General features: G+C 36.8%; 1 protein-coding gene across 1 annotated transcript; it reads left to right on the top strand.

The window, feature by feature from the left end:
* The first annotated feature begins 24,434 nt into the window (after window positions 1-24,434).
* On the top strand, window positions 24,435-68,775 carry GUCY1A1 (guanylate cyclase 1 soluble subunit alpha 1). The gene is made up of 8 exons (XM_036762328.1): window positions 24,435-24,776; window positions 29,872-29,933; window positions 36,035-36,093; window positions 37,408-38,117; window positions 44,147-44,632; window positions 47,787-47,930; window positions 54,110-54,264; window positions 68,086-68,775. The coding sequence occupies exons 1-8, from the start codon at window positions 24,522-24,524 to the stop codon at window positions 68,285-68,287; spliced, it is 2,073 nt and encodes a 690-aa protein (XP_036618223.1). The 5' UTR covers window positions 24,435-24,521; the 3' UTR covers window positions 68,288-68,775.
* The last annotated feature ends 3,314 nt before the right edge of the window (window positions 68,776-72,089 follow it).

The raw sequence follows: 72,089 nt of genomic DNA, 5'->3' as shown, positions 1-72,089 counted from the left end.
CCTCCAGTCCCAAATTCCAGCTTCTCACAGGAATTAAAGTTTCCCTTAGAGAAGAGTAGGTAGAGAAGAGGCTAAGTATGTTTTTTTCTGTCTCTTCTCACGGTGTGACCTCAAGTCACACAGTGACACCCCCATGCTACATTTGGGGGGACAAGTCTCCCTATGGAGCCTCTCTACATATGGGGTTCTCTCTACACTACAATGCCTGGCACACAATAATCACTTAACAAATGCTTGTTGATTGACTCATAAGAAACCTTTTTACCACTATTACTTAAGTTGAAATGTTTAAAAACAGCACTGTTCATGGAAAGTAACAAATATGTCAATTCATACTTCAGAACATAAAAAATTCCACTTCATAATTTCCCAAAGCCAAAATAACACATTGTCACATTTTCCTTTCATAATGTAGGAATATCTTTCAATGTTTCCTAATTTCCCCTAATTTAGAGTCTTGAACTGTACTCTGTGTGTGTGTGGTACATATATATATATATATATATATATATATATATATGTTTGTGAATAGCAAATAGATGTTTCATTAAATCATAACTCATTTTATTCACAAATAATCCCATTGTCCCCCTACATCAGCCACTTTAAAGAGACTTTTTTTCTAATTGTCCCTGTCACATTTGAAGGTTTGGCATGGGTGATTAGTCAGTAGACCTTATAGAATAATAGGAAAATTAAGTAACATGGCACAATGAATCATCAGTGATAAAATAATTATTTTTAAGTTATCTCTAGGAACCCCCTACCATTCAGACTTCTTTTATTTTCTTTTAAAGTATAAAATGCACAAAACTTTTAAGGTCAAACCAATTAATTTATCTCATGTTTTGGGTCTTGATCTATTAGAATTGCCTTAGATGTCCTTGTATATTCCTATTAATATTCCAGGAATGCTACATTTCCATACTTCTTGCCATCAGTCAGCATTCGTCGAACATGTACAAGTTGCATTGTGGCATAAAATCCATTTTATTCCAGTGCCTGCCAATTCCATAAAAATCTATTTGTCCTTGAAGGCCTTGGCAAAGCTTTCTACTGCTTTTGTTTAAATTGGGCATCACCTTGCCTCACCATTACAGATCTTCTCCCTACTGTTGGAAGAACATGACTGCAGGCTATACAGTGTTTTATAGAACACTAAGGGGGAAAAATATATATACTTTGAACAGTTCTGTTTTCTGATATGGTTTCCAGGAGTCTATTGCAAGGAAAAGTAATTACATATAAGTAGCATCTATATCACCATTAATGATGAGTGAATTTAAGTTGTGAGTTCCCAAATCTTAACTGTAGTGCTTGCTGTATGTCTGTCTACATTTATAGAAATAAACAATGTCATAGATACTTCAAAATAGTAATAAATAATTTCTACCATACTTTAGTTGGAAATGCATATTATTTTTCTACATCAGATTTCCTTCCTCACTATGATTGATTTGGGCTGACAATAGAGATCTTGATTTTTTTTGACTTGTTAAAAAATTGAGGTGTCACAAGTCAATCATTTGTGGTTTTGCATAACATTGGGAAAGTTATTAACCTTCTTGGGCCTCATCTTTTTCCATATGTAAAGTAATAGCATTGTGATAGGTGACCTCTAAGATTCCTTATAAATCTAAAAGTTTATTATGGTTCCTTTATAGATTTATTCAGAAATGGGAGATTTGGACTCTTACTAATTAAAATAATAGTTTACTGAAGATTATTTTGGCCATGTACCTTTGAAAGGTATGTTGTTTTGTCCTGTGTACTGTAACTATAATGGGTAAAGAAGAGGAATGAATATGAATCTCTGCTCATACACTGTCTTTGCTCTAGGCAACAGGGCACACTGTCCCTGAAGCATGAGTCATGATAGGGAAAAGTTTACATGGGCTGAAAAATGAACTACATACATACTATAGTTAGAAGAAGAGGCACGTAGAAAACTGAGAGTTGAATGTCATCGATTACCCAATGTATTTTGTTACTGGTTTGATAAAGTTTAATGATAACCAAATGATTTATAAACATAGGTGTAACTAGCACTGAAAAACTGATATTCTTTGTTTTGCTTGACTACAAATTTGTAACTGGTTTTGTTTTTCTTAATGGGAGGGGGAACAGGAAAGGAGAGAATTTGGAACTGAAAATAAAACAAAATTGAAAAAAATAGACATTCTTTAGGTATAAAGAAGCAGCTTAAGTCTCTATTCAACTTCATGTAATCAAAGGTAATATTTATAGCATTTCATATTTAAAATCTTAATAGGAAAAAACAAACATTTAGTAATGGTAATGAAGGATCTCCTCCATCTCAAATTGGCAGTTAGGATCTGCCCAATACCATAGAATAGTTTGTCAAGACTTAAAAATTGAAGTTAATAAAAGACAAAAAAAAACCGACAGTCCTTAGCACCATATTTATTAAACTTGTTTAAAGTAGTGAATGCCTATAATTCTAGCTACTGGGGAGATTGAAGCTGTTAGATCTTTAGCTTGGGATTTCTGAGCTATAGTGGGCTATTCTGATAGGGTGACTGTATTAAGGCATTAGGGAATCTAGATGGCACAATGGATAGAGCACCAGTCCTGGTCTCTGAAAAACTTATCTTCCTCAGTTCAAATCTGGCCTTCAGTACTTACTAGCTATGTGACCATGGGCAAGTCACTTAACTCTGTTTGCTTTGGTTTTCTCATCTATGAGATGAGCTGGAGAAGGAAATGGCCAACCACTCCAGTATCTTTGCCAAGAATACCCTCAATAAGGTGATGAAGAGTCAGACATGATTGCAAACAACTGAACAACAAAAATTGAGGCATTATTATATTGAACCCTTAGGAGGGCTCTCATAATTAATGTCCTCAGGGCCACCATGTTGCCTAAGGTAGTGCCAACCCAACCAGGTGAGAAATAGAAGGGTCAAAACTTCTCTGCTCATCAATAATAGGATTGGATTTATGAGTAGCCCCTGAACTTCCAACCTGTGCAAGATAAGGAGACCTAGACTTAAAAAACCCCCAAAATGAATAGATTAACATTTTTAAAACAAGGAAGTTGATTTTACAAACATTTTTCACTTCTCATGTGTTTTTTAACTTAAAGTTTCATTAGCTTGATAGTTCTAGATTGTGTTGACTTTTGATGAGATAAAGTCAAACAAATTAATTTTGTCTTTTTTTTGAAATGTCACACCAGGTTAAAGATGGCATTTGGAGAACTGGCTCTGAAGGGCCAGGACAGAAGGAGATCACCAATCCCTCAGGATCCAAAGAAATAATTAGAATTTGAGTCATTATATTGTAAGCTCACTGAGGGCAGAACTGTTGTTTGTCTCTTTTTTTAATCCCCATTGCTTAGCACAGTGCCTGCCATATAGTAGGTACTTAATGTTTATTTACTGATTAATCTATTGGATACCATAGTTTAAGGCAAGCAAGAGATAGAATCCAAAGAAGTCATCCAAAGAAAGATTTTTTTTAGATTAGTCTTTTAAGGTTGGAATAAAATGACAGAGTGTTGAAGGTAGAGATAATCTAGTCCAGCCCATTTATTTTCTGGATGTGAAAACTGAGACCAGAAAGATTCTATGAATTGCTGAATGTCATTCATTCAGCTAATTAATGGCATTACCAGGTCAAGAACCCAGATCTCTTGACTTCTAGTTTATGTAGTCAACCAATAGCTAGGATTCACATTCCAGGAGATAGATAAGAGTCAGGGTTAAAAATAGCAAATGAAGTATGCTTGTTTTCTGCTCTGTTTTACATTGTATGCCGTATTTGCTCATTGTAATCAGGTTACCAGTAACATCTATTACTGTACCTGGTATTGGGATAGAGACAGAAATTTACATTTAAGCCCATAATTAAACTACCAATTTCTCTACATAGGTCTTATTGTATACTTGTAGTCACTTTGAAATGTAGAAAGAACTAGTGGGTGAGGAAAGTAAGATTAAAAGACAGATATTTCACATTCAAATTCACTGCCTTTACCACAAAACCTGACAACCTCTGTAATACTAAGTAGCTACGAATACAAAATTACATAAGTAAGAAAAATGTTTAGAAATCAAATAATTTGGGGTTTTGATGAGTCTGTGATCTTATCAGTAAGGACATTCTCTCTCCTGTGGTGGAGATCATAACCTGTCCATGCCTTCTAAATTGCAGATTTTTCCATAGGTCTCTGGACATTGCATGGATACCAAGGGAGCATGCAGGCTGTCCAGACATTACCTTTGACTCTCACTACATAATCATTGACCTACTTTTCAAGTAATACGTACTGTGATAATGTCCTTTACACTGATTTTCCTGCACAATTCTTGGTTCTTAATATGTTGTGGCCTACTCCTGTTTACTCTGTGTCTCTCCTTTGCCCTTTGAATGACTCTCAATTTGAATTCTTTGTAGACTCTGATATTCACTGACTTATAGCATTCAATTAAATACTCATTACCAGAAGAATATTCTTGAAAATGATAGGCCTTTGTTTCAGAGAGAAGCTAGGGTTCATTAAAAGGGCTAAGCAATTTTCCAAAGACAATGCAGCTGTTCTATTTCTAGTCAGTTCTGGGCCCAGCTCATTGTCCAGTTGCAGTGTCTGTCCATGATATACATATTGATTGATGGACCAGTTCTATGATCTAAAATAAAATATTATAATTAATTTTAAATGCTATTTCTAAAAACTAAATATTTTTCTAGACTATAAGATTTATGTAGCCATGCTACATATATATATATGTGTGTGTGTTTGTATATATGTATTAGCTATATTTCAACTATCAAAAAAACGCAGAAAGGGAAAATTATAAGAACTTTCATAGCAATTTTTCGGATATATATATATATATGTGTGTATATATACACATACACATACACACATACACAATTTATCTAATTTTCTTGACCATCCTTCTAAAATTATGATAACATTCAGATTCAGATAACTTGCCACCTTTAAGATATTATCTGATTTTGCAACAGTTCGATTGAGTTTAAATGATTAGCTTCATTTTGAAATGCAGTTGTCTGGACCACGGAAGGTATAGTTGGTAAGAGGATGAGTATGAGTAATAATATAGTTAGAGATCTATAAGTGTTACCATTTCACCATAAAAATGACAGAGTAGAAGTTCTGGGGGGAGCCAAGATGGCAGATTAGCAAAAAACATCCAGATGAGCTCTCACAGAATCCCCCTCCAAACAACTTTAAGGTAACACCTCAAATAGAATTCTGGAGTGACAGAGAAAACAGAAACTTAGAATAAGACATACTTCCAGCCCAAGAAAATTAGGTCTGAAAGAGATATCTGTGATATGCAGGTAGAGGCTAGTGAGGAATCTATGTGGATAAAATACCAGTGGTGGGAGTATGTGATAGTGACGAAAGCAGAAGCAGCAGCTTCAGAAGCTCTCAAGACAGAAATACTTAGAGAAACCTGGGAAGTAGTGAGAAAGAAATTACAAGGACCCCTATGCTAGCACTGGAATCAGAAGCAAATGCTGTTTAGCAAATCCATTATCTACATCCTCTTCTGGTCATAGTTCAAAGGCAAAGAGGAGGAATTCCAGTCAAGAGGGAATGGAAACCATGAGAAGAAGTATAGCTTTTGGCCAAAATGGATCAGAGAACCTGAGAAGCAGCACTGCTTCCAGTCCCAAGAGAGCAGGGATCCTGCAGAGAAGTATTAATTGCAATCCCAAGGGATCAAGGGCCCTTCCTAGGTAAGGACCAGAACAGATCAGGAGAGCAATGACTATACTTCTCCCCAGATCATACCACCTTGAAAGCATCAGAAACTTCCAAACCCCCAGGACTCTCTCTGAAAACAGCAGTGTGGAAAAAGCCTAAAGCTTGAGACAGTATCCCTCATTCTCACCACTATGTGAGGAGCAGTGCAACTTTAAAATCAAGTTCAAAATAAAAAAATAGAGGGGGGAAATGAGCCAACAATGGAAAAATAACCTGACCACAAAAGCAACCATAAAGAAAATATTCAAATACAGTGAAGTCACAGTCAAGATGATAAAAGATTTAGCAACTATCAAGTTAAAAGAACAGAGAGACTGGAATATGATATTCTGAAATGTAAAAGAGCTGGGATTACAATCAAGAATAACCTATCCAGTAAAACTGGGTAAAATCCTTAAAGGGAAAAATGTATATTTAATGAATTAGAGGACTTTGAAGCATTTCTGATAAAAAGACCAGAGCTGAATAGAAAATCTGACTTTCAAATACAAGACTCAGGAGAAGGAACTCAATAAGGTTAAATTATTAACTTTTCTTTATGGGAAGATGATACATGTAAGTACTAAATACTTTATCATTATTAGGGCAATTAAAAGGATTCTACACAGAAAGAGGGATGCCCTAGGAGATGAGAGAAGGGAGAGGAAGAATGGGGAAAATTATCTCACATAAAAGAGGCATACAAGGAAGAGCTTTTACAGTGGATGGGTGGGGTGAGCAATGCTTGAAACATATCTAAATTAGTTCAGAGAGGGAAATATATATGTATGTATGTGTGTATATGTGTATACATATATATTATATATGAAAATATAGGCATACATATAGGGATGTATGTGCTGAATTCATAAAAGAAATCTATCTTACCCAACAAGGAAATAGGAGGGGAAAGGAATAAGAGAAAGGGACTGATTAAAAGGCAGGTAGATAAAAGAAGGCAGTGGTCAGAAGTAAAACATACTTTTGAGGAAAGGCAGGGTAAGAAGAGAAAAAGAGAGAAGGACAAACAGAAGAAAATAGGATGGAAGAAAATGCACAGTTAATAATCAGAATTGTGAATGTGAATGGAATTAATTCACTCATAAAACAAAAGTAGATTGCAGAATGGATTAGAAAGCAGAATTCAATGATATGTCATTTACAAGAAACACGCTTGAAACAGAAAGACACACAGAATTAAAATAAGGGAATGGAGCAGAATCTATTATGCTTCAGCTGATCTCAGACAAAGCAAAAACAAAAATGGATCTAATTAAAAGGGGTAAGCAGGGAAACTACATCTTGCTAAATTTATTGTAGACAGTAAAGTACTATCAGTATTAAACCAAATGCACCAAATAGCACAGCACCCAAATTCTTAAAGGAAAAGTTAAATGAATTACAGGAGGGAATGAATAGTAAAACTATACTAGTGGAAGACTCAACTCTCAGAGTTGAATAAATAAATAAGAAAGAAGTCAAAATGAATAAAATCTTTGAAAAGTTCAATGATAGACCTCTAGAGAAAACTGAACAGGAATAGAAAGAAATATACATTTTTTTCAGCTGTACATAGCACCTTTACAAAAATTGACCATATACTAGTGTAATGGCAAGCAGGGTGGGACTTTTTGCTGGTTTTTATTTTGGAGTATTTCTCAGCACTAAGGCAATCCAGTGTCTGAGTCTTGCTTTTCTTTCAATGAAGAGTCTTTGATTGAATCAGGAGTCACTGATGACTTGCTTAAATCACAGGAAGGCCTAGGTCACATGAGTTTGAGTCAGATGGTTGTAACACCCTCTGGCCCTGAAGAAGTTTATGTAACCTGAGGTTAGCATTTTGCTTGGGGCTTACACATTGGAAGAGTGTTAGTATGGAGACTCTGGGTAGCCATTAAGGAGCCCCCTGGCTTTGAAAAACCAGATGTTGGTGCTTCTGCCTCTGGTAATTATGTATGTATTGCTATGAATAGACAGTTAGAAGCCCTGTCTGCTTATTTGTGTTATTTGCTCTGTTTATATAATTTCTGCTTGTAATTTCTGTTTGTGTTTTCTCTGAAATTCAGGGTGCTGACTTTTTCCCCTGCACTAAGTGAATGATATATGTATGTTTAATTAAAGTGAGATTGTTAACCTCTTAAAGTTGCTTTCCTTAGAAAATCAGGTCAAAAATCCTGTTCTAGTAGCCCTCCTGTGTGCTGGTGTTATTGGTCTTACACAGCCCCACTATCAACAAGTAGCATTGTTGTTACAACTAGGGTATAAAAAACTTCACAACCAAATAAAGAAAAGCAGAAATATTAAATGTACCCCTTTCATCCCTTTACTACAATTTAAAAAATACATTCAATAAAGGGCCATGGAAGCATAGGCTAAAAATTAATTGGAAAGTACATAATCTAATCCTAGAGGATGAGAGGTTTAATGAAAAAAATCATAGAAACAATACCTAATTTCATTAAAGAGAATGACAATATTGAGACAACATTCCAAAATTTGTGGGATGCAGCACTTAGGGGGAAATTTATATCTCTAAAATGCTTATATCAGTAAGTAGGAAAAGCATATCAACAGACTGGGTATGCAACTAAGAAAGCTAGGAAACAAATGAATTAAAAATTCTCAACTAAATACCAAAATCAAAGGTGAAATTAATAAAGATTCAAACTAAAAAAATCAAACTAACAAATAAAACTAAAACCTGTTTTTAAAGATCCAATAAAATAGGCAAATGATTAGTTATTTTGATTTTTAAAAACAAAGAAAATCAAATTGCCAGTATCAAAAATGAAAAGGGTGAATGCACCACCAATGAAGAGAAAATTAAAGCAATTGTTAGGAGCTATTTTGCCCAATTACATGCCTGTAAAACTGACAATTCAAGTGAAATAGATTAATATTTACAAAAATATAAACTGCCCATATTAACAGAAAAGGAAATTGAATACTCAACCCTATCTTAGAGAAAGAAATTGAACAAGCCTTTAATGAGCTCCCCCACCAAAAAATCCCTAGGTCCAGATATATTTCAAGTGAATTCTACCAAACAAGGAATTGTTCTACCAATAATTCTACCAATTAAGGAATAATTAATCTCTATCTGCTACAGACTTTTTTTAAGTAAGTAAAGAAAGAGTCCTATGAAATTCCTTTTAAGATACAAATATGGGGTAGCTAGGTGGGACAGTGAGTAGAGCACTGACCCTGGATTCAGGAGGACCTGAGTTCAAATCCGGCCTTAGATGCTTGATACACTTGCTAGCTGTGTAACCTTGGGCAAGCCACTTAACCCCAAATGCCTGCCTTCCCCCTCAAAAAAAAAAAGATACAAACAGGGTTCTGATATCTAAGCTAGGTAGGAGCGGGGCAGGGCAAAAACAGAGAAAGAAAACTATTGAACAGTATCCTTAATGAATACTGATGCAAAAATTTTAGGCAAAATATTAGCAAGGAAATTACATCAATATATCACAAAATTCATAAACTATGAGCAGGTGTGATTTATATCAGAAATGCAAGGGTGGTTCCATATTAGAAGACCTCTAAGCATAATTGACCATACCAATAACAAAAACAAATCTTATGATCATATCAACAGATACTGGAAAAATCTTTGACAAAATACAATACCCATTCTCATTAAAAACACTAGAAAGCACAAGAATCAAAGGAGCTTTTCTTAAAATGATAAGCACTATCTATCCAAATCCAAGAGCAAGCCTTATCTGTAAAGGGGATAAACTTGAAGTCTTCTCAGTAAGGTCAGAGGCAAAGGAAGGATATCCACTATCACCACTATTTTTCAATATTGTAGTAGCAATGCTAGCTAAAGCAATAAGACAAGAAAAAAACAATTTAAGGAATAAAATAAGCAATGAGGAAACAAAACTATTGATCTTTGAGATGATGTGATGGTATACTTAGAAAACCTTAGAGAATTAACTAAAAAAAACTAGTTAAAACAATTAACAACTTCAACAAAGTTGCAGGATACAAAACAAACCAACATAAATCACCAACATTTCTATATATTGCCAACAAAACACAGCAGTAAGAGAAAGGAAAATAAATTCCATTTAATTTCAGACAACGTAAAATACTTGGCAGTCTACCTTACTAGACAAACCCAGGGACTATATGAACAGAATTACAAAACACTTTTCACACAAATAAAGACATATGTAAACAATTGGAGAAATATTAATTGTTCATTCATAAGCTAAGCCTATGTAACAGAAATGACAATTCTATTTAAGTTAATCTATTTATTCAATGCCATATCAATCAGACTATTAAACAATGATTCATAGAGCTAGAAAAATGAATAAAATTCACCTGGAGGAATAAAAGGCCAAGAATATCAAAGGAATAAATTTTTTGAAAGGTTAAGGAAGGTGGCCCAGCACTATCAGATTTTAAGGTAAAAGTGATAAACATCAAAACAATCTAATAATGGCTTATAAATAGAATGGCAGATAAGTGGAATGGATTAGGTACACAATGCATAGTATTAAGTGACCATTGTAACCTAGTGTATGATAAACTCAAAAATCCAAATTTGGGGGGTAAAATCTCAACATTTGACAAAAATTTCTGGGAAAACTGGAAAGTAGTTTGGAAGAAACTAGGCATAGACCAATATCTTAGTCTACCAAGACAAGGTCAAAATGGAAAAATTATTTAGATACAAGGTGTGATTTTATGAGTAAATTAGGGGAGATCTACGGCTAACAGAAGAATTTATGATGAAACAAGAGATAGAGAGGTTCACAGGAAGTAAAATGGATAATTTTGGTTATGTGAAATTAAAAAGCTTTTGCACAAGCAAATCTAATGCAGACAAAATTAAAGGAAAATAGGCAACTAGGAAAATTTTTTACAATAAGTTTCTCTGATAAAGGCCTCATTTCTCAAATATATAGTGCATTTAGGCAAATTTGTAAAAATAAGAGCCATTGCCAGTTGATAAAAGTCAAAGGTTATTATCAGATAGTTTTTATAAGAAGAAATCAAAGCTATCAATAATCACATAAAATGCTCTATACCACTACTGTTTAGAGAAATGCATATTAAAATAACTCTGAGGTATGACCTCACATCTATCAGATTGGCTAACATGGCAGAAAAGGAAAATAACAAATGCTGGAGTGGATATATAAAAATTAGGACACTAATACATTGTTGATAGAGTTGTGAACTAGTCCAACCATTCTGGAGAACAATTTAGAACTACCCCTAAAAGGCTATAAAACTGTATATACCCTTTCCACTGGCTGGAGCATATACCAATAATATTACTACTGGGTCTGTATCCCAAAGAGATCAAAGAAAAGGGAAAACGGCCAATTCGTACAAACATATTTATAGCAGATCTTTTTGTGGTGGCAAAGAATCAAAGATCAAAGATTGCCCATCAATTGGGGAATGGCTAAACAAGTTGTGGTATGATTGTAATAGAATTCTACTGTGCTATAAGAAATGACGAGCAGGATAATTTCAGAAAACCTGGAAAGACTTATGTGAACTGATGCAAAGTGAAGCAAGCAGAACCAGGAGAACATTGTATACAGTAAAAACAATATTGTAAGGTTGATGAACCATGAAAGATTAACTACTCTTAAGACAGTTCCAAGGGTTCCATGATGAAAAATGCTATCCACCTCCAGAGAGATAACTGATGAACTGTGAATGCAGATTGAAGTATGCTTTTTAAAAAATTCTTTATTTTTGTCTGCATTTTCTTTTGTAACATGGCCAATATTGAAATTAGTTTTGTATGACTTTGCATATATAATAATATAAATTTGTGTGCCTTCTTGAGCAGGGTAGGGGAAGGGTGAAAGGGAGAAAGAGATTTTGGAAAATGAATGTTAAAATTTCAGAAAACGAATGTTAAATATTTTTAGATGTAGTGTCAAATGCTACTTTAGTAGAGGAGAGTGTCAGTGCTGCCTCCTTCTGAAATAATGTAAACAAAAAGTGGGTATGTAACTTATTGGAAAGAAATATACATTTAGGTTATTCTGCTTCCGTGTTTGAGAAGGGAAATTTTGTCGTTTTTGGTAAATGGAAAGAAGGTTCATGTATCTGTTGTCTTCTCTCACCCTTGAAATCTCACCAAAGGGTCAGAGATGCTATAGACTTGCAACATATCTGAACCCTCCAACTAAGGGAGGCATAAAGCATAAAAGGATTAGAAAGAAAAGGTGAGAGGAAATTGGGGATGATGGAGGACAGGAGATTAGACATTCATCTTTTTTCAGCAAGAAAAATTGGGAGTAAAGGAGAAGAAGAGTTTGGGTAATCTTATATTTTTTTTCCTTCTCACTCTCCCATGCTCCAGCCAGTGGCAAGCAATTTATTACATCATTAATTCATCTATTAATGTAAAGATAGTTGCCCTCCCAGTGAGGAAGACCTAGGTTCAAGTCTCACCTCTGACACATGCCGGCTATATGTGTGATCATAAGCAAGTTAATTAACCTCTTAGCACCCAAAACAACTCTAAGTTTCAGATCATTGATAGACGGAGTATCTTTGATGGGAGTTACCCACACCAATGAAATCACAATGATGATGACGATGATGATGGTGATGGTAATGTAGATTTTTGTATCACCTTTAGCTGCACATTCCCAAAAATAGTGCTGTGAAGTGGCACTCATTTCATAAATGACAAAACTGTAGCTCATAGGAAATGAAGTGATTTGCCCAAGGTGGCTTAACTATTAAACAGCACCATCCATATGTGAATGTATGCCATCAAATTACAAATCTCCTGTTCTTTCTACCACAGATTTAGTTCCTTGTATGCCCTGGTCAAAATAAAGCCTTAGCTGTTAAAAAAAAAAACTTTTTGTAAAGTAAAGTCACTATTATAAAAGAGAAAAGAAAATAAAGCAACAAAGGAAAAAGACACACTCAGAAAGCTTTCATTTTTCAAAAAAATCTGCATGTTAATGAGGACAAAAGAGGAAAGGAAGAAAATGAGAGTAGTCATCAACTACTTTAAATTGTGATATTGAATATTAAGCTTGCCTAGACAATTTATACTCTCTGTACTAACAATACTGCATTATTTATTAAGAGACTTAGAGGAAGTAACTCCTCTGTTTCTCCTTTTTAATACAGAACAAAGCATTGGTGGTAAAAGATTAGTGCTAAAGATTAGTGCTAAAACATGCTGAACAGATATCTAAGGAAGAACCTAAGAAAGGAAAACTGGTGATAAGACACGAAGTGGCACAGGGTGAAAAAATTAGTGATAGATATTGCAGTCAAGGCAATTGGGTAACATGCACTAATGTTAATAGAGTTGAAGGCAGCAAGTTTACAACCAAAGCTAGTAAGGATGGAACACACTGAATCAAAAAGAAACACAACAGCTAGGTCTCAAGTGGTGAAAATAATGAATCCCTTAAGTGGTTGCATTATTCATTTCTCACTGTAAATATTTCCATATATCATATCATATTTTACTTAATTACAAATTTTAGCACTGCACATTCAAATACATGTAAACACTTCAGAGGATGGATTATTTGCATTCATATGGACCTACCTGTGGTCACAATTATTGTAGACATACGAGACAATTAGGTAGGATGCATTAGTATTAATAGAGTTAAAGGTGCTAAGTTTGCCAAAGACAATACAATGGAGTAAGTTGAATCAAAAGGACATACTATTGCCTAAGCAGTCCCTATAGTGTTGATGACCACCAAGGAACAGTTTTTCATGTGGTAAAGGCATTTATGGAAAAGTAAGTCAAAGAGGGAGTCCTTTGCTAAATTTTGTTTTGAGGGTCGATTTAAATGTGCACAATTGATAGGAGAGATTTGGAAAGTAGAGAACAAAAAGTATGAGGCTGTGTGATCATGCGTGTGTGTGTGTGTGCAGGTGTATGCAGGAGAGAAAGAGAGAGAGAGAGAGAGAGAGAGAGAGAGAGAGAGAGAAAGAGAGAAACTTCTTTACATTAGGAGGAAAATTAGAAAAAAGGATATTTCTTCAAAAAGTTTTCTTTTAAAGTCACAGGTAATTAATAATATATCAATTGATTGAAGAAAAACAGCTAGATAAAAGAAAAAATGACCAAAAAAATCTGAACTTAAAATATTGTGTCCATCCTGCAAGTTTCCATGACAGGAATAGCTTAGTCTCAAAGGATTCCCATTCCCTAGGATCACCAAGCAGGTTTGGGGGCTTTTCTAGGCTTATTAGTAGATCTATGGCCCTGGCTTAGTTTAGGACTACCTCAAATCTATAGAACCCACCCCTTCCTCTCCACCCCTTTCCATATACTTTGTTTTGGAAATATCCAGATCCAATTGCCAATGGGTACATGACCCAAAGAATTTTCCCAATACTAGAAAATTATCAAGAAATCCATGAATTTAAAAGTAATTCTATTTTTAATGAAACTGTCTGGTTAAATGATAGTCATCATAAATGTTGGTTTGTCTTATAAAAGTACAATTTGAGAAAGACCACGGTTTCTTTGACATGAATCCCCAACTCAGAATCATATTTCTCACGTCATTAATCAGAATCTTTCACGGCCTTTTTTCCTCTCTAGTTGATTTAAATGAAGTAAAAATAAACTTTCTTCTTCCAGTATTTCCAAAAAGAAAGCCAATATAAAACCATAAAGAAGAAAAATTAAAGAAACATAAAATTTTAAAACTCTAAGAGGACTTAGATATCCTAACACAGTGTCAGCAACCTTTTAAAACTAGAGAACTGCTTTTGTATGTTATTTTAAAATAACATTATAGTCATTTTCTTCCATTAAAGTATGTCTCTGATTCCCCACAGTTATATGAAGCTGACTCTGGGTTCTTGAAGATTATACCAACGTGACATAAGCTCCCTAAAGGTAGAAAAGTTTTGAGTACAAGTCTGATGACGTATTGTACATCTGTTGTCTGAGGAAAAGCCTTGCTAAATGCAAAGTACTAATTACTAGAATGACTATAGAGGGATATACTATTTGGTCATAGCAACCCTCATGGACTAGCCACAGAGTTATAGAGGGGCTGCAATCTACTTTAGCCAAGGGCATGCCCACATTAATGAAATTTCAGGTGCTTGAAGTATTGTAATGGAATATTCCTTAAGATACACAAGCATATGGTATTACGTAGCGTGATATATAATATATACTATATGATGCGTGATAATAAAATATAATGACATAATATATTTTTGAAGAGTTGTAGTATACTTGATCATCTATACTTTTTTCTTCTGATGCCCCCCAAATTTTTTACACCAAAATAATTTGCTTTGCTTTATGCATTTTTGTTAGATTTTAATGTCATGTGAGATTGTAGGTAGATTTTATATGTTTATACATTACAATGAAAATAACTATTTTCTCCATAAAACTCTTGTTATAGTAATGTGCATGTGTGGCCTAAGATCTGGGGAGGAGAGACTTAAGAAGCTCACATAACCACTTAACATTAGCACATTCCTACAATGAATTTTTAAACTTAGGTCACCTTGGAACATAGAGAAAGCCTCACTGTGAGGTATTCAACAGATGGAAGCAGGGATAGAAGAATTAGGGAAACATGGAAACAGCAAGCCCTGAGGAAATGAGGGGCTGCTGATGGGGCAATGATTAGGGAGAGTAGGCTTAAATGAGGGCACCCCTGCTGGGGACTAGGTTCTTTGGATAGCATGATAAATGGCAGAGAAAAGGAAAGGAAAAAGGGAACACAAGAGCTATAGAGGTAAGCTTCTTATACCTTTAAGACTCGTTATTAATCACCTTTAATTGGTGTGCTCTGGGCCCCAACACTCATTCATCTGCTTTGACAGAGTACAATCAGGTTTATAATTTCAGATGGATTTCAAATGTTGATGAGGAAACTGACACCCAAAAAGGTTATATCATTTGGCCATGATGAGAGACTAAGAACTAGCACTATTTTCAATGCTTTTTCCAATATTCAGTGCTGCCTCCTTAAATGGTAGGCCAGGTACTTTAACCCTATTTGTCATGTTTTTTACACTAACAAATAAAGTAATAGAAAGTAGTTAAAACTGATGAGTAGTTAACTTTATTTTGTTATTTATTAAGAGTGGTACTATTCCATTTTTGCTTAGAGGAGAGATGCTTTATTATAAAGAATGAACACTAATGTGGCCTATTGGGTATTGGTAACATCATTTTAGAGGTAGAAAAGACTTAATTGGCCAACAAGTTCAAACTATTCCCAAAAGGAATTCCCAACAAGTGGCTGTCCAGCCTCTGCCTACTAACCTCCAAGAAGAGGGAACACACACCCCTGCCCAGGCAATCCATTCTACTTTTAGACAACTCAAATTATTTTTAAAAGACTTTTTCCCCCTGAAATTAAGGCTAAATGCCCTTTTGCATTTTTCACCAAGTATTTCTGATTCTGCTGCTGGAAACAAACTGAATAAATTAAGTCCTTTTTCTATATGACAGCCTTTCAGATACCTCAAAAAGATCTCATGTCCTCCATTAGTTTTCTTTTCTCCAGGCTAACCATCCCCAATTCCTTTAACTAACCTCACATAACAGAGACTCAAATCTTTGCTCCATTCTTAGTTGTCCTTTGGATGAGATTCAGATCATAAACAGATGTGTATGGTCCAAAAAAAGAGGTGGGACAGTCATATAGTGAGAGAGCAAGATAACTCATGGATATCTGTTACGTGGCATTGGTAACTGAGAATGTTATAGAGGCATGGAAGAAGGTCCACAGAACATTGAGTAGATCTTTGGAGGATTGATGGTAGAACATGGAGTAGAATTACGCTCAACGAGAAGATATAAGGGTTGTGATTTGCATTGCTGGAGGAAATATCCACAAAGACAAGATTATAGATCTATGGCAGTGCTACCCTCAGTATTCAGAATGTTTGCTCTTCCAGTCTTATCCTCTAAATTTATAATTTTGAGCTATCTTGTTATTATATCCTTTTGACATTATCTACCAATTTCAAATATGGATTTGTAGAAAATGTTAGGCACATAAGCAGCATAAGACTTTCTTACTTTGTACAAACATGGATTTAATTTTGTGAATAGAAAGAGGGCTTAAGCATCAGCTTAGTGTAAGTAACTAAGCTTTCTGGATATTATTTTTGTAATGGCATTTGTTTGGCCCAATATTGTATTAACAGATGGAATTAAACAAGATGAAATAAAAAATGAGTCTCTGTTCTGTGCTGCATGATAATTCTATTTTTGTAATACAAAAAGTGCTATCTATTGACATAGGTATCATTTCCTTAATAAGCAATTATTTTCAAAAATTAGCCTTCAGGCTTTTTTTCCCTGTATGCCAATTATTTTAAGATATAGCAAAATTATTTTAATGAGAATCTGGGAGGGGGAGGCCGTAGAACTTTTTATATGAGAAAGTACAATTACCCAGAGTTGTATCTGATATCTTCGGAGAATATGAAACACACACACATATATACACACATGCATATATGTGTGTGTGTATATATATATATATATATATATATATATATATATATATATATATATATGTACAGAGACAGAGAGGAGGCAGAGGCAGAGAGATGACAGAGACAGACGGAGACAGACACAAAGACAGAGACAGGGACAGAGAGACACAAAGAGAGAGAGAAATTTTTGAGTGATGGCTATGAGTATGGCCATTAGCAGCTCTAATGAAGATATCTTAGTATATATTTTTAGAAATATACCCCAAAGAGGTACATAAAAAACATATCCCTCGAGAATAAGAAAGAAAGGGTAGTTACTGATATTTCTGGTTTGTGTTGTTAAAAATTATGCAGAGATCTAGTAAAATCACCATGAATATTGTCTTCTGAAGGGAAACTTTCATCTTTTGCCAAGAGCAACTGATTCAAGATTTATTGTATTTTCTCATAAACTGCTTAGCTTACATAATTTCTTCTCAGAAATAAATAGGTTCATCAAAAGCAACAAAAGCTGAGTTTCTGGGGGCAGAGCCAAGGTGGCGCCTTGAAAATAGGAACTCGCTTAAGCTCTCCCCCAAACCCCTCCAAATACCTGTAAAAATGACTCTAAAGAAATTCTAGAGCTACAGAACCCATGAAACAACAGAGGGAAACAAATGTCCAGCCCAAGACAGCCTGGATGGTTGCTGGGAAGGGTCAATTGCACTGTACTGGGATTATAGCACAGCCCAACATGGGCCAGGCCAGGATAGACCAGGCATGGAATAGACTGGGAAGAGTAGGCCTCAGGGCCCTGAACCACTGCACTGTGGCAGTTACCAGACTTCTCAACTCACAAATGCCAACTGAGCAGGTCAGTGGGAAAACTGCTGGATCTGGGTGAGAGAAGTGAGTAGTCCAGCCCCAGCCTAGGTGTTGGTGCAGGTGGCATGGCAGCAGCAGCAGGAAGCTCCAGTGGCTGCTTCCAGAGCTCCAGCAGCAGTTGTTTTTGGAACCCCTGGCCCACACAGTGGGAGGAATCAAGAGGTGAATAAGAGTGGAAGTACAGGGATTGCTTTGTCACTGAGGCAAGGTTCTCTTGCTTTGCCCTGCTTGGATCTGGGTTGTGATCCTGGTTGGCTGTTCTTGGGGGAGGAGGAGCGCTGGTGCTTGTGATGACTGTGGAGATGGAGTCCTCATAGTTACACTGCAGAAAGGAGTGCTTGCATTCACAGACCAGAGCACAGTCCAGGAGAGGAGCATCATACCACCTCAGAATAGAAGTAGCTCTGAAAACCGCAGCCCCAAACCCCTGAAGCTTGGGACAAAGCACTCTCCACTCTGAAAACAGTCACACCCTGACCAAAAGCTCAAAGGTCAAGTAATTGGCTAGGAAAATGAGCAAGCAGCACAAAAGGATTCAGAGTCAGACTATAGAATCGTTTTTTGGTGACAAGATCAAAACATACAGCCAGAAGAAGTCAACAAAGTCAAAGACCCTGCATTGAAAGGCTCCAAGAAAAATATGAATTGGTCCCAGACCATGGAAGCACTCAAAAAAGATTTGGAAATGCAAGTAAGAGAAATCAAGGAAAAATTGGGAAGAGAAATGAAGGTGATGCAAGAAAATCATGAAAAACAAGTCAACCACTTGCTAAAGGAGACCCAAAAAAATACTGAAGAAAATAACACCTTAAAAAATAGACTAACCCAAATGGCAAAAGAGCTCCAAAAAGCCAATGAGGAGAAGAATGCCTTGAAAGGCAGAATTAGCCAAATGGAAAAGGAGGTCCAAAAGACAACTGAATAAAATACCAATTTAAAATTGGAATGGAGCAAGTTGAAGCTAGTGACTTTATGAGAAATCAAGAAATTATAAAACAGAACCAAAAGAATTAGAAAATGGAAGACAATGTGAAATATCTTATTGGAAAAAACCACTGACCTGGAGAGATAACCAGGAGAGATAATTTAAAAATTATTGGACTACCTGAAAGCCATGATCAAAAAAGGAGGCTAGGAAATTATCAAGGAAAACTGGCCTGATATTCTAGAACCAGAAAGTAAAATAAAAATTGAAAGAATCTACCAATTGCCTCTTGAAAAAGATCCCCAAAAGAAAACTCATAGGAATATTGTAGCCAAATTCCAGAATGCCCAGGTCAAGGAGAAAATATTGCAAGCAGCCAGAAAGAAACAATTCGAGTATTATGGAAACACAACCAGGATAACAGAAGATCTAGCAGCCTCTACATTAAGGGATTGAAGGGTTTGGAATATGATATTCCGGAGGTCAAAGAAGCTAGCATTAAAACCAAGAATCACCTACCCAGAAAAATTGAGTATAATACTCTAGGGCAAAATATGGATTTTCAATAAAATAGAGGACTTTCAAACATTCTCAGTGAAAGGAACAGAGCTGAATAGAAAATCTGACTTTCAAAAACAAGAAATCAAGAGAAGCATGGAAAGGTAAACAGGAAAGAGAAATCATGAAGGACTTATGAAAGTTGAACTGTTTTGTTTACATTCCTACATGGAAAGATGGTATTTGTAACTCATAAACCTTTCTCAGTATTAGGGTAGTTGAAGGGAATATACATATACATATATGTATATATATATATATATATATATACAGAGGGCATAGGGTGAGTTGTATATGAAAGGATGATATTTGAAAAATAAAATTAAGGGATGAGAGAGGAATATGTTGGGAGAAGGAGAAAGGGAGAGATAGAAGGGGGTAAATTATCTCACATAAAAGCGGCAAGAAAAAGCTATCATAATGGAAGGGAAGAGGGGGCAGGTGAGGGGGAATGAGTGAATCTTGCCCTCATCAGATTTGGCTTAAGGAGGGAATAACACACACTCAATTGGGTATTTTACAGGCAAGTAGAGGGAAAGGGGATGGGAGTGTATGATAGAAGGGAGGGCAGATTGGGGGAGGAGGTAGTCAAAAGCAAACACCTTTGAAAAGGGACAGGGTCAAAGGAGAAAAGTGAATAAATGGGGACAGGATAGGATGGAGGGAAATACAGTTAGTCTTTCACAACATGACTATTATGGAAGCATTTGGCATAATGATACATTTGTGGCCTATGTTGAATTGCTTGCCTTCTCAAGGAGGTTGGGTGGGGAGGGAAGAAAGGAGAGAATTTGGAACTCAAAGGCATAGGATGAAAAAGGCATTTAGCAGTGATGTTATAATGGAGAAGAAATGAATTTCAGAAGGTTTCACTTTTTTTCTGAGAGGCAATTTCATGTAAGAAATAACTAGAATTCTGGAGTTAGATCAGTTGAACCTGATGATTCATCCACTGGATACCAAAGACAAATAAGTTTCCTAAACTGCAGAATTCTAAGTTGTTTTTAGAGTTGAAGAAGAAAAGCCACAAGAAATGGGAAATGTTCTGATCAAATAAATAAAGGAAAATCAGAAATTGGAAAACATATATTGAATGACACCCAATTTCACCTAAAATATCAGCAGTCTGACCACCTGATCACCAGCAATTTCACATATTTATATGCATATATGTATTTATTTCCCATTATAATATCACTGCTACTCCTTTGTTATAGTCATCAAGAATTATTTTTATATGATTCCAAGTATAAAATGATCTATGTAAAGCAGTTTATAAAAAGCTTATTGACTAACTAAAGTGCTATGTAAAATCAGTATCATCATCATCATCATCATTTTAAGCCAGGATTTATTGTTTTTGGAAAATCATGCCTTTTTCATCCTATGCCTTCTTCTAGCACTCCATTGGGTCTGTGATATTAATGATGTGAGTAGCTCCTCCAGTGGTGCAGACTGTGACCCTTCATGCCAGCCTGGCCTACGTGCCTCTCCTCAACATCTTCCCATAATTTTACCCCATGGGGACCACCCAATACATTTGAAAGATGCTCTCCTATTCTTTTTCTGTTACATGAATAATGATAGAGTATGTGATCAGTTCATGCTTCTGAAGGAAATGAAGACATCTGTAATGATTTATGAATATCCATGAGTACATTTTCTGTACTCATATGTTTAGTTTTATTGATGCATTGGATAATTATATTCAAAGGTGCATGAGCTCTTCAAATCTTAAGGTTGATACATTTGTATTAGGATCCAGGTCCCTTTGTCTACTGCCACATAACCAACATAGCACCTAACAGTCAAGGACCACCTGGAAGTCAGGATGTTTTTAGGGAGAGTAGTCACATATTTATCTTCATTTCCCCTGTATTAGACAAAGACAAGGACGTAGCAATTGGCATTGAGACAGATTGCACATGTACCCTTCCTGAATGAATAGATATACTGACTAGCAGTTTGCATGCTTTCAACAAACTCTGTAGTTAACATCAGTTTAGTTTGAATCTTTGTTACCTAAAACTCTCGATCTAACTAGGAAAATAACCATAGTATTTGATAGTGAATAGTAAAAAAAAAAAAATAAAGCAGCTATGTTTCATTCTTTAAAGAGCTTTGCATGAGTGCTGTTTAGTGTTTATTTCTTGAATTAGTTTTATACTGCAATGCTCCTTGGATAGTTTAAAATGTCCTGTCACTTGTTAATTTGTCCAAGGCTGCTTATATATTAAAAATAATTCCTATGAAGGTCTGATAGAAAGGTTATTTGATTTTGACAATAATGTTAAAATCAATTCCTAGTTTTCCTTCAGAAGTGAAAGTTTTTAGATAAGAAGCCCAAATGAATAGTTTCCTGAAAAAAGGAAGAAGGATAGACTAATTAATAATCAACTTTTGACCCTTGAATGTCCCCTTGAAACTTTTCCTAATGTTCATTCATTTTGTTGTTTACCTCCTAACATGTTGTTATGTCTCATGTTTTTAAATTTCACTTATTAATTGCTTTCACTATCTCATGATTTCCTTAATCTGTTATGGTCAGACTCTGAATCCCCCACTAACATTAAGTATAACTTTTATATTTGATATTGAATTTTTAATTAGGCTAGTGTAAAGAGTTTAATTAATGCACAATCCACACCAACAGCAAACACAACACAAATATACACAGAACAAATATTGAGCATCTCCTTTATGATATCACCTCATTTGCTGAGCTAAGTTTTTCAGGGAACAGGCAAATCTTAGCACATGCCATACTGTTTCATTTTGGAGCCATGTCTGTTTTTCACATCTACCTACTCCTGTGCAATTTATGTTAAAATCTTTGCATTCAAAATGTCTTATTTGTTCAGCTTGTAAAGAGTAACTCAGGTTTGAAGCCAGTAAATAGATGAAGATGTGGCATAAGGAACTAAATGTAGATACCAGCTTATGGAATATAAATGGATAACAATAAGAACTGTCCATCTTGAGAAAGATCATGGTTGAAGGGAACATTGGAGATTAGGAGAGGGGACAATGTAGAGAGCATTTGAAGGTTCTTAGGTGTCGTTTTTTAAGAGTAGGAGCTTTATCTCTGCAGGGTGAAATGAGGGAAGTCATTTTTATATACTGCTCTCTTTGCTGCCCATAAATGGTTTGGGATCATTTCAGTGGCCTAGTTGGATAATTCTCTTTGTATCAAGTATTTCCTCATCTGTGAAATGGGCAAAATGATACTTGAGCATCCTAAATCTATTATGAGGAAAAGTCTTTATAAACTTCGCAGCATAATGATGCAGTGGTTACAAATTGGATGACTCTCTTTCCCTTCCTAAATAGGCAGTCTTCCTCACTTCTATCATTCTCCTGTCTGCCTAATTGTATCTTATATCATATGCCTTTTACCTATTGTTATCAAATGTCTACATTTATGATTATACTTGACATGACTCTGGAAGGAAATGCAGTGTCCACAATTTTGGATTAAGTTTAGATTTTGAGAAGAGAATCAGCTCATCAGTGTTCAATTATGAGGGCTAAAATACCAAGAGATCAATTTTGAGAGAATTTTAAGATCATTTGAGTTGGAGGATTGGTAATGAAATTAATATATGTTTGAACTATAATTCTGAAAATTTAAGTGCAAAGTTAGGTATTGACTGGAAGATGTTTTCAATTGAGGTGAATAAGTTTTTACTTCAATGCATATATCATTCTTCAACAAGATAATAGAACATTACATGCGAGGTATTTCTTTAATTTGATCACATGGCAATGTCAAAGCAGCATAAAGTACAAATGCTTGCTGAATTGAAATGACTAATAAATTGCAAATTTGGCTTTTTTTTTCAAGTCATTTTTATGCACCAAAGAGTAGAACGTTCATTCCATTTTGCTTCATTATCTTCTCCTACAAGGGAATGTGCCATCTTCATCTCACTTTCTTTTTTCCAAGAAAATAGCCAATATAGTGGAAAACATGCTAGATTAGGAACCAAAATATGTGGACTCTAGTTTGAACATAACCCTTGACTAGCCTATGTGATCTAGGCCAAGTCATTTTGATTTTTAAGCCTCATTTGTTAAAAAAAAATATATGAATGATAGCAATATCTGCATTGCCTGTTTTACTGGAGTGTTGTAAGGAACAAATGCATAGATAAAATGAGAAATAGTGTAACACTTCATAGTAAAAATTTCAATTCAGATAAAAAACAACAACAGAGCCCAAGGTAGGAAGCATTGGTAGACAGGCTCAATAGAGAAGTTGAAGGATGTGCTATTGTTTTAGGACTATACTACAAACTGCAGAAGGATGAAATAGATGAGAATCTAGAGTTTTGGAGAAGTAGATCACCAATTCGATGTGGAGATATGATTATAGTACTGGTTGAGGATTTCATTTATGTACTGGAGCATTCTCAGTTTCTCCCGGTGTCTGTGTCTGTCTCTCTCTCTTTCTTGGTAAACATCTTTAAAATCTTTTGAAAAGACTAAGACCAAAGAAATTTCATAAAAATGGAAAAAAACAATTTGCTACCAAAATTTTATTATTAGAAATATCTTATTCTATTTTAATAATTATGGGAAATAAAACATGCAACTATCAGAACATTTTTATCCACTGGAATATTAGATTATGCAAACAACAAAACCACCACCAAAATTAAATTTAAAAAACTCATAAGAATTCTTTTGTTCTTTACTAAAACAAGCCCTTTCATTTCATAAAATATACATTTAAATTGTACAGCTGAAAGTGTCATTTTTTTCTCTTTATGACAAGTTTTTCTCATACCTGCCCTCCTGTAATAAAGATATAAGGAAATATTTGTCTCTATTCCTACTTTCTCTTGCAAATAGACTTCGAAGCTGCTGGATTCATCAATCTTTCGGTGGCTCTGAGTTGCCAGTTAACAAGTTACAAGACCATCATAGCACAGCCAAAGAGGAGGGCACTCTGTAGCCTCCAAACTTTTCCAGAGGATGTTCTGCACCAAGCTGAAAGACCTTAAGATTACTGGAGAATGCCCTTTCTCTTTACTGACTCAAGACCATGTCTCGGAAGAACATGAAGAGGAATGTGCAGGGCGACCTGATAGTTCTAAGGCGGCTCTACCCGTGTGCCGGGAAGTTACTGAGAAACACGTCGGTGCAAATCTTCCTCAAAGAAAGACCAGTCGAAGCCGAGTGTATCTGCACACTTTAGCAGAGAGCATTTGCAAACTGATCTTCCCTGAGGTAAACAGTGACACTTTGGCAATATTTAACCCTTTAATTTCTGCCTGTGAAAGTTGACTGGGATGATTGTGAATTCATTTAAAAATCAATCCATAACCATCATTTTACAAAAATGAAACTCATTTTTTTCTCTTACTGCTAACCTATTTCTTACTGCTAAAATATAATTTTTTGAAGCTTCCTTCTTTCAGCAGCTCCAAGGAGCAGAATGTGGGCCCTGCAGGGCTGAGGATTTTCAAAAACAGCTTCTCTACCCTCTCTGATTATATATTTGGTTTGATTGGAGACTGCCTAATCTAAAGTCAGTTACCCTAGTCACTAACCCATAATAGCTTCTGGCTCTTGTCACTTCCTTGATTATATATGGGAGATGCCCTGCATAGTGACATATTGAGGTCTTAGTAACTGTGACATCTCCACTTCTGTGGAATGCCTGGAAATACAGAATTCTGCTGAGACCTTCAAGTATCTCAATAGCCAAGTGGAAATGCAGAGAGTGTTTCAGCTTCCTCCAGGGTATATAGTGCATGGGGGATGGAGTGAGGATGGCCCAAAGGATTATAGCATCATACATCTAGAACTCAAAGGGACTTGTAGATCTCATACACCATTTAGTCCAACATTCTCATGTTATAGATTAAGAAACTGAAGCCCAGACAGGTTAAATAACTTGCCCAAATTCACACAAATTGTATCAGAGGTCTGATTTGCAACTAGATCTTCTGACTCCAGAGCCAATACTTTTCCAACACTCATTATTTTTCTCCTCATGGAAATTCACATGGCATTTCCCTTCACAGGTTTATACAAGACGTTGACAAGGCCCAATCTCTAACCTGGACAAAAAACCAACTTCTTACATTCATATTGATTATCATTCCTTTATTCACCCACTTTTTGTGACCAGATTCAAATACTCAAATGGATCTGTGATCTCATCAATCTGAATATCCCTCCAGTGATGTAGATCTCATCTTACCTCTACCTGTTCATCTTGTAATAATGATGACAGTGGTGATGGCAATGATGATGTACCAGGTACTGCGCTAAATTTTTTACAAATATTATCTCATTTGATCCTCACAACAACCCTGGGAAGTAGGTACTGTTATTATCCACATTTTACAGTTGAGGAGAGTGAGGCAAACAGAGGTTATGTGACTTGCCCAGAGTCACAAAGCTAGTGTCTGAGGCTGGATTAGAACTCAAGACTTACTGACTCTAGGCCTACTGCTCTATCCACAGTCCAACCTAGTTGCCTTGTCCTATATGGTTCTTCTCTTTGTCCTCCTACAAGTTCACCCCAGGAGATCTACCTAACTTGTGGGGACCATTGTCATTTTCTTTAGACATTGTGGGGAGGAACCAGAGGAGCACACAGGCTACCCAGCCTGCCCATCTTATATGTCAATCCTACATTTCTTTAATGATGTCCTTTATTCTGATTATTCTTCATGTTACCTTCTGATTCGTCTTCATACCTCCCTTTTGTTATGGATTGTGTCCTGCTTATGCCCATGATACACTAGAATAGTACCTCAGAAAAAATAACACTGGAAGGGATCTAAGAGATCATCCAATCCAAATTCTTCATTTGACAGCAAAGGAAACTAAATTTCAGAACAGCTGCAGTCTGTTCAAAATCACACATCTTGTTCCTAAGAGGATGTAACCAGTCTAGGCACTGTGGTAAATATACAAAAAGGAAAGTATATGATATAGCCCTGCCTCTAAAGCTCTTAGTTTGAGAAATAAGTGTATGAAATATTTACATAATAATAATGTAATACCTAGCATTTACAGATTGCATTGAAGTTTGGAAAGTGCCTCCTTTGATCATCACCATGACTGTGTGAAGTAGATACTATGATTATCCCTATCATTAAGAAAGGTGGTGATAAATGAAAGAGGTGACAAGGGTTACACAGCCAGTAAGTTCTGAATTCAAGTTTTCCTGATGTAATAACAATATTGCTAGCAGCTGCTGTAGAGGTGAAAAACCAAGAAGACCAACAATAAGAGCACACAGAAGGGTTGCTAGGTTCTTTGATCTGCTTTTCTAAGGAAAGCAACTTTAAGGGGTTAACAATCTCACTTTAATTAAATGAAGATATACATATATATATATATATATATATATGTATATACATATCTCATTCACTTAGTTCAGGGAAAAAGTCAGCACCCTGAACTAAACAGCAAATGCAAACAGAAAATATAAACAGATCAACAAACAGGCTTTTGTTTGATCATAGCAATACATGCATAGTTATCAGAAAGAAAAACACCACCATCTGGGTTTTCAAAGCCTGGGGAGCTCTTTCAATGGTTACCCAGAGTCTCATCACCAACACTCTTTCGATGAGTGTGCCCCCCAAAAGCAAAATGCCAACCTCAGAGCTCTTATACCCTGTTTGGGGCCCTGAGGGCTCAGAGCCTACTTAGAATTTAGGGAGTGAGAAAGTTCTTCAATCACTGGCATCATATATATTATTCCCAATCAAAGATTGCCTTAGTGCTGAGAAGCACTCAAAACAAAGACAAGAAATGGGTCCCATTTTGTTTGCCATTACATTTGAAAGGCAAGACTCATCAACGGTACTTGATTACCTCAGTGCTGAGAAACAAAAGACAAAAGGGTCCCACTTTACCTGCCCCATTCAAACAAAGGCAAGACTCATTAAAGGCATCTGATGGCCTTAGCATTCCAAATGAGAACAGCAAAAAAGTCCCAACCACCATACCACTAATATACCTTATGACTTTGTGTCAAAATGAGTGATACAGACAATAAATGTTATAGGAATTCAAGTAGCTCTGGGGAAAGATATATGGAATTATGATGATGGTGGTGGTGGTGGTACAACTGGCATTTATATAGCACTTTAAAGTTCATAAATTCCTTTGACTTCTTTAGAAAATATGGCTCTCTGACTTGCCTAAGGTAGTGTAGTTGACAAGTGTCAGAGGCTTGACTTGAATCTAATTCTTCCTGATTTGCAAGTCTACTTACTCTCTGTGCTGTTGCCTCTCCTAAGAAAGTGCCTGGAGCTGGGAGAGGAAAGATTCAGATATCAACAACTCACATTTGGATCATGCTTTAAGCTTTTTAGAGTGCTTTCCTCAAACCAACCTGTGAGTGTGATAGATAGTTTAAATATCATCTTCATTTTAGATGTAAAGAGAACGAAAGCACAGGGAATTTAAATGACTCACTCATAGTCATTCAATTTGATAAAACCCTGTAGTGAAGATTAGAAAACAGTTCACTGTGAATTCCAAGTTCAATGCTTTTTCTGCCACACCATGCTGGAGAGATATGGCTCCTCTAATTTTCCCAGGCAGAGAATGAGAGAAGGCATGGGGAGACTATATGAATATGAACAACTCTTCATTACAGAAGTTAAGGACAGAGACAGTGTTAGTATTCAAATGTTGCTTAGTCCTTATCGTTTAGTACTTACTGATCTATGATTTCATTGGTGTCTAAATTGTAACCCACCTATGCCTTAATAGACAATCTTCTTGAGTTTTCTGCCTGAAAAAATTCAACTACTTATGGCCCACTTTCTGGGGGCCAGCTGCTTCAAACCTCCTTGGCAGATTAGTCTTTAGACAACAGACAGTGTGACTGGCCCCTTACTTGATTCCTTTTCCCTTTGATAGCCTCCAATGGAGCTTATACTCTGCTAGTGTGTCAATGGAGGTCCCAGGGTCACCTCCATGTCATGATGAGGTATGGCAGTAGGACTTTGGTAGAGATATTTCTTATTAAGTATAACCCAAAAATGCATTAGAGGAGATGGTTTTTATTTTGTTTTGTTTTCTAGAATATGTTCCCCAGTGGGAGTTTTCGGTGCCCCAAAGTTTCTTGCTGGCACTGGTATTTTCTTAGAACAAATTGAGTTTCTTTTTCTTCAGATTCCCCTTTTCTTTTTTTCCCTACAAAGTCATTATTGCCTAATCTATGAGAGAATTTTCATAAGCATTATTAGGAATATAACAGAAATATCCAGTCATTTCCATAAGGAACTCACAGTCCAGATGGGAAAGAAAAGCCCAACATATGTGAAATGTTTAGCAATACAAAATTATAAGGAGCTAAGTGTTGCCAACCATAAATTCAATAGTATCTCATAGGTTCTAAGAATTGAAGGAGACTTCAAGGACCATGTTTCTCAACGATACCTTAAGTATACCTTTTACAAATTGTCATTCAGCCTCTGCTTGAAGAATTCTCACTACTTACTATTTCCCTAAAACTGCTCATTTGACTTTGGAATAAACCTAATTGTTGCAAAGCTCTTCTATGTATGGCAATTTGAGACAGAGAGGGAGAGGGAGAGAGAGAGGGAGAGAGAGGGGGAGAGAGAGAGAGAGAGAGAGAGAGAGAGAGAGAGAGAGAGAGAGAGAGAGAGAGAGAGAGAGAGAGAGAGAGAATATCCAAGACTGATTTTTAAGGTAGAATTTGACAGAATTTGGTGACAGAATTGATCAAGAAGATAAAGGATATGAAAGAACCAAAGATAATTCCCAATGTTTCTATCATGGCAGACTGGGATAATGGTGGCAATTTTTATAGGATTGTAGAAGGTCGTAAGTGGAACCAGTTTAGTACAGCTTTTTGAGGGGTGGTTCAAGATGAAGAGTTTGGTTTGAGCCAGGTGGATGTGGATAGGACATCCAAGTGAAGATAGGGAGATAACATCAAATGATAACTCAGAACTAAATTTAAAAAGACTATATCAGAAATTTTTATTTTGGACCTGAGCCAGCTTCACTTTGGAGGCAGAGGCAGAAGAAGGATAATGGATCCATCCCTGAGAACAAAGTCTGTAGGACACAATATGCATCCATGTTTTACTGGTCTTTCATGATGTTAAAACACACACACACACACACTCACACACATGCATGCGCACGCACAGAAAATGAGCACCAGCTTCTATAGTAGAAATTGATTCCATTTGTTGCTAAAATAGTACTATTTGTGTTTCATCTTATGAGAATGGCATGGTTCGTTTATTTTTATTTATACCCTCACTTGAATTGACATTTTAGAAAGGATTTCTAAACTTTTTTTTTCTATTTATAGTATGAAAGATTGTATCTTGCACTTCAGAGAACATTAACAAAGCATAAAATACAAGAAAGGAGGTAAGTTTAAAACATTTTTAACATAAAGAAACAAAAATGAACTAGTACTTGAGTTGGTGGAAATCAAAGCTCGTAACACAAAATGGAAAGAATCCCCATTGTTCGAACTGTTACTGGAGTCATTGTGTTCTATGCATAAAAAAAGCAAACGAAACAAACTGAGAAAATTCTGGTAATAACCTTGATTGTCAGTCACTCTTGGGGATGGTTATTCTGGATATTCAGATATTCTGGATAGCCAAAGATTAAAATTATAAGGGTTGTGCCTTTTTTCTTCATTTTAATGGAAGGTTTTTGAAAAGATAATATCCTTGCCCTCCTGTCTTTTATGGAGTATATCAAGCACAATCACGCACTGAAATATTCTTTAGTTGTAACTACAGATAGTATATTTAGAGCTATTATTTATACTATAATTATCATATAAGCAGCTGTTTGCCCACCTCACTCCCACCCCCCACATATGCAGAGTAAATACAGCCTGATCATCATAACTCAGCAGTATAAAGTGCTTGATTTAATATAATTTGGTGAGTTAGGTAGAATGCAGTTATTACTATGCCCATTTTCAAAGAAGGAAACCAGGGCTAAGCAAAATTAGGGGGCTTGCTTCTTTTTACATGAATAATGTATGATAAAGCCAGGATTCAAAATCAGTTCTTGACTCCAGGTACAGCCCTTGTTCCACTAGACCATACGTTGAGGTATTTTGCCATCAACTGATTCCCTTTCCTGGAAAGACTGTAGTTATCTAACTTTCTGTCCATCCCTAATTTTCTCTCTGTGGCCAGTGGCTGCATCTTCTCATACCCATGGAAAAGAATCAAAACATATATTTAGGCTCCACAGTAACCAACCCATGAACCAGCAACCCCATTTTGATATATTGATCAAAAGCTTCCAGGCCCAATAAGTATGCCTTGAAAGAGTAACCAGGAGGCTACAGAGAAGCATGATTGCGTAAAGCAAAATCATGCTTCCCCCTCTATAGTAAAAAGATTACCCACTGGCCTGAAGTCTTTGTTCAGCTTCCTCCCGTAGGTCAGCTCTGCTACTGGCAGCTCCTGCTTCAGCTGTGGCTGTAGTTGTAGCAGCCTCTGGCTCCAACGGGAGCTGCTTTTAACCATCCAGCTTCTGCGGGGGTGTAAGGTACGCCAGGGAAAGCACAGGTTCTTTCAATCTGCTTAAGCAAGGTGAAGGGGTTGACCGGGAAAGCACAGGTTCTTTCCATCAGCTTAAGCAAGGGAAGCAAGGTGAAGGGGCCGACAAGCTTACTCCAGTCCAACATACAAACAGCATTCAGTTCAGGGGGAAACTACTTGGAAATTATCACTCCTGTGAATGATCTCCATCACTCTTTTCTGTTTCAGATTTTTTTTAATATGGAGAAAAAAAGGTTTATTGGATACCTTCTGTTTTTACATGACAATCATTTTCCAATCCACCCAATTAGCTCTTATTTCTTTTCTATATTTTACTGTGTCTTCTAAGTTTTTCTGCCTTGATGGGTGAAATTGTCAATGCCAGAGCAAAACAAAACTAGAACCAGAACCAGAAACAAAACCAGAAACAGCATCAATAACATAGGAACCAATGAGTATATATTGAGTTCACCAGTAAGGAAGCTCTTCATTCACTAGTGGAGCCTCCCCAAAGGAACAAAAGGACAGAGCTTATATAGGTTTTAATTAGGTGGGAGGTAAATTGGATAAGGGGCACCTCTTGATTGGACAAGCCTTGTTACTGGGTCTTTGAGGATAAGATTGGGGGTGTGTAAATGGAAAGGCTCTTGTTTGAGTTAGCTATTTCTCATGACCCTGCCCTAATAGATAGGACTGTTCTGGATACTTGATGTTTCAACAGTAAGGAAGGTCATAGGCAAGAGCAGGGACAGTAATACAAACAAGGTCAGAGAAAAAATAAAGGGACTGCAGACAAAATGGAGTAGCTTCAATTTTCTCAGCTACAAACACCTATATAAGAAAAAGACTAGTTATTTTTAGGCATTGCTAGTTCATCAAATACTTTCTATGTGATTAATGACAAATTTTTGTTTGTTATTTTGGTTCATAACATCTCATTAAAGAGCTTCCCTGTTCCCATTTTACTACTTGTGGATCTAGAATTATCTGGAAAGCCTAAGAATCTAAGAGGGCTCAATTTTGGAAATGGGAGGTTTTACTCTAAATGCACTAGCCATGAGTGGGGTATGTTTTGTGAATTATCTATGACCACTTTCCTTCCATTGACAAGTTTCTGGTCAGTAGTAGGACCAAATCATAAGTGAGAATCAAAATTGTGGGCCATTCAAAGACAATGGAGAGAAACATGGAGACATGCATATAATCAATGAAAATTTGCACACAAGTGGTACCTTTAAAGATATGGCTAGAAAGGGGATGGTTTTGCAAAAACCTAGGAAGATTTATATGAACTGATACAAAGTAAAGTAAGCAGAACCAGAGAACAATGTAGATGGAGCAATATTGTAACAGTAATCAACTGTAAAAGACTTAACAACTCTGATAAACACAATGATCCATGTTAATTCCAAAGGATTCACAATGAAAAATGCTGTCCTCCTCTAGATAAAGAACTGAGGGACTCTGATTACAGAGTAAGCAAATTTTTTTCCTTGCTTTTTTTTGCAACCAAAGCTAATGTGGAAATATGTTTTGCATGACTTTGTATGTATAATAGGTATCATATTTCTTGCCTTCTCAATGGGTGAGGGAGGGAACTTAGGGAAGGAAAGAATTTAGAACTAAAAATAAAAAGAAAAAATGAAGAGTACAAACTCTGTTTGGGCACAGCCTATATTTAGACAGCAGTCTTCCTATTGCTTGAAGTCATCAGTATGAAAATCAGTATAAAAATAAATTACTATACTGTACTGTGTAACTCACCACCCCTCAGAGGCTAATAAGGCTATGTAGGCATGTTTTTTTACTAATGTTAAATGACCTCAAGCTATTGTGCTATTTTTGAGTTTTCATGACTACTTCTTATGATCTTTCTCTTTACTATAAGTCAAGTCAAAAAGCATTTATTAAGTACCCACTACATGCCAGACATTGTGCCAAGTGCTAGGAATACAAAGAGATGGGAGGAAACTTTCCTATGTTCAAAGAGACAACCTACATACAACTATGTATAAACAAGATATACACAGGTTAAATTGGGGGGAATCTCAGAGAAAATACACTAAGAATAAGGATGACTAGGAAATGTCTCTTGCAGAAGGTGGGACTTCAGCTGAGACTCAAAGGAAGCCAGGAAAATTGGGAGGCAGAGATGAGCAGAGAGCTTTAGGCATGATGGACAGCCAGTGAAAATTCCTGAAGAATAATAGCAGGAATATATATGTATATATATATACACACACACACACACATATACATATGTGTATGTGTATGTATATATGCATATGTGTTATATACATATATATGTTATATAATAGTAGCTTTATAAAGCACTTTAAGTGATCTAGCAAGCTCCTAGAGAGCGGAGATTGTTTTTTGCCTTTCTCTGTACCTCCAGCACTTAGTTCATTGCCTGGAGCATAGTTAGCATAGAGGACAATACATGCTAATTATCTGGCTGATTTTATAAATATTATCTCATTTGGTCCTCACAATAATCCCACAGAGGTAGGTACTATTATTATATCTGCATTTTACAAATCAGGAAACTGAGGCAGAAAGAGACAAGGCAACTTCCCCATGGTTCCATAGATAGTAAGTCCCAACTGCAGATCCAGAGCTTTATACATTGCAATACTTAGATGTGACCTATTTGACTATTTATGGATGCAAGGTTATTTGGAAAACTGAAGAATTCAAGAAAAATGGATTCTGGAAATGTAAATTTTTATTATAAATGTAATCAATGCTCACTAGCCATAAGCAGGAAAAGTGTTTTGTGAATAGTCCATGACTACTGACCAGTTGGATCCCAGGGTGCTTATAATAAAATTAAATAACTTCTTGCTGTTGTCAAAGCTACTGCTTTAGTCCGGTCTTTTTTTTTCATAATTTTTTTGGAGGGGGGAAGGCAGGGCAATTAGGGTTAAGGTCACACAGCTAGTAAGTGTGTCAAGTGTCTGAGGTTGGATTTGAACTCAGGTCCTCCTGGCTCCAGGGCTGGTATTCTACTCACCCAGCACCTAACTGCCCGTTAGTCCTATCTTCTAATCAGTTGTGGACTGAGAAAACAAGTAAGGTATGATGTAAGGCCTGAAAGTCTCTGGTGTGAGAGAAGTTCATGGACTTCTTAGGACTTTATGACATCTGTCTTTACTGTCTAAAGATCTGTTTGGTTTACTTTCCATCTGGTCTCAAATATTCTCTGAATTGAGTTTGCCAGAGGGTGTTACTGTGGGTGTAGGAATAACACAAACATAGCACGTACAAAAGGAGAAAAGCTAGAGTGACTGTTTTCTGTTATGTTTGCAATTGTCTATGCTTCTAATATCATGGGTGCTGAAAGCTTAATGGGACTCATGTTTTTGTTTTTTGTTCACATACTACCTTCAGTCTATAAAAGATACTGATTTTGCATGAATGACAGAGGAAGCAAATATAAGAACACATTAACATAGAGAAATACAACCTATCGTTTTGTGGTACATAGACATAATTCAGAGATAAAATACCTGATACATGCCATTATGGGTAAGGATATACTCTTTACCTTGTGTAAAGGTTGTGGGAAACATGTCCATGACATTTCAACATAATGTATAAAGGAATTTTTCTCATGAGACATTTATGTCTATAAACTCTACCCATGTACCAATTGTCATTGAAAGTGGTCCAAAGTTGCTAAAAATATACCTATTTCAAAATGTGTGTCAATCTGCTCAATTGCAATTAGGATTTGGAATATAATTTAAAATTCTTTAGAACTATACCACATTTGGCCAAAATTAGTCAACTCATTAGCTAACCCTAAAACACAGAGAATCAAACATGAAATGCCAACAGGGCAAGTACCTGTCCATAAAAAAATATGAGACTAGAACTTGGATGAGTCACTAAATAACTCTGTGCCTCAATTTCCTCATCTATAAGATGAGAATGATACTAATGCTCGTACTACCTACCTTTCAGACTCATTTTGGGAAAATCTTTCTACAAATTTTAAAGTGACATTAATTTCTATAATAGCAATTATGTGCAGTCATTAATATTTAATAAAATTCAAAACATCAGACTTTAGTAGAAACAGAGATTAGAAAACATCCCACTAAGTCTCTCAAGCCTGAAAAAGAATGAGATTATGGATTTTATCAAGGAAAGTAACAAAATTAGCAAAGACTAAATAACCTAGAGAATGACGCAGCAGATTTTCAAATTTGGAATCAAAGGACATGAATTCCAGACCGCACTGTCCCATACTATTTGTATGCCTTTAAGGCAGTCAGTGCCTCCAGGATTCATATTCCTTATCTCTAAAATGAGGAGTTAAACTAGATGCAATTTGAAGTACCTTTCTACATAAAAGTCTATGATTCTATAATTAGATTATATCTCTTTGCTTAGTCAAAAATTTAAATTCTAGATAGGCTTCTTCTTGTCACTTGCCACTCTTTGAGAACACCATTCTTCTAAGTATTCATGGGGTACAAAGCTGATTTTATTAGCTTAAGAAAAAACACACTTTGTTGTAGCAACTTGACTATTGTGCAAATAAGTTTAATGAGAAGTTATAAGTAGAAGATATATCAGATTCCATACCATCTGGGGGAGGGAGAGGGGGAAGGGGGAGGAAGAAAATCTGGAACTCAAAATCATGCAGAACTGAGTGTTGTAAACTAAAAATAAAAAATTTTAATTTAATAAAAAAAGAAAAAACACACTTAAAGTTTGTTCTACTAAAATAGTACAGAGCAGTCGTTCTTATAATTGTTATCTGTTGTTCTGGATTATCTATACTACTATACTATTTCTTTCCACTAATCTGGATAATAAAATGACCCTATACAAAAAGACAAAAAGTTACTTTGCATTTTTTCTTCTCCTTGTTCTTTTCTTTATAGAATAATCAGTTTTATCATTCATTTGCTAGTTTCTAATTTATGTTGTTGTGATCTTTTTCAGGAAATCATTGGAAAAAGAGGATTTTGAAAAATTCATTATAGATCAAGCAAATGCAGCAGGTAATAGAATTACATCTAAATTGATATTAAGTGTCTTGGAAAAATAATTATTGAATCTTTAAATCTTAGAGCTGGGAAGTATCCAAAGATCATCCAGTTAAAATATTGTAATCGTCAAGAACTGGTACATTCTAACAAAAGAGACTAGATCTATATAAAGCAAAGGTTTCCACATTCTACTGTATTGTTACACTTGAAGTATTTTTTCCCATTTATGTTATTTATCTGCCAGGAACTAGAAAAGTAATGTCTAGGAAGCAGTCATTGAAAGATAATCACAGACTTTGATCTCGGAAGATGACCGGGGTCACTTAATTTGCTAATAGCCAATTAATGTTTGAATAAAGAAAACTCTTTGCAGTTAGGAAGAGGGAAAGGGGAGTTTGCTGTAGAAGCAAAATTGAGATTTAAAGTAAAATGAAAACAGTGTAAAAATATCTATATATAAATCAATAGGTACATGTGTATGTGTGTACATATACATATACATACACATACATCTATGCATTGTGATCTGTAATATGTATGTATTCTATATGTGTGTATATATATATGTATATATTCTATATAATCTGTGATTTCATTGGCATAGGGAACTTTTCTTTTTTTGTTTTTTTTTTTGAGGGGAGAAGGCAGGGTAATTGGGGTTAAGTGACTTGCCCAAGGTCACACGGCTAGTAAGTGTGTCAAGTGTCTGAGGCCTGATTTGAATTCAGGTCCTCCTGATTCCACTACTCACTGTGCCACCTAGCTGTCCCACAGGGAACTTTTCATGATGAAATTCTCTGCCAACGAAGGTCAGCAAGCACTCTGAAACATAGTCTTAGTTGCTTAGGACACTAAAAGCCGTCTTTATGTATTAGCAGATATTAAAATATAATTGTCCGTAGAGGTGAGATATAGGATGATGATATGACTTTCTTTAAGCTTTTATAAATATACAAATTCAAGAATATAAATTGTTGGTAGGTTGAATTGACTATTGCCGGGAGGATCAACCCAACTATTGGAGCAAGAAGTGAAGACCATTAGAAAAAGAAGAAAAACTTTTTTGAATTGTAACATTTTTGACAGAACATGTCCTAGTTTAGGGATCTTCACCCCAAAGCCATTGTGATTGTTGTAGCTTCCCAGGTCATTCTATGCTACTATTGATCCCAAAGCAATATGAGCAAGTGTCTGTGAGTTGGAGCAAAGACTGAGAGTTTAGTTATGCAAATAGCTTAGCATATAAACTGAAAAGCATATGCAGTTTTGAGCCTGTTGCCACTGCTGTAATAGAAGTATCTGAAAAAAAATCCTATACCATTCCAGGTGTTCCAGGGGATATTATCAAAGAATCTCTAGGTGAAGAACTCTTCAAAATATGCTATGAGGAAGATGAGCACATCCTAGGTGTGGTTGGAGGTACCCTCAAAGATTTCTTGAACAGTTTCAGCACCCTTCTGAAGCAGAGCAGCCATTGCCAAGGAGCCGAAAAGAAGAGCCGGCTTGAGGAGGTGTCCATACTCTGCTTGGAGAAAGACCCCAATGTTTTAAATGTTTACTATTTTTTCCCTAAGAAGACAACTACCCTCATTCTTCCAGGCATCATTAAGGCTGCTGCTCACGTACTTTATGAAACTGAAGCGGATGTGACCCTGGTGCCTCCCTGCTTCCGTAATGACTGTAATGAGTTTGTGAATCAGCCCTACATGTTGTACTCTGTTCAGGTGAAAAGCACAAAACCTTCCCTGTCTCCTTGCAAACCTCAGTCTTCCTTGGTGATTCCAACCTCTCTCTTCTGTAAGACATTTCCTTTTCATTTCATGTTCGACAAAGACATGGCCATTCTACAGTTTGGCAATGGCATCCGGAGGCTGCTGAACAGAAGGGACTTTCAAGGAAAACCTAACTTTGAAGAATATTTTGAAATCCTTACCCCCAAAATCAACTACACATTTAGCGGGATCATGACCATGTTGAACATGCAATTTGTCATAAGAGTGAGAAGAGGGGACAACTCTATCAAGAAATCTTCAGGGGTAAGGGTGATGTATTCATATGAAAGAAGAAAGAAAGATGGGAGGGTGGGAGGGAGGGGGGAAGAAGGAAGGAAGGGAGGGTGGAAGGGAGTGAAGAAGGAAGTAAGGACGGAAGTAAAGAAGGAAGGAAGGAATGAACTAAGGAAGGAAGTAAGCAATGAATGAAATACATTCATATTTGCTCTTTGCCAAACACCGATATAAGAGTTTGGAATACGTATGCAAAAATAAGATAATCCTTGCCCTAAAAGAGCTTACATTTCAATATAGTGAGACAACATATATTAGGAAGTAGTAACCAAAGAAGGATGTTTAGGTCTTAAAAAGTCTTAGAAATAGCAGATTCTTCCATAGCCCAGTCAGTTTACCTGCCCTTTTCAGAAAGCAATGCTGGTATTAATTTTATTTTTATCCTCAGAGAAAGAGGTATAAAGGGCATGTATGTGGGGAGACGTATATTATAAGATGTCAGGGATGATGGACTGTGTAAGATGGCTAGCTGGGGTATGAAGTATGGTCTATGGCCAGCTAGATATAATAGGAAGAAAGAAAAGAACCATTTAAGTGAGTACAATAGACCAGGCAAGGTGGTAAATGCTTTACAAATATTATCTTATTTGATCCTTACAGCAATTCTTGGAAGTAGATGTTATTATTACAGTTGAAGAAACTAATGTAGGATAAACATCTAGGCTCACATAGTAACTAACTATCTGAGACGCAATTTGAACTCAGGTATTCCTGACTCCAGGCCCCATATTCTATTCACTGCACAACAAACTGCCTCTAATGGGCTATGTGAGTTTGTGCTTACTCACTCAACAGTGAGTCCAATGAGGCAATTCAGTCCCAGTGCAGGAGTTCCAAAATTGAGTGTTTTAAGTCCCTCAGGACAGGATCTCTGTTTGTCCAGTGGTCTAAAGTGTACATCAACAATTGGCATCAGATTGCAGTGTCAGTAGGTGGCAAGGGCCGGGATAGGTAACTGGATGGGATATGAAGCATGGCCTGCTTCGGGGCTATAAAGTGTACATAATGATATTATCTGGGTTGATCATTTAAAATATGAAAAGGAAATATGAACAAGGAAGTCTAAAGTGTGCACCAGCTCAGTGATTTTGGCAAAACCTGTAGGGGAACAATTTGATTCGATTCCATTCATCAATATTTATTAAGTTCCTACTATGTTCCAGAAACTGGTACTAGTGCTAGAACTCCAAAGACCTAAACAAATGAGTCCCTGTCCCCAAGGAGTTTATGTCCTCCTGTTAGCCGTGAAAAAAAAATGTTTTTAAGAATTGGTATCTTTTTAATCTCTACAACTTGTCCAAAATCCCAATTAAAGGCCTCAGCTGGAAAATATTTTATAGGTAGAATGACTACTTAAGTCAGTGTTTTACAAATTCTACAGGTATTGCCAAAAGGATGAATTAATTTGAAATATTACGATGCTAGGATTAGGGAAAAATCATTTTACAAAAGACAGAAAAATGGATTTTCCCATCTACATTAATTTGTACAACAGTCCCTTATTAATAATAATTGACATTTCAAGATTTATCCCATTTAAGCCACCCAACAACATTGTAGGGCAGCTTTTATTTTACACATTTTCTCAATAAGGAAGCTGAGTCTCAGAGAAGTGAAATGCCTTACCTGTGGTCACATGTCTAGTCAGTTTCAGTGGTGAAATTTGAACCCAGAAGTTGTTACCACCACATCCAACACTAGATCCATTATGCCAAACCTGCCCCTAGCATCTGCCTCTAGAGTACTGAATCAGGTGCTAGAGAAGAAGAAAAAAAGGCAAAAAAGATGTAGTCTTTGCCCTCCTTAACAATTATAGGTGATACATTTGCTTTGAAACTGTCACTATTACACAATGTGAAAATCAACAAAGATGATCGGTGTCCTCATAGAAGAGAACTTTGGGTGATTTTGTGTTCTTAGGAAGGCATGCTTGTAAAACCAAGCTTATTTGCATTTGGCTGACAACAGATGTTTGTGGCTTATTACACAAAACCACATAAAGATCCTATGCACAATCATGGCTGAGCTCTTGCTTAATAACCTTGTAGAAGACTTTTTTAGAAGGGAGAAGAATTTAGTGCTGCTATGTGTTGTCAAAATGACTGAATTTCCCTGGTGGTTCTTAATGCCATCAAATACCATTAGTCTATTAGTCCATAGACAACGTCTCCTTTTTCTCTCTAGTTCTCTTGAAGTGCTGTACTTCTGTCCTCACATGAGGTGTAACATAAATCTATATCTAGGAGGGCCCTCAAAGGTCCAAACCCCCATCATCTTATAGATGAGAGACAGAGCCAAGGACAAGACAGTTTTGCACCCTAGGGAAAGTTAAAAGCTTGTTCCCTAGCCCATATTTGTTAATGTCTACCAGATTATCTTTGTGCCTTACACAACATACCTGATGAGTGGTCGTCCTCCTGCTTGAAAACCTCCAGTAAGGTGGACCCACCACCTCCCAAAATAATCTATGCCACTTTGGAGTAGTCTAATTGGTAAGAATGTTTTTAACCTCAAGCCCAAATTTGCCTCTTTGCAGCTTGTTATTGCTTGTAATTTCACTGTGGGGGCCCAAACAAAACAAGTCTAATACTCTTTCACAAAGCAGCCTATTAAATATTATGTCATTCTTGAGTCTTTGTTTCATCAGGCCAAATTAATTTTAAGATTAATTTGCAAGTAAAACATAAACTCCCTTATTCCCTTGGACTACAGAGAAATAGACAAAAGCTTTCCAAGTAAATATAATGGAAATAATCATTCCTAGTTGTCATAGCCTTGGGTTCTCTGGTTATTTCTCAAGAAAAGTAGACAAAACAGATAACTCATGACTGAATTGTTCCCATGCTGTGACTCTTTCTGCACAGTAGCATGCTAATCATCCATCAGGTTTGATCTTTTCAACAATCTTTTTATAAATGTACTCAGTTCACATTTTGAAGTGCTCACTTGCACCTCTTTGGCCCAATGACACCCTACAGCATGAACGTGATTTGAATGGAGGCATAGTACTTGTCAGTAGAATAAGGCACCTACAAGCAAAAGGATAAAAAACCAGACTCAATATTTCCTTTTATATCAGCTCTTCAAGGTTAACTTGGGAAGGCATTGGTACAGATCCACAGAGTTGAAAAGAACTATACACTGAGATCATATAGAATGGACTTTGCAACAAGGAATCAGGCATTCTTTCTACCGTAGCCATCGTAAAGTGATTCATAGTCCTTAGTCTGTCAAGACATATTTGGCTACTAGGTGCCCAGATGATAGAGACAAATACCTGCTCATATTAGGGTCTCAAAAGATATTTGTCAAATTGAATTGAGCTGAGTCGAATTGGGATTACTGGGCAGTTTAAACTTAGTTTTGCTTCTCTTACAATTCCTCCCCTTGTCTTAAATGCAAGGTGCTCTCTGTGTTTTCAGGGGAATATGTTCTTGATATTCATGAGAATATATGTATCTTTTCATATTACGCCCATAGCAAAGATGCCCAAAGACCCATAAGATTAGGCTTGGCAAGAACTGAAAGTTTTTAGCTTAGGCAAGGCTAACTATAAAGAATTACCTTTTACACTGGGAAAAAGCTTCTAAAGTCTGTAATGAAGCCAGCATGTCACAACGGTCACGATAACAGTGAAAGGATTCTTTGTTCTGTCTCCATTTCTTTCTGTTTTCTTAGAAGGGTTCAGAACAAATTAAACACCAGGAAGAGTGAGGGAGTGTCAGTGGGATTAGTCAGTTTTTAAAGAAGAAAAGATTAGATTGTGTTGCCTGCAGAAGCTGATTCTAGGGTGGGTTTATTAAGGAAAGGATCATATTTCTGTGATCCAGAGAGACAAAATAGCTGAAAAAAATCTCACTCATAGTTATTTTCATTTATTACATTTCAACAGAAATTCATGGAAACTGATTCGTAGATGAGTGGGGAGAGCAGAGGAAGGAAAGAGAAAACTGAAACTTAAGGGCACTAGACCAAATTTATTCTTTATCAGGGCTGGGAACTGGACCTGGAATGCCATTAGTTTAGGGGATGCTTTCTACCCATTCATGTCAGAACATCATTGTAATTTCCAATCTTAGAGTGCTACCCAGGGCATTGAGACATTAAGTATTGCTCAGGGTGATATATACTTGAATCCAGGTTATTCTCATTTTAACGGTAGTTTTCTATTGCCTATACAATCCTGCCTCTATTTTTATAGAGAGAATAACACTGTGATAGGAGAGGTGGCCTGAGCTAATGGACAGAGGATCAAGGAACCTCGGGATTGGGAGGACCTGTGTGGAGGTAACAACTCTCACACAGACAGTGTGACCCTGTGCAGATCACTTAACTTCTCTGTGCCTCAGTCAAATCAAAGATTAGACGCTCCTACATAGTTGCCAATCAGCACTGACAGAGAAAGTTTGTAGGTTTTTTTTAAAAAATCACTGAGCATTCTTTATAATAATGGTCTTCAAGATCAGGGATAGATTCCTGAGGGTAAGCATGGGTATTGATTCCAAAGGTATGTGGTTAGCCAATCAGAAGGTGGAAAGATAGGTTCCCCAGATAACCAATCATGGCCTTGTTTCCAACACATCTACTTTTTACTCATTATGGTCCCATATTCTCTTTCTTCCTCTCTCTCCCCTCCACCAATGTAGAAAATCTCAATTTTCCTCTTCCAAGCTAGATATTGGACTATAGGGATGCAAACACCAGCAGCTGCAGCTGTCCAATCTCCAACCCAGCATACCCTCTATGAAAATTCTTTTTTTTTCTTCTGATGTGATCACAAAAATTTGAAGACTATCTAATCCACTACTCTGTGACAATCAAATCAGGCAAATAGGTGGCTAGAGCATGGGGCCTGGAGTTGGGAATACCTGAGTTCAAATATGACCCTGGGCAAGTCACTTAACCTCTAGTTTTATCATTATGTCAAATGCAGATAATAATAGCACCTGCCTGCCAGGGTTCTTGTAAGTATCAGATGAGATAATTATTGCAATGTGTTGAGCACAATGGCCAGCTTATACTAGGTGCTACAAAAATGTTAGCTAATGTTATTATTATAAATCACAGACCCAGTAAAAAAAAATGTTGGTTGCAGAGTGATAAATTGAAGGGGAAATAATCATCTATGGGGGTGGCGTGAAAGTGGAACCTACATTCACAAAAGCCACAGATCCTAGAAGAGTTGGAAGACAGAAGACAATGTATAAGGCAATATCGTACCAAGTAGCAACAGAACGTGAGCTCATACCAAGACAGCATACCAAGGGCAGGGGTCCTCAATCAGAATTTATTGGAAATGCCCCCAACTTCAATGGTGAATCTAATGAGATTCTAGTATTACTTTCTGGGCATTGCCCTCATTTTCTCTTCAAATATCTTCATCCATTTCAGAAGCCATGGTGACCTGATGGTAGAGCTAAGCTTATTGCTATTCATTTTTATATAGAAAAAGAAAAGGAAACCCAATGACAGGACAAAAGAATTATCCTATCATCTTTAGCTATACTTTCTTCTCTAGTGTGAAAATAAATTTAGAAGGAAACTGAACTCTAAGTAACTGTAATAGCCAGTTCTGGTCATGAACACCAAATAATGAAATGTATCTGCCACTTCAAGCAAACAGCTTCACTGCCCTGGGCCTTGGTTTCCTCATCTGTAAAAAAAAATGAGAGGTTGGGTTGGACTAAATGGCCTCTGAGGCCTCCTCTTACTTTAAATCTATGATTCTCTCAGCAGAGACATGACAGTTTGATGGGCATGTGGGGGAGGGGAGGTTAGAATGCTGCAGCCAGTCATTTTATGAATTGCTTTTGTTGAACTTGTTTTTTTCTTTATTTTAAGGGAAAAGTCAGTTCTGCCATGGTGGCAGTATGTATGTTTGTGGGGAGGCACAGTGCAGCAATGCCTGTGATATGAAACTGTAAGAACACTGACTTTTTTATATAAAAGGAGGAAAAAAGAAAATGAAGGCTGACAGGACCCTCTCCTTTGCTTCCCAGGTAATGGATCTCAAAGGTCAAATGATCTACATCATTGAATCTAGTGCCATCTTGTTCTTGGGGTCACCCTGTGTGGATCGGTTAGAGGATTTTACAGGCCGTGGGCTCTACCTCTCAGATATCCCAATCCATAATGCCCTGAGGGATGTGGTCCTGATAGGGGAACAAGCTCGTGCCCAAGATGGGCTGAAGAAGAGGTTAGGAAAACTCAAAGCCACCCTGGAGCAAGCACACCAAGCCCTCGAGGAGGAGAAGAAGAAGACAGTCGATCTCTTGTGCTCCATCTTTCCAGGCGAGGTCGCTCAGCAGCTGTGGCAGGGACAGGTTGTACAAGCCAAGAAATTCACCCATGTCACCATGCTTTTCTCTGACATTGTCGGATTCACAGCCATCTGTTCCCAGTGCTCGCCAATGCAGGTCATTACTATGCTCAATGAACTCTACACTCGCTTTGACTACCAGTGTGGAGAGCTGGATGTCTACAAGGTAGGAGTGGGGAGTGGGGAAGGAAACTCTAGGGGTACCAGATGTTTCTTTGGGACAGAGAAGTACCTTAAAAAACATTTTGCTATCCACCTGAATTAGATTCATTTGTCTTAATCATGAAAAGAAAACTATCTAGGGAGCTATGCAATGAACAAACTGGAGGCAGGAAACCCCGAGTGATCACCATGAACGTTCACTGTGCCAGAAATAGTACTGCCTTACAAAAAGAAAAAGAGAAGAAATCAGAGAAAGAGGTCATTGTTCTGCTTAAAGGATTGCCATACTTCTGTTTCAGGATGTAAATAAAGATGTGGCAGCCTAAGAGGAAGAGGGCAGTTGGGGTGGGGTAGAAGTAGGTTTGGCTGGAGATGATTGAATAAAACCCTGATTCTTAGTAAGCATCAGTTTTAGTAGATGCAGCTAGGATAGTTATCATCTTTTATGCTACTTTAAGTGGGTTGGTCATTCCCTTCTGTGAACCCGATAGAGCAAGGTTTGGGCTTCAGAAACAGGACTTCCTGTTTGCAATAAAAAGACACACACACACACACACACACACACACACACATATATATATATATATATATATATATATTTTATATATATATATATATATATTTTATATATACGCACATACATATGTATACACACATATGGTTCTTTTTTTAAAAAGTTGTAATAATGTAGAGTAATTTAGCCTGTAACTTTTTCGTTCTAGTGAGATTCATGTGTCTAAACCTCCATACACTCTGCTAAATGTTTACAACTAACTGAGACACCCAGGAAGATGAAGTGGCCTGAGATTTCTATATAGTCTGAAAAGAACTATGTGGAGATAAATAACTTAATTTATTCTTGTGGATAATGGAATAGAGGCAGCAGGTATAGTGGATAGAATCCTAATCTTGGAGTTGGGAAGACTTGGACTTAAATCCTACCCCAGGTACTTACTACTATGTGACCCTGAGCAAGACCACTAACTTCTTTGGACCTCAATTTCTTCATCTGTAAAATGAAGGGGTTGGCTTTGATGGCTTCTCAAGGTGATGCAGTAGATAGAATGTTAGGCCTGGAGTCAGGAAGTCAGGAAGACTCCTCTTTATGAGTTCAAGTCTGGCCTCAGACACTTACTAGCTCTGTGACTCTGGGCAAGTCAGTTAACACTGTTTGCCTCAGTTCCTTAATCTGTAAAATGAGCTGGAGAAGGAAATGGAAAACCACTCCAGTATCTTTGCCAAGAAAAATCCAAATGCGGTCATGAGAAGTCAGACATGACTAACAACAACAAAATGATAACATATCCCTTCTAGTCACAATTTAATGGAAGACATGGTAATATGTTTTACATGATTGAACATGATTGATATAACCCATATCAAATTGCTTACTGTCTCAGGGAGGGGAGAGATGAGGGAAAGAAAAAGAAAATTTGGAGCTCAATTTTTTTAATGAAAGTTAAAAATTGTCCTTACATGTAACTGGGCAAAAATAAAATATTATTCAAGTGAAGACCTAAATATCTAAGGGCTATTGTCATTAGTTTTCAGTGCAGTTGGCTAATTTACACTTCAGTTCTAAAGAGGATATAAAAGAAAACAAAGCCACAGGTAATATATTTAAGTTTAAACATGCAAAAGAAAAAAAATCTAGTGTCCTGTCATTTTCTTTGAGCTTTAAATATAAATTGGTACAACTAGAACAGACAGACTCATGACCTAGGTTCAGACTCTGCCTCTGACACTAGCAATATGACCTTGGGCAAGTCACTATAAAAAATAAAATAAGGGGAGGTTGGAGTAAATGAGCTTTGAGATCTCTTCCAGCTCCAGGATCAGAAATTGTACGATCCTCTATTCTCATATACAGTACGTATATTTGAATTGCTGAGAGACCTCAGCATTCATTAGTGGATTTCTAACAACCCCGTAATAAGAAAAACTGAAACTGAGCTCTAACCCCTAGTTTCTGTGTGACCCTGGCTAAGTCACTTACCTTGTCTCAGTGACCCTAGAAACTCTATAACATTTTAAATCACAGGCCAGGTGCTCATTTGTATAAATTGAAGGAATTCCCATGCCGGTGAAATCACATCTGCGATTTGAATTGCTATCCATTGCTAAACTATAGGTGGTGTTTTTCAGATGTTGGCATTAAAATCAACCCATCAGTAAATAGTTCCACAGTTTACACATTCCACTTCCTCAACTCTCTCTCCTCAAAAAGTTTTCCTGTGTCATGAATTACCTTATTGCCAGTGCCCGTTTGCTGTCTTCATCCTTCTTGACCTCTTAATGGCATTGCAGACTGGAGACTCCTCCATTTTTCTTGCTTCTTTATTTTCATTTTGCTTCTAGTTCTAGTACCAGTTCACTCTGCTCTTCGCCTTCCTTCTGCCTTTTAAGATTGTGTGCAGAACACTGTCTTGTGTTCGGAGGGGGATACGAAATTAAGATAAAACAACAATCCCCACCCTCGTGGAGTTCATAGTCAAACAGAGGACCACGGATGTATATATAGTCTACAGGTATCTGTTGATTCTTCACCCAGTTCTACCAACATCTTAGATTCATATAATATCCCTAAGTGTGCAACACTTGAAAATAGCTTCAGATTGCTTCATTTATTTTCTCAAAACTCATTTTACACAAGGAGAAATGAAATACAAAAACATTGATTGGTTTGCCATTGTTCAGACTGTGCATAGTTAATAGCAAGACTTAGCGAAGAATCCAGATTTCTCAAGTACATTTTTCTCTGTATTGCTGCTCTTTTATAAGAATAGTCTTCCTCTAGCAAAATAAACTTGCCTTCTATAGGTCAGGATTTCACTCTAAAAGAATTATTTTACTTTTATTGATTCATTATCCCTCTCCTTCTGCATATTAGCTCTATGACTTAGATGAACTCGAGTCATTGGAGAATTCATTGTGCCACTTTTTCTGAATCTGAAAATGAACCCAGATTATATTGTCTCTAAGGTCACATAATCCAAGGTCCTATATACCTATATTCATATACCACTTTCAGGAGTATTTCATATGGTTCGGGTTATCATAGGACATGGAGCTTTGTATTTCTCCTATCTGATTTTAAGTGTATGCTGTCTTCTGTTGCATTTTTGTATTTATTCTGAGAAACCAATTTGTATGCTTAGGTGGAGACGATTGGAGATGCGTACTGTGTAGCTGGAGGCTTGCACAAAGAAAGTGAGACTCATGCTGTTCAAATTGCCCTTATGGCCTTGAAGATGATGGAGCTGTCAGATGAAGTGATGTCTCCACATGGAGAACCTATCAAGGTCAGGTGGATGTGTCTGATATCTGTGGAAAGTATTTGATTCCTTTGGGCTGTTGAGGGGGAAACGATCAGGAAGGGTCTCAAAAAATGGTATCTGAGGCAGACATAAAAATAATTCATTGGGCAAGTTGAATCCAAGAGTTAGGTTTGGCTGGAGATGATTGAATAAAACCCTGATTCTCAGTAAGCATCAATTTAGTAGATGCAGATCTGATAGTCATTATCTTTTGTGCTACTTTTAATAGGTTGATCATTCCCTTCTGTGAGCCCAACAGAGCAAGGTTTGGGCTTCAGAAATAGGACTTCCTGTTTGCAATAAGAAACCCCTATACTTTGCCATATATCATATAAACTAAAAAGGATATATGGTTGTAAAAAAATAAAACATTCGTAAGGATGTACAACGATTTAGCCTGTGACTTGCATTCATTCTAATGAGACTCACATGTCTAAACTTCCATATACTCTGCTAAATATTTACTACTCACTGAAAACCCAGGAAAGTATGAATTATGGTAAAAATCCTTGGCTGGCCACCATCTCAAGCTTAATCCTGTAATTCCTGTTCAATAGAAGGATCATTTCTCTTTCTAATTTTCAGTGTGGCAAAGACTGACAGAAAAACAGTTTTCAAAAATGTGCGTAAAAATAGTGATGGTAGCGCCAATACATGCTTCATTGCCAAATTTTGAAAGCTTTTTGTGTGTTTTGATGGCATGATTTTTAAGACATGGAGAACTGTTTATGTGTTTAATTTTAGTAATGATAAGAATATTTTAGAGTCATTTGACAACTGATTACCAAAGTAAAAACATTTTTGAGGGGTAAAGTCTGCTTAAAGAACTCAAAAGGAATAGTTGAATTGTACTACAAGAAAGGCACTAAATTAGACAGAAGTAGAAACTAGAGAATATATAAATCACTTGTGGCTGACAGCAATCAAAGATCAAAAATAAGTAAATATAGGTTGTGGAACAAGCAAAATTGAGTTCAGAGAGAAAGGAAGACTATAAGAAGAATATTCCTTTCCTCTGAGGCCTTATGTATTTTTTTCTCCTAAACTTCCACAATAATCACTTATTCTCATTCATTTACCCACAAACATTTTCAAATGAAGGTCTGTAGTAGAGGTTGAAATAGGGGACACAGTTGTGGAACTAGCTTTTCCCAGTCCCAGATGAATCATGAGCTGTAATAATTGGCCTCTCCAATGAGATTCCCTAAACAGAAGCTGAATTTGCCCTGTTTTTCTTAGGTGAATTGCTGCTGTTGCTACTACGATGCTATATGTTGCCTTCTTTTCCAATGACTGTGTGTCCCTCTGAGGCTCAGTTAGGTCCTCCCCTTTCTTCCAACATTGTTCCTCTCCATAGGTCTCCAGGGCAGAGCGTTGGGCTCCTATCCTGCTCAAGTGCATAACTGTGTGGTTTTTTTGTTTGTTTTTGCTAAAATGTGAATTAACTCAGAGTATAATCTACATAGATTTGAGCTAAGCTAAAAGTACATAAGAATGTATTTTTCACAGAACTTGGCACAATTTTAAAGCATTAAGCAATCTTTTCTAGGTGCTGCCAGTTTTTAGCATCCAGTCTTTCTCATTGACCCTATTTGAACCCTCAGTCCCAGCCTGAATAATCTCTCAGCACTTATAAAGTAAAGTCATTTTTTTCTGTCTTGGTTCTTATTTTGCCTCAGGTCAAAACAACTCTCTGTATAGCCACCTAAACCATTAATTCAGCTGATGTCCTTTGGGTTCTGCCCACAGATAATTCCCCATTTGTGTTCCCTTGGGTTTGAGTCTCCCATCTCAAAGAGCACTTCCTGAAGGTCTCCTCAGTTCACTCTCCTTTCCCATACCTTTGCTTTTTAAAACAATAATCTAGGGAGCAAGTTAGTCCAGCTCAAATGAAATGACATTTGTAAAGCACTTGGCACAGTGTCTGGCACGTAGTAGGTGCTTAATAAATGATCGTGCTCTTTTCCTGGATTTCTCTTCTATTCAGGTCCGTTCTCTGTAAAGTTAAGGGAGGTGGACCAGATGATTTCGGAGGTCATTTCCAGCTCTGAATGCTATGATCTTGAGACTATGGTGTCTGTCTCAGGCAATTTCTATTGAGATTAGGGTTTTTTCTCTTCACATACCTGACAATGAAGACAGAAAAAGTAGTTTCCAACTTCCACTTCTAAGATTTTTTCTTAAGGAAGAGAGAAGGCTGAATATGTCCAGGAAATGATAACTAGGAAAATCTTCAAATTGTATTTGCATGACTCATCTATCCAATATTATTACTTTGCTTTTTAAACTTTCAGTTATGACTTGGAAGAGGGTAATGATAAGTTGATAGATCCTTGGAGTCTTGGATATGTATCTGTTATGTATATTTCAAGTGGCATACAATCCAAAAGAAAAAAAAATAACCTTTTAAGATACACACTGCTATACACTGTACTTAGAATTTTTTCTTACTTGTAACTATAAATGAATCACAGATTGAGAAGGGTATGTAGAGATCTTCTTAACCATGGGTTTTAACCTTTTTTGTGTCATGGATCCCTTTGGCAGTCTGGTGATGACTATGCAACCTCTCTTGGAATAAGGGTTTTTAAATGCATTAAAGAAAACGCTGCAAAGGAAAGCAATGATATGCAAATGTAAATATCAAAATATTAGCAAAACAAATTTTGATATGTTCATGCTTGCAATGGTCTAGTAACAATATTGCTGATGTAGCTATGGGCATGCACATTTCCAGATAGCTCCAACAACGGCAATATGATACAAAAGTATCTATGATTTCTAATGATGAAAAAGTCACAAGTACTGCCAATAAGAGGACTATTTGTTGCCTACATTGATAATTGAAGGAAATGCTAAATTTTAGTTAGAGCTTAGTGAAAATAAAGATGTATTTTTTTCTTATTCAAGTTCACAGACCTCCTGAAATCTATCCATGGGCCTCTTGAAGGCCCATGGCTAAAAATTCCTGATCTAGTCTACCTTCTCTTACAAATAATAAAGAGGAGGCATAAAGGATTTAAGTGACTTACCCAAGGTCAAACAGCTAGTGTGGCAAAGCTAAGACTAGAACTGAAATTACCTGACTCTAGTCTAGGAACCTTTCTTCTGTAGCAGGATAAATGATTTATCAGAAAAGTACTTTGCAAAAATCTAGATTTACTGTCATGAAGAGAAATGCTACTTGTGATCTTCCAGTATTCTTGTATAATCATTACCAGAATTAAATAGCCATTGTTTCCTGGGCTGTAATTTTCATCTGAGTTACTGAAAACTTGGACTTTGTTTAAAGTACATGCTGGTGACAAAACACTACAAAAATGTCTGCTAAATATGGGCAATGATAAGGAGCAGGATCTTTGGATCACAGTGAGAATCCTGGAATATTAAATTGCCTGTTTAAACCTAATAAGCTTTTCTAAGCATGTCCTGGGGTTGTTAGGAGGCATAGTGGATAAAGTACTGGGCTTGGAATCAGAATGACTCGCCTTCATGAGTTCAAATCTGGCCTCAGACACTTACTAGCTGTGTGATCCTGGACAAGTCCCTTAATGCTGTTTGCCTCAATTTCCTCATCTGTAAAATGAGCTGGAGAAGGAAATGGCAAACCACTACAGTGTATTTGCCAAAAAAACCCCAAATGGAGTCACAGAATCAGACATGACTGAAATGATTAAATAACAAAACCATGTCCTACCATCATTGCTGTGAGTGTATCTCCAAGTTTCTGTGTGTTGCTGACTCCTGGCCCACACACTTCTAGTCTCCCTACTTTAGTGTTGGGCTGATCAAATGGTGTGCCACAAAAGCAGAGGGAAGAAAGGTTTAAGGAGGTTTCTAGTCTAAGATACACTGAATGCTACATTTTCTTGCTTTAAGACTTAGCAATGCAGTCTGATGGCAATGAAATAGACTCAGACCCAGAAAACTTGTGTTTGAATTTTGGCTCCAGTATTGATAAATTGAGTGTTTGGGAACAGGTCATTTAGCATTTCTGAGCTACAATGACTTGGCTATAAAATAATGATAATAATATGGTCTATGAAAAGTATGGTATAATGGAGAGATTGCAGGACTTCAAATCAGGAAGATCTACGTGCATGTCCTACCTCTGACACTTAGATGCCATGTGACTGTGGGGAAGACATTTCACCTCTCAGAAGCCCAATTTCCTCTTTCGGTAAATGAGGGTGTTGACTGTGATAGCCTCTAAGGACCAGTCAGCTTGAAATCTGTGGATTCACTGCCTAAGGTTGTTGTGAGGAAAGTACTCTGTTAAATATAAAGTTCTGCATAAATATAAATTATTTTTATTTATTTTGCCTTTTTCTATAAACTTGTATTTTTAGCTCTTAGAGGACTCTTTAACTTGATCTGAGTACATTCAGAGAGGTTTTTGATAAATATTTTGTTATGGCAGTGATAAGCTTTGGATATGAATTGGGAAATTTTTCTAGCCATGAATAAAGGTTCATGGCTGTTGTGGTCATAAATATTGACTGAATGACTAGTGGAAGGAAGGAAGGAAGGAAGGAAGGAAGGAAGGAAGGAAGGAAGGAAGGAAGGAGAAAGATAGAGGGAAGGAAAAGAGGAAGAGAATGGAGAGGAAGAAGGAAAGAAGGAAGAAAGACACAGAAGGGAGATAGAAAAGAAGGAAGGAAGGAAGGAAGAAAGAAAGGAAGGAAGGAAGGGAGGGAGGAAGGAAGGAGGGAGGGAGGGAGGGAGGAAGGGGAAAGAGAGGGAAGTAAAAGAGTGAGAGAATGGAGAGGAAGAAGGAAGGAAAAGAGGAAGAGAATGGAGAGGAAGAAGGAAAGAAGGAAGAAAGAGACAGAAGGGAGAAAGGAAGGAAGGAAGGAAAATCATTTGCTGTTTTCTATGTGTTAGGTACTATGCTAAACACAGGGATAGGAATATTTTTAAAAGAGGAATAGTCACTATCTTCAAGAAAATTATATTCTAATAGGGAAAGGCAACATATATAGGGTAGTTGTAGCCAGGGAAGGGTGTATTGTCTTGGCAGATGTGGAGAATGGGAAAGGTAGACAAGAGAAAGTAAGCTGTTAGCTTCAGGCAGATGGTAAAATGGCCTGGGTGGGTGGCTGGATGGACAAGAAGAGAAGTGGAACCATGGACTTGTCTTTAGGACCAGCTAGTAGGTAATTGAGGACTAAGTTGACTAGTTTTCTCTGAAGATAAAAGGATTAATTTTCTAAGAAACTGGGATTTAGATTCTGAAAGAGCTGGTGAGTAAGTCCTCCAGAGTATGCTGGTCCAGTTGGAGAGGAGCATGTCGGCAGATACAGGCAGATAGTGCAATGGCCTAGCTGGGTGGCTGGATAGGATACAGAACATAGGAGGGTGATAAAACCAGGGCCACAATCCTAGTATGCTTGGAGATTTAAAAATCACTTTCCTGGCAACCAAGCAAATGGTGATGTGATGTGCAAATATTATTATCCCTATGTTGCAGTGGAGGACACTGAAGCTTGGAAACTTGTTAATGATCATACAGCAAATAAATATTTGTGTCTCCTGATTCCAAGTGAAATTGTCTTTCCAGAGCACCATGCTTTGGGGAGCTAGATGGGAAGTACTAATTACAGCTAACGTTTATATCCCACTTTAAGGTTTGCAAAGCACTTTACAGATTTTGATCCTCCCTATAACTCTGTGAAGTAGGTGCTATTATTATCCACCTTTTAAAAATCAAGAAAATGAGAATCAGAAGATTTAAGCAACAACTTATGAAGAAAAGGGTCATGATCAGAGTAGCTGATGAGAAAAGTGGTGGTGGCACATATTTATCCAGTCAGAAACACCAGAATGATGCGAAATATTTTTCAATGACAGAAGTGAGATCTTTTTAATTCATTTAATTCAGCAAACATACATTAAAAGGGCCTACTATGTGCTAGACACTTGATAGGTGCTGAAAACACAAAACTTAAAACAGTCTTTTCCCCTCAAGTGCCTTCCATGATAAACATGTACACATATAGGTAAAAATAAATCATATACAAATTTATAGAAATAGTTTAACTAGAGAGATTACGCTAACATCTTTCTGGGCTGGGGTAGGGCATTGGGAAAGGCCTGTTGTAGGAACTAGGACCTGAGCTATGCTTTGAAGGATGCTGGGAATTCATTTTGCTGTTTTCTTTCAGATGCGTATTGGCTTGCATTCTGGATCTGTCTTTGCTGGAGTTGTTGGAGTTAAAATGCCCCGTTATTGTCTCTTTGGAAACAACGTCACCCTGGCAAACAAATTTGAATCCTGCAGCATTCCACGGAAGATCAATGTTAGTCCAACAACTTACAGGTACTGATTATGTTAGACGACTAAAATCTGTTTCTTTTATTGTGTGTGGATCTATTGATCATTTTTTTATTAAATGTGCTTTCACTTTCTTAGGCAGTAAGGCAATCAACAACTTTTATTTTATGACTTTATATTTATTTGTTTGTTTTAATCTTAATTGTATTGCATCCCTTTTAATTACCCATTATCTGTTCCCTCCCAAGTTGCTTTTTCTTTAACATATAACATCTCCTATGGAATTCTTGGAAACAATTTTTATTCATTTACTTAAAAAGCTTAGTCTTCTGGGGCAGCTAGGTGGCTCAGTGAGTACAGCACCGGCCCTGGAGTCAGGAGGACCTGAGTTCAAATCTGGCCTCAGATACTTGACACATGTACTAGCTGTGTGACCTTGGGCAAGTCACTTAACCCCAATTGCCCTGCCAAAAAGCCAAAAAAAAAAAGCTTAGTGTTCTTAGGGGAAAATCTTTTGGGGGGAATTGCAGAGACAAATAGCTAGTTATCCATTATTTTGTCAAGTTGGTAGACTGTTATGTGTAGATCCTGATAGAGACACCACACGTAACTGAGACAGAACAGAGCAAAGACAGATACTCTGGAAGCCCCTCAAGGGCAACCAGAGAATCAATAAATTCTGCCATCTTAACAGCATGCCAACCAATTATTCTCACCTAAATAAGGAAATAATAATCAAAACCCAAAAAAGAGGTGCCGTGTAGCATAGGTTAAATTGCATGGGGGGAAAATAATCTTGATGATAAAAATCCTTATGCAACAAAAGCTTTCCAACTCTAGCTTGTAGTTTTCTTGTTTCAGTCATGTCATATTCTCTAAAAGCTCTCTCTACCCCAGTGCCTTCTTGTGGCATGAAGGTGATTCTGGGATCTTAAAGACAAAGGGACTGGGTCCAAAGCTTCATCCCAGAAAGATGAGTATTGTCTTGTAATAGACAAAAACTATTTTCTGAGGATCTTTCCCCCCTAAATACAGAGAGCCTCATTACCAGTAGGCAAAACATCTGGTGAGGAATTCTTTGGTACGAAATAAAAGCAGTTATAAAATACCCTTAGTCCAATGTGGCCCCTTTCTTTTTCTGCAGTGTTGATTCGAGAGTAATCGAAAAGAGGATAGAGGATAATAAGATTTATGTCATCTCTATACAATAGCCGTTGGCATTCTAAATGTGAGATCTGAACAAAGGGAGGAAAGAATCTTGGATTGATTGCATATACTACCCCCAAAAAAGCCATCAAGAGGATATCAATAACTCTGGATCTGTAGTTTCACTTTCATAGTTCTATGAAAAAAATGACCTATATTTCAAACAGTGATAATGAGAATGGGTGAGCTTCCCTAAATGACATTCTGCAATGAAATTCACATTTACAGTCACACAACTGACTGGAAGGTGCATAGAATACAAGATTCCATTGAGTTATTATTTGATTTAAAAAGAATTTTCGTAGAGCAAAAATGCAGCCTTAAAAGTCTTCTATAAAAGTGTCACTCACTCATGTGTTAAAACCAGTCCACATTCTTTGAACAATGCAATCATAGACATAATTTTTTTTTCATCTGGGGCATAAAATGGAACATATGTTTGCCAAAGGGGGTTACCCCTATCACAGAGGATGTCTACCACAGAACCCAAATGGAAGGGTTGTTCTTCATGCATAAGGTCTTTGAGATGCTTCTGTTTGTGGGTAACATTGTGGTGGTTGCATTAAGACGTAGAAAAATTCAGAGCCTCCAAAATGTTATGCTTAGTCATTCAAAAGAATATATCTAAATGTTGACTCAAGAAAAAAATAAACTAGTAGATGAAGTTATGTCATATTGTTTTTGTCTTTGCTCAGTAAAAATTTTGATTTTCATTTTCTCATCAACAATATTAACCTTTGGTCAATTTATTCCACCAGTGTGTAGTGCATTCAATGCCACCATCTATATGAAAACATTTTATAGTCTGTGCACAGCACATGAACATAACAACACTCTCAATGCTGTTACTGAAGTTTCCAGAATGCATATGTGCAATGTGTAGTTGCTTTCACTTTCTTAGGTAGTAAGGCAATCAACAACTTTTCTTTTATGACCTTATATTTATTTTTTGTTTGTTTGAATCTTGATTGTATTGCATCCCTTTTAATTACCCATTATCTGTTCCATCCCAAGTTGCTTTTTTTTTACATATAACATCTCCTACAGAATTCTGGAAAACAACATTTTTATTCATTTACTTAAAAAGCTTAGTCTTCTTAATCTTTAAAGCTTATTAAGGCTTTATTTGATCTATTTATTTATTTCTTAATTTAATAAGCTTGCTTAAGATTCTTAAAGTTTAAAACTGCACTAAGACTTAAGGGACAATGCATTAAAGTTTTAAGCTTTATTAACATACAGGGTAGGAGGCAGCTAGGTGGCTTAGTGGATAGGGTGCTGGACCTGCAGTTAGAAAGACCTGAGTTCAAATATGGCCTCAGACACTAGCTGTGTGACCCTGGACAAATCACTTAACCTCTGTTTGCTTTACTCCACTTGAGAAGGAAATGGCAAACCACTCTAGTATCTTTCCCAAGAAAACCTCATGGACAGTATGGTCTAGATGGTCACAAAGTGTCAGACATGACTAAATAACTGAACAGTGATATACAGGGTGTCACAAAAATCTTAGTGCAGTTTTAGGCTTTGATAAGTTTGAATAAGTTTACTAAAATAAATAAGAATTAAATTTAACTAACTGATGGGGATTAAACCATGCTTTTATGGGCTTTAAAATGCACTAAGACTTTTGGGACATGCTGTATATTTCTACTTTAGAAATTTTTTACATGCCAGTGGGAAGGTGGGCCTTGAATCTATTTTCCTGTTTCTTCTGTTTTGATTTACTACAACCAGTCTATTATCAAGATTTGAAATATAATCCTCCTCCTCCTTCTTCCTCAAGTATTAGAGAAATCTCAAGATTTTTCAACTACATCAGAGTTCTTAACCTGAAGTCTGTGATCCTGTTTTTAAAAATATTTTCATAACTATATTCCAATATATTTGGTTTCCTTTGTTGTCTTCTTTTTCAAATTGTATGCATTTGAAAACATTATTTTGAAACGGGATCCATAGGTTTCACCAGATTGTCAAAGGACTTATCACACACACACACACACACGTTAAGTACTCTTAGGTTAGATCATGAGTGGAAACCTGCAGCCTCCAGGTCCCATGTGGCCTTCTAGGTCCTTGGGTGCAGCCTTTTGACTGAGTCCATGTTTTACATAACAAATACTTTTTTTCTGTGAAGTTTGGATTGAGTCAAAGGGCCACACTTGAGGACCTAGAGGGCCACATGTGGCCTCCAGGCTATAGGTTCCCCACCCCTGGGTTAGATAATACCAGTTATGTGGGTTTCATGTCCCTAAGTCCTATAAAACCATCAATCAGCAAACAGTATTTATTTAGAACTTAGTACATGTCAGACACTATGCTACGCACTAGATTATGAAGACAAAAATAAAACACTCCCTCCCCTCAAGAAGCTTACAATCTATTAGAATATACACAAAATAAATACAAAGTAATTTTGGCAAACTAGTATTTGGGAGGATCAGGAGAAGTTTCATGTAGAAGATATTGCTTGAATTGAGTTTTGAATGGCACAAGGAATTCTAAGGGGCAAAGATGAGCAGGGAGAAAGCAACCCAAGTATGTGGAACAAGCAGTGCAATGGCTTGGATATGGGAGATGTCATGCCATTGTGTGAGGAATAACAAGAAGTCCAGTTTGGTTGGATCAACAATAAGAAGGCTGGAAACATAGGTCGGGGCTGGTTTGTGAAGGGTGGGAGATATGAGATAGACTGCCCGTTGTTGTTGTTGTTCAGTAGTTTCAGTCATATCTGATTCTTTGTAACCCCATTTGGTGTTTGCTTAGCAAAGATACAGCCATTTCCTTCTCCAGCTCATTCTACAGAGGAAGAAACTGAGGCAAATATGGTTAAGTGACTTGCCCAGGGTCACAGAGCTAGGAAGTGTCTGAGGACAGACTTGAACTTAGGTTTTCCTGACTTTAGACCTGGTGCTCTATCCTCTGCATTACCTAGCTGCCCATGTGTGAAGAACAGAAAACAACAACAAAAAAAAAGACCAATTTGATTGGCTCATAAATATGATACATAATAAGGCTAGAAAGAGTCAAACCAGGTTGTGAAGGGCTTTAAATTAAAAATGGAGGGATTTATATTTGATCCTAGAGATAATAAAGAACCATTGGTATTTCTTGGGTGTGTGGAGGAGGTGGGAGGGAGGGTGTGGCCTAATCAGACCTGCACTTCAGGAAAACCACTTTTGTAAGTCTGGGAGGATGGATTAGACAGATGAAAATTTTGAGGCAGGGAGATCAGTTAGGGAGATCCACTGAAACAGTCCAGAGGACAAGATATTGAAACCGTTCTGGTATGCAGAGAATCACAGAATTTCAGATTTTGAAGAGATACCAGAGATCAGAAGGAAATATAGAGCAGTATGTTTATTTGGGCATGGCAATAAGTGATAGCACTCAGGAAGACTTTGTGGAGGCAGGAGAAATTTAGGGTCTAGACCTGTGGTTTAATCAGCCCGGAGGAACTCCTGGTGTGAAAATTAGCTCCATTCATACAGATCAGCAAACTTGTTTGTAATGTATAATCACAATTATCTGGAAAACTGAAAGATGAAGCCATTTTCCAGGAACCCTACAGTTACTTATCTGAGTACAAGGAGCAATACTTAAACCTGGGTCTTCTTTTCTTTGAGGTCAGTTCTCTTTCTGTTAGGCCAAGCTGCCTCTTTAGAAGAAGTCAGCATTGTTACTTTAAATGATTTCTTCTAGAAGAGCTTTATTTTCCATGTTGTAATAAACTTCAGGAGGAAAGAGACAGTTTAAAATTTCCATCTGATGTCTGTGCTTTGTAAATACGTAATTAATAATTGACTTTAAAACACAGACAAACAGTTTGGGTTTAAATCTAGTTGCAGGCTAAGTGGTCTGCACAAATGGACTTTTGTGTAGAATAACCAAGAAACCCTATTTGTCATGAAGTGTAAATATTTCTCTTGACAGGCCCTTTGGTAACACGTTTGTTGAAAGCTGAACTCTGGAAGAAGGTTCCTCTGAGAATAAAATTCATTGTCTAATGTGAAGGATCCTTTTGATATATTTATGGCAAATATGATGTGAATTCAGAACATGGAGTACATGCCACATAAAAAATACCTTTTGTGGATAACAAATAAAAGAATGGCCTTATGCTGAAAAACTTATTATTTCCAGGTTTTGACCAATATATGTTAGTCCTAATGGTAAATTTATGACCATCTTTCCTAAAGTCTCTTAAAGATTTTATGTCACCATTCTAAATGCTGCTGATTTTCCATTTAAGACCAGTTTCACTTTATTATAGTAACAAATTCAACCTTAGTTTTACTGATAAATAGGTGTGAGAGAGCCTAAATGTCAGAAAGTATCTGAATATTTTAAGCTTTGGAGTATGTGATGCCACTGAGGTTGCAAGGTATTTGCCATGAATATATTGAAAGTGATAGAAGAGTGGTATTGACAGTAAGGAGTTCAATAAGGGCCAAAATAAGGCAGTACCATTTTGTATGAGAAAAATCCTTGGGTTCAAGATTATGTGTGGGAGTAGCTGGCATAGCAGATCCTGGAGTTAAGAGGACTTGAATTCAAATCCTGCCTCTGAAATTTACTAACCTTGGAACAATAGATAAATCGTTTAACCTCTCTCAGCCTTAGGCTCCTCAACTGCAAAATGGTGATAACAGTAGGACCTGCCTCCCAGATTCATTTCTAAGACTACATGAGATGTTATACGTAAACTAGTTTGAGAATCCTAAAGAACTATATGAATATTAGATATTATTTTTATTGTTAGTATTAATAATATTTTATTAAATTATCCCAGGCACTAGGAGGAAGGTCTAGTAGTATAGCAGTAAGGAAAAAAATGTGGTTTATTAAAGTGAAAATTCCCAAAATTAGGCAAGGTAAATACACAAAAAAGGAATGGAAAAAAAAGTAATGGGGGAAAATAGTATCCAGTAGAGAGGAAGAGGGAAAATATGAGGAAATAAAGATAAATACTGGTATTAGGTGGGGAGATGGGTATAAGCATTGATATAGCACCTACTACGTGCCAGGCACTGTGCTAAATGCTTTACAAATATTCTCATTTGACCCTCACATTAACCCTGTGATTTGAGAGCTATTATACCCATTTTACAGTTGAGGAAATTGAGGCAAAGGGTCACACTGCCAGTGTCTGAGGCAGAATTTGAACTAGAGTTTTCCTGACTGCAAACTCAGCATTCTTTCTATTGTGCCACTTAATTGTCCTAGATACCTAAAGAAGCGCATACCTTCCAAACAGATTTTCTTTGCTGTTCTAAATTATTTGTCTTGTGAATTCTGACTTATTTCTAAAATACAGCAAAATAGCATTCTTCATTGCATGATATTTGAGATGAAATCTTTTTGGGCATCTTCACCTTCTCCATGGGCAAGATGAGTGCATTGAAGATTCAATATGTCTCCAGTATGCTAGAATGATTTTTTAAAGTGTTGTTAAGCTGCATTAAAAGGGGCTTAATGACAGACCAACAGGAAAAAGCCTTGGGAAACCCTTCCCCTCTCTCACTCCAAACCCTATTGTCCAGTTCCCACCAGGTAGTGTGGGGCTCTTGCTCTTGGCTGGATGTTGACCCCCTCATCCCCCTCTTGAAGTTACTTGAAGTAATCCTTCTCCACTCCACTCCACAAGCCTACTTTCCCTTTCTAACAGTCAATGGTTAGTAAACATCGGTTTTGTCATTGCTCCCAAAGGTCCCCAGGGTCTTGCCATCTTCCCTGCCATTTAGCCTGCTGGACCTTAAGTAACATTTGGTTTTTCCATCTGCCATGAAGCTTCGTCATCTTTTATGAGTTGTCTCCTTGATTAGAATGTAAGCTTATTGAAAGCAGGGACTATCTGGACTTTCTATTCATATCCTCAGTGATTGGCATAGTGCTTGGCACACAATAAACACTTATTAAATGCTATTACATTCGTAGTGTTCAAAATGTCTGAAGTATTGCATTTAGTTCTGGGCACCACAATGTAGGAAGGGTATTGAAAAGCCGTAAAGTGTTCAGAAGAGGAACAACTAAGTTGGTGCAGGGTCTTGAATTCAAGGCCCCTGAAGACAAGCAACACACTATGCTAAGTGTTGGGTGTACAAATAGAAACAAAAAGAAAGATGGCACCCACCCTCAAGAAGCTTACATTCTAAAGAGGAAAAATAGCAAGTAAAAAGGAATTGAAGATTAGGAGCAATAAAAGGAGATGGGAGATGGCACCATCATGGCTCAGAGAAGAATGAAGCCTGTGCCCATTCACCAGATGTAGCCGTCTAGAAGGAATTCAACTTATGAGGTTCTATTGAAGGAACCAGAGTATTTTAGAAGACTTACTGGGAGACATAATTGTTACTTTGTAGTTGAAGGTCTGTCACATGAAAGAGTGAATAGGTCCAGGAGGGCAAAATCAGCAGTAATGGGTGTGAGTTACTAAGGAAAATTTAGGATTGAAGGAAGGAAAATTCCCTAACAATTAAAGTGGTCCAAAAGTGTAATAAGCTGATTCAGGAGGTAGATGTCATCAAGAAAAAAGGATGGATGCTCTCTTGGGGATGTAGTGGGGAGGATTCTTGTCCAAATATGGGCTGGACTTGATGGTTTCTGATGTTCCTTTCAACTCTGAGATTCTGGTTTTTTTTTAAACAATGGAAGGATTGTTACGTGAAAGAGGCCACGAAATTGTTTGTTTTACATTGAACCAGAATCAATTCAGCAGCAAAAATGATACCAGTTGAACATAACACCTACTACAAGCACATCACTGTTCCAGGTACTGTGGACCTAGAGGCTTTTTGGTGGATATATGTCTTTCCCTAATAAAGCTTCCATTAGGTAGAATGATAGGACTGTGGTATGAGCAGAACTATCTTGGTTCTTCTTCAATGACAGCTCATACTCACCACTAAATTGCTAGAGCTCACTTGGGCTAAATATTAAATATGTTCTAGCACCTAGAGTCCTACTCAAGTTGTGCCCACATAGAGTGGCCAGAGCATATCACAGAACCAAAAGTTCTTAATCAATCATTTCACCTTTTCTGTGTGAACACAGCATCATGACACTGATTATTAATGGGTCATTGTTTACTTGAGAGACACAAAGAGTTGTTTTGCACAGAGGCTGGTCCAGAGCCCAGAGCTATTCAACATTTTCATTAGTGACCTGGATAATAGAATGGAGAGAATATTCATCAAGTTTGAAGAAGACATAAAGCTGGAGAAGGGGAAAGGAAGATCAGCCAAACAATTTGGAAGGACAGAATGAGAATTCAAAATGGCCTTTGAAATTTGGAGGAGTGGTTCAAAAGAAACAAGGAAACCGGTGGTAACCAGGGGGTAAATAAAAGATGGAAAAGGTTGGTTATATACAAAAACAGTTAAAATTACATTAAGTTTTAGTAATTTGAGATTCGTTAACATTTCAAGGAAACAGCTAAGTAGAAGAATTCTATAGTAGGAAGAATACCGGATTCTGATCTTGGTTCTTGTACTACCTTCTACCGTTATGAGCTTGAGAGCCACTCACTTTTCCTCTCTGGGCCTAAGTTCTATCATGTCTAAAGAAGGAGAGCTGATCACACAGATCCTTACTAGCTAAAGATAAAAATCTATCATCATAAGTATATATTTCTGTTGTTTTTTTTAAAAGAGCAAACTAAGCATGTCAGCTTTTTAAAAAAGATTTTTTTAGGAAAGACTTTAGGAAATGACTTAAGATTAATTATTTTTTTACCAATATTTAAACCAATTCACTAATAGAAATAGGAATTCAAGCTGTGATCTCATTAGTATAGTGTCCCAGATGAAGGAACCCCACCCCCATCAATGAAGGCTAGCACCTTCTCTGCAATGTATAATCCTGAATAGCTACCTAGAACTCTGAGAGGGTGTGATTCATACATGTGAACACAACAAGCCTGTATCAGAAATCATAATTGAACCTAGGTCTTCCTGACTTCAGAGTCAACTCTATCCACTATGCTATCAACCAGTTGATCTATTAATTGGCAAATATTTAAGGACTTACTCTGTGCCTACCCCTGTAATAGGCTCTGGAGATACAACTATGAATAATGAAATAATTCTTACTTGCCTTGAGCTTATGTTCCAATTGTGGAGACATAAAATCATGGGAGTGTAAGTATGTAAGCATATGAAGTGAATACAAACAAATATATTCAAAATTGTGCCCATTCACCAGATGCAGCCAATACGTACAAAGTAGTATGAAAGGGAGGGCATTAGCATTTGGGAGAATCAGGAAAGGCTTCATGTAGAAGATGGTGCTTCAGCTACATCTTTATGAGGCAGAGATAAGGTGGGACATTCTAGGCATAGAAAACAGACAGTGCAAAGGCATGGTATTGTATATGAGGAACTGAGAGAGAGATAGTTTGGGTAGATTGTAGAGGGAAGAAAGGGGAAAAATGTCCAAAAGAGTTTGAAAAGATATGGTGAAGTCATATTGTATAGGACTTTGTGAAGTCCTATATTAAATGAAGGAGTTCATTTTTTTCTATATGTAATTGGAAACCACTGGAGTTGGTTGAGTAAGGCAATCACATGAACAGACCTGCATTTAATGAAAATAGCTTTGGTATTGGTGTATGGGATGGACTAGACTCAGGATGAACTTGAAACAGAGAGACCAATTAGGAGACCATTACAATCACCAATCATGATGGCCAGTATCTGAACCATTAATGTTAAAGTACTCATCTGTTAATTGAATCAGGATCAATGGATTCTACCCCAAAAGGTCCACTTCAGTGGCTCATGTTGACATGTTGGTATCTATGGGTTCTTAGAGGCTATGCCAGCAGCTCTCAAAAACCATGTGCATGGGCCCAGAGTGTTACACAATGTTTCTTTTAAAGACAAACTTGACTAAATATAGATTTGCTCACCCTCAGGAGGCTGACTACTAGATGATTAACTCTTTGGCCATGAGACCAAGAAAACACATGTGGAAACTTCGGCACTGATAATGCTCAAGTTGAAAAAAAAGAAAGCATGGAGTGATAAGAATCACGCAATTTTTAGACAATCTATAAACATTAATTTAGTCATCGGTATTCTAAATGTGAAATTCTTGTTCAGTGACCAATGAGTTGATATAATATTGGAGGAACTGAATCATTCCAATTTTAATTTTATCACTATAAACATAATGAGCAGATAAATAGAAGCTATAGTGAAGTGGAAGGGTGGATGATAGGCTCTCCTTGGAGAGGTGGATAAAGAAGTTGATGGGACTGGTTTCATCATGTACCCTAAGGCCTCTAGGACTAGCTATAAAATCAACTGTTTGATATCTATAGCCTTTGATAATCTGTCCCCTTCCTACCTTTTCATTCTACTAACACCTTATTCTCCCTCATGAACTCTGTGATCCGGTGCCTCTGGCCTCCTTGCTCCATCCTAACTATGTAAATTCACTGGCTGATCCCCATGCGGGTAACTCTGTCCTTCGTCACTTCTGCCTCTGCTTCCTGGCTTTCCTGATTTCCTTAGCTAAAATCCCTCCTTTTTTGAGAAGCCTTTTCTAACCTCCCTTCGTGATAGTGCCTTCCCTCTAAGATTATCTCCAGTTTATCCCGTGCAGATCCATTTTATATGTAGCTGTTTGCATGTTGTCTCCCCCCTCCCCCATTATTTTGTGAGCTCTTTGAGGGTAGAATCTTTTTATGACAATTTTTTTGTATACCCAGCACTTAGCATAGTGACTGTAACATAATAGGTACATACTAAATGTTTGTTGACTTGACTAAGGTAATGAGAAACATCATTCCACAGAAGTGCTTGGGATAAACATGAGCATAAAGATAACCATGAAGATAATTACAATGTTTGAGGATTTCCCAGACTAATTTGATCTGGGTTACTACTTTGCAGAATTGGGCACTGGAAAAGTAAAAAAAGTGTATTAGAAAATATCTTTCAGATATAAGAAATGAAAGATTCCAAAGCTTATTGACATTATCATTATAACATTAAAATGTGAATATTTTCTTCAACGAGAGTCATAAGATTCCAGGCATTGCAAGAACTAAGCATCATTACTAAAAAATGAAATTGATTATATTTAAGGAACTGAAATGACTAGTTGTGAATGTGGAAATCATTTCCAAAATAGCTTATTGACTTGCTATGGCAGAGATGAAAATTAACACTAAATTAGAAAAAAAGATAAAGATGAGAAGATGTATCCTGTAATTATAACAGCTCCAACCATTCCTATTCAAAGAAGCAATGATGCTCAAAAGAGTCTAGAAATCATTTTAGTCAGCCTAAAATAATACTTTAACTCCTAACAAACCAAAATGAAAAAGTGGCCAGAAGTAGCGCTGCTTATAATTCAGTCATTAGGGAGGGAAAAGTATATATTTTTGAGAAGCATGGCTTGAGAATCAGCTAAACTAGGCCATCCCTAAAATCTTCAAAGTTTGAACGGAAAAAGAGATAACAAGCAGAGAGAAAAGAGAACAGATACAACAGCATTTGTTTAAAAATATTTCCTATGTGTTTTATATAATTGCACATATATAATCTAATATCAAATAGCTTATCATCTTAGGGAGGGGAAAGGGGAAGAAGAGAGGGAGAAAATTTGTAATTCAAAAATTTTTTAAATGAATGTACAATATTGTCCTTTCATGTAATTAAAAAATAAAATACTATTTAAAAGTAAATAACTAATATTTCCTAATCAAAGGTAATAGAATCATAACATATGAACTCTAAATCTCATTCCCTGATAGGCTATATGAGGAAGTAGGAAAAAATCATAATGAAAGTGAAAATAGGAGGCTAGTCTAGGAAAAAAAATCAAGGCTAGTCTGAGAGTTGATTTGAACTCAGGTCTTCCCAGCACTCTAACCACTGTGTCACCTACATTCTCCCCTGGTCAGATCACACAATCAATCCATAAACATTTACTAAGTACCTACTATTATCTAGCCTATGTGCTAGGCACTGTGCTAAGTGCTAGGGATATAAAAAGAGGCAAAAGATAGTTAGTCCCTGACCTCAAAATCACACTTAGAAACGTGTTCAGTTGCTCAAAAACGTGAGGAAGGATGCTGATAAAACAGAGTGACCTGAGAGCAGCAACCAGTCTGGTAAAGTGTCTCAAGATCCTGCCCTAAGGCGAACAGTTAAAAGAACTGGCAATATTTCACCAGAAAAAAAAGAGATAACAGTAGAAGGTGTGCAATCTATCTCCGAGTCTCCGAAGGACTCTGATGTGGAAGAGAGATCAGATCTCTTCTGCTTGGCCCCAGAAGACACAACTAATGCCTGTGAAAAGAAACCAGAGTCAAGTTTCAGTTTGATGCAAAGAAAAACTTCCTAATGATTAGAACTGTCCAAAATTGCGATAAACTGACTCAGGAACTTAGGAATGCTGTACAGGCAGATTCTTGATCAGATCCAGATTGGATTAGATGGCATTTAAAATTTCTTCCAACATTGAGATACTATGCTTCTGTGATTTTTCAAGGATGCTTTAAGGTCAGCACCTTTAAGGAATATTGGCTGACTTTCTCTGAAACCTTTTTGAGAATCCACATCATTATACAAAAGCGTGCACACACACACACACACACACACACACACATGCACACATGCACATACTTTTTAAATTTGAAGAAGAGAAATTAAGTTATTGTCAATTCAATATTTAATCTTTGTTATAGCTGGTATGTCACATTTAGGTCAAATTTACTTATATACTGTGGGTATACTAATTTTATTACACTTAGAGAAAATCTTGAAATTTTGTTATTTATCATCGTTTAATTAGCTCTGTTTTATGCCATATTATTATACCCAACTATAATGGATTTGATACTGTATACTTGGTCAGAAGCAATCATTACATTTTGACTGCTCTCTCGGCTCTCTTCTACTCCCCAGATTATGACTAGTATGTCAGATGGATTGTCAGGATTGTTCTAGAAACAGAGAGTGAATGTCAGAAGTCTATTGTGATAAATAAGACCAAATAGGGTCCGACAGTGGTACTGGCATTGAGATGCATGGTCAGATAAATCTACTAAAAATGGATTATATAATTATAATTGGTTTCATTCTCTAATTCTCACACTCATTCATCCCACAAATCTGATCAGGTATGAAGTCTTGTCAATTCTTTCTCCACAACATCTCTCACATACATTGTCTTTTCTCTGCTCACTAGACCACTTAGACTCTCATCACCCTTTGTTTGAACCATCGCAATAACCCCTAATTGTTCTCCCTCATCAAGCCACACTCCAGTACAACACGTTCTCCCACATAGATGCCAAAGTGACTTCCTAATTTCAGGAGGTGACTCACTCTTCTTTCCACAAAAATACATTCCTTGCCCAGGGATAGCCTGTGTGAAGGCCCCAAAGTGAAAGATGAAATGGCAAGTATGGGGAACAGCAAGTAGACCTGGTTAGCTGGAATCTTAGAATACTCAAAAGAGAAAAAAAAAGTCATCAAGTTCTTTCTTCTGGCCAAGGTTAAAGTTTCCACCTTCATCAATAACCTCAAAAATATCTTGGAAATCTTTTATCTACTCAATTGTGCCCTTTTTCTTGAGTCTTCTTTCTCAAACATTTGCTCATTTTATTTAAATAATTTTAATAACTCCTTCTTCACTGTCTTTCAGGCTACTCAAAGGATGCCCTGGGTTTGTGTTTACTCCTCGTTCAAGAGAAGAACTGCCTCCCAACTTCCCCAAGGAAATTCCTGGAATTTGTCATTTCCTGGACGCTTACATACAAGGAACAAATCCAAAGGCATACTTCCCAAAAAAAGATATTGAAGATGGCAATGCTAACTTTCTGGGCAAAGCATCAGGCATCGATTAAGTTGTATCTTCACCAGTTCTATCAATATTTTGGGGTTGGAATCCAATGAGGATGTCTGAAGCCTCAGAAAGCACTTTAGGATTGCAGATGCCTGAAAACCAGTATTACTGGTTCAGGAGCTAGGTCCCCTAAGACTTGTTATTTCTCTTTTAAATGACAGACTAGATTTACTGAAATAATATTTCAATTCCTCTATTTTAATATTATGCCTCTTGAGGTACCTTTTCTTTTCTGTGACAGACGATGTAATATAAGTCACTTCAAATAAACCTGTACTAAGAATTCTAGACCCACTGTATATAACATCAGAAATGTTGAATGTATTGTACCAAGAGACAGATTTGCCTACAATACCGTTCTTTGCTTGAGCACCAGTCATGCTTAAAGTGCAATGTTCAGTGTTGCTAAGAACAAAGTCACAAGAAGTTCTTATCCCTATTATAAATGTTTAAAACTCACTGCATGTTATTATCTAGCCTCTGACACTTACAAGCCATGTGTCTCTGGGTAAGTCACTTGACCTCCTAAGGTTGTCGTGAGGTTAAAATGTGATATTTGTAAAGCACTTTGGAAACCTTAGAATGATATATAAATTCTAGCTATTGTTGTTATGTGTTTTTGTCATGGTTGCCAATACATAGAAAAATAGGCCAAGTATTTTTTGTCAAGTCCTCTTATTTTAAGAAAATAAGAAAGTATGGGTCACATATTACATAATCATAGCTTAGATTCAAAGTAACACTGAAATATTATTTTAGTTTGTGAATTTTTAAAAAAACATTTTTCATAGTAGCATGTATCATAGCAATAAATGTTATTTTCTGTTCATGTATTCTTCTTCATGTTTAAGAATGATAAAACCTTTCTATAGACATATGAGCAAAGTGTCCAGGTGAAGATAGAGGATATAAATTTCCATTTACTAGGCATCGTATTACCTTTTGTAACGTAATATAATGCTCTTGATTTGATCACCACAGTTTAAACAGAAATAGGGTCCAAGGGAGGTAGAGACTGTGATTTCTCTGATATAGGGAATGATCGGATGAGAAGCTCCCTACTAGTAAAGATTGGCATCCTGTGTCCAATTTACATTCTTAGAGAGTTTCCTAAAATACTAGGTTAAGCAACTGGTCCAGAATTACATAGCTAGCACATGTCAGAGACCTAACTTGAACCCAGGTCTTTCTGAGTCTAATTCCAGCTCTCTATCTACTATACCATCTACTGTACCATACTGCCTCTTGAGGTTAAAGGAAGCACCCCAAAAAAGGGAACTCACTATGCAGTTATACATGAGAGCAGTGCAACTTGGTCCTCAACCAGTAGAAACTGTCTATTGGCTTTTTAAACCAATAGGAGTACCTGTGGGAAAAGGCTAAGCTATATAAGTAGGTGATGTTAGGTTTGTGTCTTTTTATTCTCTTTTTTTTATTAAAGACAACATATTGACCATTTTATAAAGGCATACATGTATTCAGAAACAGATTATGAATCTGCTATACTCTTCAGTGTTTGGTGGATAGTGGCAAAGAAAGTGATCCATTCTGTAAATGTCTTAGCTTTTTAGAGGTAGCAGGGTTCTTTGATCCCAGTTTCTTCATTCTACAGATGAGGAAACTAAATTCTTAAGAAAAGAAGTTTTTCCAAAATTACTCAGGCAGCAAGAAGCAGAGCCAAGACTTGGAATAGGTGTACTCGACTCCTCATCCACTGTGTTGTGTGCTGACACCTGGATTCATCACTCTGATTTTCACTTTCAGTGTTGGTGTTTCAAGTAATCATCCTTATAGTTACTTAGAAAATCTGGTAGTATGAGTATCATTTAAAAAAGAACAATGCCCAAGCAAGAGCATAATGCAAAGAACAAGTTTTAAATCATATATACATACATATATATATATACATATATATATATATATACACAAGTGACAAATGTTTAACAGAAGATCTTAAACTGGTTTGGATCTAGTCAAAATGTGCAAGTTTTTAAATACTTCCATTGTTTGTCTATGTTGACAGCAGGATGAAAAAATTACTTTTGGTTAGCCTGGTTTATCCTCACTGTACCATTTGGTTCTTTACTATGACTTACTCTTCTAGGTCATAAACAGTACCCCATAGGTTCTTGCTAGGAAGTGACTTTGGCACTAGAGGGGAAATAGGCTTCATTCTGTTACAGTCTTCAAAATTATATTAATATTCTATAGAGATTACAGTATAAGTGAAGGATTGAAGACCCTTTTTTTCTGACACTGAACCCTTATTATAAAGGGGGAAAGAGAAACAGAAAAAAAAGTTCTCATTCCCACAAAGATATCTTATTTCCAATCAACCACCTAAATCCCAAATACTTATACTCTTCATTTTTCTGGAAGGGTTGAAGTCTTTTCTGTGTGCTAGACAGAGTTCTAAGTTCTGAGAAGAATGCTAAGTAGAATTCTAAATAAGGAAGGCAAAAAACAGCTCATTGTCTTGAGGAACTCACAGCCTAATGAGGAAGACAACATGCAAACAACTACGTACAAACAAGAGAAAGACAGGAAAAATTGGGAATGGTCTCAGCAGGAAAGCAACAAGATTGAGGAGTCCTGGGGAAAAATTTCTTGCTGAAGGTGAGACTTGAAGGAAGCCAGGGAAGCTAGCACTCTAAAATTAGCTATATGCTATCCTCACAATCATGGTATGAAGCAAGTTATTCCAAGATTATTATTCCCCTTTAACAGTTGAGCAAGCTGAGGCTAGGAAAGGTTGTGAATTGTCCAGCTTCACACAGTAAATGTTGAAGCCAGGATTCAAATCTAAGTGTCAAATTTATGTCCAGGGCATACCATACTACATCTCTAGCACTATTGTTAGAGAGGCTATCTCCTTGGTGTGCTCATCAGCATCGCTTATAGGATCCTTACTTTTCCATCAAAGACATGATATTAGAAGTGTGTTGTATTTTTCCACCCTTAAGGAAGTATTCTTTCAAAAATGAAAAAAAGGAAAATTTTCCTTAGGATTTAAATAGAAAGAACTCTGACATAAACATGACTAAAGAAGACCTCTTTTTGTAGAGAAAATTCTTCTGTTCCAGGGAAAGAGTTCTCAAATAGAAACCAAGAGGTACAATTTTTTATTACACAATAAAGAATTCTTAATAAAGGGGCATTGAGTTTATTTAAGAATAGCTATGGAAACCAAAGTATGTAATTCCCATTCTATTGGGAAATAATTTTTACTCAAGACACATTCTTCTTTGTGACTTCTGTCTAGCAAGAAAGGGAAGTCCACGTCCCCAAAACCTATGAGAAATATGGCATCTTGGCTAAAACCTATTAGTATATCTTTTTTCAAGTCAGCTTCATTTTAGACATCATAATTTTTCTGTGAGTGTATGCTGTTTTTTCCTTTGTACTTCATCAGTTACTGAGAAAAAAAATCCTTTTTATGAATAAGGTACTCTTTCTATTAGGAACTTTTAACATAACAGTTATTTCTTTACCTGTCTCTCTCATTTCAGTATTCTCCCATCATTCTCGACATTTGCTAGGCTGTAGAAACTCCCTTGGCCATATTCTTCATTTAGCAATACTGCTCCCTCCAGTTGTCCATGCCCATCATGATATGCACAGAAATTTATGAGTTAGAAGCTCTGTGAAATAAGCAGAGCTGGAAAATCAGTATGCATGACCGCAATGTCAGGGGAAAGAACAGAACAGTAAAACTGAAGGCCATTCAATTATCATGACTAAGGTTGGTCCCGGAGAAGAGCTTAGAAAATGCAACTTTCTATGTAGAAGTAAAGGATTGTAGA

This window comes from Trichosurus vulpecula, chromosome 6 (genome assembly GCF_011100635.1).
Source record: "Trichosurus vulpecula isolate mTriVul1 chromosome 6, mTriVul1.pri, whole genome shotgun sequence".
NCBI lineage: Eukaryota > Metazoa > Chordata > Mammalia > Diprotodontia > Phalangeridae > Trichosurus > Trichosurus vulpecula.
Note: the sequence above shows the minus strand (reverse complement) of the source record. Positions and strands in the feature narration are given on the sequence as shown.

Bases quoted from the DNA above. Each gene is read 5' to 3' on its own strand.
- GUCY1A1 (XM_036762328.1), top strand. From the start codon at position 24,522: ATGTTCTGCACCAAGCTGAAAGACCTTAAGATTACTGGAGAATGCCCT. The intron at 47,931-54,109 runs GTCAGGTGGATG...GTTTTCTTTCAG, and splicing joins CACATGGAGAACCTATCAAG to ATGCGTATTGGCTTGCATTC. The intron at 54,265-68,085 runs GTACTGATTATG...ACTGTCTTTCAG, and splicing joins GTTAGTCCAACAACTTACAG to GCTACTCAAAGGATGCCCTG.